General features: G+C 33.2%; 5 protein-coding genes and 1 long non-coding RNA gene across 13 annotated transcripts; 3 read left to right on the forward strand and 3 right to left on the reverse strand.

Annotated features, from left to right (window-relative positions):
* The first annotated feature begins 1,820 nt into the window (after positions 1–1,820).
* LOC110723095 (BEL1-like homeodomain protein 4) lies at positions 1,821–14,446 on the forward strand. 2 transcript variants are annotated; one of them, XM_021902392.1, is made up of 5 exons: positions 1,821–2,550; positions 2,742–4,208; positions 5,579–5,964; positions 8,054–8,114; positions 13,520–14,107. In XM_021902392.1, the coding sequence occupies exons 2-5, from the start codon at positions 2,790–2,792 to the stop codon at positions 14,105–14,107; spliced, it is 2,454 nt and encodes an 817-aa protein (XP_021758084.1). In that variant the 5' UTR covers positions 1,821–2,550; positions 2,742–2,789. The 2 variants fall into 2 exon arrangements, with proteins under 2 accessions (XP_021758084.1, XP_021758092.1); XM_021902400.1 differs by having other exon boundaries at positions 1,823–2,550; positions 2,761–4,208; positions 13,520–14,446.
* A 2,052-nt stretch (positions 14,447–16,498) lies between these two features.
* On the reverse strand, positions 16,499–18,015 carry LOC110697605. Its single transcript, XR_002506526.1, has 2 exons — positions 17,645–18,015; positions 16,499–17,274 (listed from the first exon to the last, which is right to left on the reverse strand). It is a non-coding gene; the product is annotated as an uncharacterized LOC110697605 (long non-coding RNA).
* Positions 18,016–19,514: 1,499 nt separating this feature from the next.
* LOC110723109 (BTB/POZ domain-containing protein At3g50780-like) lies at positions 19,515–22,854 on the reverse strand. The gene is made up of 2 exons (XM_021902411.1): positions 21,539–22,854; positions 19,515–20,795 (listed from the first exon to the last, which is right to left on the reverse strand). Exons 1-2 carry the CDS (start codon positions 22,196–22,198, stop codon positions 19,833–19,835), a joined length of 1,623 nt encoding a protein of 540 aa, XP_021758103.1. The 5' UTR covers positions 22,199–22,854; the 3' UTR covers positions 19,515–19,832.
* A 4,756-nt stretch (positions 22,855–27,610) lies between these two features.
* Positions 27,611–28,528, forward strand: LOC110723148. The gene is made up of 2 exons (XM_021902471.1): positions 27,611–27,724; positions 27,838–28,528. The coding sequence occupies exons 1-2, from the start codon at positions 27,643–27,645 to the stop codon at positions 28,179–28,181; spliced, it is 426 nt and encodes a 141-aa protein (XP_021758163.1). The 5' UTR covers positions 27,611–27,642; the 3' UTR covers positions 28,182–28,528.
* A 262-nt stretch (positions 28,529–28,790) lies between these two features.
* On the reverse strand, positions 28,791–43,750 carry LOC110723118 (histone-lysine N-methyltransferase SUVR5-like). Of its 6 annotated transcripts, none has more exons than XM_021902443.1 (13): positions 42,998–43,750; positions 41,944–41,980; positions 39,500–40,038; positions 38,748–39,050; positions 38,456–38,566; positions 37,209–37,319; positions 33,601–36,429; positions 31,795–31,947; positions 31,328–31,444; positions 31,136–31,239; positions 30,919–31,056; positions 30,096–30,183; positions 28,791–29,295 (listed from the first exon to the last, which is right to left on the reverse strand). In XM_021902443.1, the coding sequence occupies exons 3-13, from the start codon at positions 39,983–39,985 to the stop codon at positions 29,188–29,190; spliced, it is 4,548 nt and encodes a 1,515-aa protein (XP_021758135.1). In that variant the 5' UTR covers positions 39,986–40,038; positions 41,944–41,980; positions 42,998–43,750; the 3' UTR covers positions 28,791–29,187. The 6 variants fall into 6 exon arrangements, with proteins under 6 accessions (XP_021758135.1, XP_021758143.1, XP_021758115.1 ...); XM_021902451.1 differs by having other exon boundaries at positions 31,795–31,956; positions 39,500–39,978; positions 42,998–43,746; XM_021902423.1 differs by having other exon boundaries at positions 31,795–31,956; positions 42,998–43,746.
* Positions 43,751–45,445: 1,695 nt separating this feature from the next.
* On the forward strand, positions 45,446–50,238 carry LOC110723156 (uncharacterized protein At4g19900-like). 2 transcript variants are annotated; one of them, XM_021902483.1, is made up of 5 exons: positions 45,446–45,622; positions 46,163–46,237; positions 47,005–47,499; positions 48,188–48,618; positions 49,539–50,238. In XM_021902483.1, exons 3-4 carry the CDS (start codon positions 47,005–47,007, stop codon positions 48,521–48,523), a joined length of 831 nt encoding a protein of 276 aa, XP_021758175.1. In that variant the 5' UTR covers positions 45,446–45,622; positions 46,163–46,237; the 3' UTR covers positions 48,524–48,618; positions 49,539–50,238. The 2 variants fall into 2 exon arrangements, with proteins under 2 accessions (XP_021758175.1, XP_021758183.1); XM_021902491.1 differs by having other exon boundaries at positions 47,063–47,499.
* The last annotated feature ends 19,206 nt before the right edge of the window (positions 50,239–69,444 follow it).

The following is a 69,444-nucleotide window of genomic DNA, read 5'->3' on the forward strand; positions in this document are numbered from 1 at the left end:
CCTTCTTCAACCTTTTATAAAATTGTGCTTTCTCCATCACTCCTTCTCTCATTTGGTCTCAATACACCCAAATCACACCAACATAATTGTATTACTCCTTTCGTCCTTAAAAAAATTATATACAGTCATATTAATTAAATGATTGTTTGAACATGCTAACTTATTAATTGTTACATATATTGTTTATTAGAAAAAAGAATGTGGGATTGGAATCAATTGATATTTTTTGATCAAATTTTTTGAGAAAGTAAGGATATAGGGAAATAACCTTTAAGTAACGAGAAGAGATTTTGAGAAGTATTAAGATATTGACAAACATATATATGATTATGTAAATAATATTCGTAGTAGTAGAAATACAAAATTAATAAAAAGACAATCAAAGAGTATTATGAAACGAAGGGAGTATAAACGTAAGCATGTCGACTAAACCAAAACTACTGATTATCAAGTTTGTATCAAGTATTATTAATTATTATGTACCAACCACCAACAATTATGGTATTTCGTTATATACATGGGAGGGGTAATAAGGACAATTCACAGCACCAAAAGGATGACGGGCGTGCATAAATCATTGAGATGACCTTGTACTGACCTTATCTTTATTAATATTCCATATATTATAATTTGCGTTTGATTTCCAAACCTTTGATTAGTACTATCATTCTATAAGTAAAATTTACAACAACTATATATATCAAATGTCACCAATATGTAGTAAATTCAACTTATCACGTTATAATAAAAATCAAATAATGGGGCCTAATTTATATTCGAGGTGGGGTTAGCAATGACTCTTGAATTTGGACAGCTAATTATATGTGACTAATGTGAGTTCATACTTAATACGTTGATTTAAGGGGATGTAAGCTTTCTTGAGTTCAAAATTTACTAGCCCAATTGTGCACACAAGTGATACAAGTACACTCACATAAGCTATATACAGACATACAGTTATACACTCTTAGCTTGTCTCTAATTGATTGTTTGATGGTTTTACTATTTGAATTTGAAGCCTCTTAACCGTAATTTACGAATGATGTATCTTAATTAACCATATTATAATACAAGGATGTCAACTTTTTTACGGTACGTAGTACTTGAGAAGAAAAACGAGGGTTTGTTACTTTATTACGGAGTAATTATTTTTAAAATCAAACAAATATATTACGAAGTAATATATATAGTTCAAATTAGACTAGAGTAAATTATAAATAAACTAGAACATGCAATATTTAAAAGATAACAATTGATTATACCAGGCTATAAATTTAGATTAGAAAGATTCAAATTAGACGAAGACAAGTTTTAAAACCTGAGTTTCATTAATACTAGAACACCTAAATAAGTTAAAGTGAATCTAAACTATGAAATTTACACCAAATTTTATTCATTGTACATTTTAAAAGTTAATAGATAAATGATAGTTTTTCAACAATTTTTGAAGAAGATATTTTACTTGACAAGTAACAACCCTAGCTTGTGGCTTTTAATCTCAACACCAATTTAGTAGAGCAACCTATTTGAAAAAGTATTTTGTATGGAATTGAAACCCATCTTGTTCGTCGAAATGGATTATATGTCTCTCGAAGACTAAAATCATCTATAGTCTCGTAGATGATCGAGGCAGAAAGTATATATGAAAATCATCATGTGCAATTTCTAGCAAAATTATATATACACCTTTCATTCCATAACAATCGATCGAGATACATTTCAAAACCAACCGAAATAATGATTTTAGGAGAAATCCAGATGTCAGGATACGATTTAGAAAATTACCAATTAATTATACAATATGATGAGAATAACATGCATACAATAATGAACCATCTAAAAAAAAATTTTGAAAAAGTCAATAAAATTTAACTTGTGAATAAGGTTAAAAAAATCACAATTTTTTATTATCAATAAGTTAACCTATGTCATTATCTACCACTTATATATTTGGTTTCCTTCCATGTAAAACCCTCTCCAATACCTTTGAGCAATTGGGGAATTAATAAATGAAATAGTAAAAATAAATCAAATTAAAATAAAATAAAGAAAACTTTAAAATAAAGGATGGAGTGAGAGAGTGGGTGAAGAAGAGGATCAATAGCGACTTCCCTCCTCTCTCTCTCTCCTCCTACTTCCTCTCTCTCATCCTTTGAAGAACCAAAACCAACAAAAAAAAAAAAAAAAAAAAAAAAAGGAAGTCTCCCTCTTTATAATTTTTGCCAAAATTTCCTCCATTTTTTTGCTTTCCCTCTCAAGTAGTCCACATAATTTAATGTTAGTTGATGATATCTCTTTCCAGAAGGCGATCGCAGAGGGAGCACACTTAACTACAAAGAGAACCACATAAGGAAAAAAGCCTTAACCCGAACCCAAACTCAACCCGAATATTCATAAATAACTAAAGATAATACAGCCTAGCCTCATTTTGATAAAGATTGATATAGACCTTATTACCAGACGACAACAGACAACCTACAGAACACAATCACAATTCATCTCAGAGAATTTTCATTTTTGCAGCACTAAGCATTTCTCTTTCATTCTAAGGTATTCCCATTTTTCCATTTCAACTTATGCTTTTTTTTTTTTTTTTTTTTTATTATCTTCTTGTTTTTTTATATTTTTATTTTTGGGTCGTTTTTATTATCTAGCTATCTATCATCTTCATAATTTAAGGGTTTATAATTTTTCTTTTTAATATATATATATATATATGTTTTTTTTTTTTTTTGGTTAAGGTTGTTACTTATGTTACAGATGATGATGAAGAAAAAGATAGAAAAAAGATGGGCGTAGCGCAACCATTACCATCAGTTTGTTCGTCATCAAAGAAGACGACGACCACTAGCACTACCACCACCATCATCAGTACACCTTATCATCAATTGCAACAACTTATTGTCGCGATTGATAAACAACAGCCCAACAATAATAATACTGATAATTCTATGTCCCACGATTATCATCATCCTCATCAACATCATCATCACCACCAGCAAGCTGCAAATAATATCTTCAGCTTTCCGAATGGGTTCGACAGATCTGCTGGAATAAACCAGCAGACCGAGCAGGCGACTGTGGCTGCTGAAGACCCTGCAGGAGGAGGATTACATCCTGTGTATGAAACTGCTGGGATGTTGTCTGAGATGTTCAATTTTGGGCACGGCTCGGGGCCTAGTCCAGGCCCCGAGCTGTTGGACTATCGCCGGGCTGTTGGCGGGATGGGCCCCGCCGATTGGTATGGGAATACAAGGCAAGTAACTAGAGACGATCAACAACATATTGTAGAGCACCAGCACCAGCAGCAGCAACAGCAGCATCATCAGATGGGTGGTATAAGTGCACATGACTCGGCCGCAGCCATGCAACTTTTTATGACTAATCCACCACCGAGATCACCATCGCCGCCACCAGCACCACCACAAGCACAACCACAAGCGCAATCCAACATTCAGCCGGGTATTGGGGGAGGAGGGTTTCACTCCCTAGCCGCGGCCGGAGTAGTCCACCCATCAGCTAATAATAATAGTACAAGTACAACCAATCATCCTAATTTTTGGAGCACTCAACATATCAATAATCCAGCTGAATTAACAGGAATAGTGGAAGGGCAAGGGCTATCATTATCGTTATCGTCATCGTTACAGCATCTAGAAGCAGCTAAACAAGCTGAGGAAGAATTCAGAAACATTGGAGGTCCAAGTAATGAAAGTCATATTATGTTTTTTAACCAACACCTAGCTAATGCTACTGGAGTTGGTCCATCATCGTCAACAACCACCTCGTCGCCCGGCGGTCATTTCTTTAAGAACCTAGCCCCTAGTCCACACCACTTACAATCCGTGGGCGCTTTCGGAGGTCCAAGTAATGCTCATCACAACCAAATCCACCTTGGGTACGGGTCGGCTGCCACGTCATCATTGGGAGTAGTCAATGTGTTGAGGAATTCAAAATATGCTAAGCCTGCTCAAGATTTACTAGAAGAATTTTGTAGCGTTGGAAGGGGTCAAATAAAAAAGCCTAAACTAGGGAGACAGAATTCGTCAAATCAAAACCCGACCTCAAGTGGCGGTGGCGGCGGCGGCGGTGGTGCTGGTGACGGAGGTGGGTCTTCGTCATCGACGAAAGATCCGCCTCAATTGTCACCATCTGATAGGATAGAACATCAAAGAAGGAAGGTCAAACTACTAGCAATGCTTGATGAGGCATGTTTTTCTTTCTTTACTAGTCATTTTGTTAATCATGGCACCTCTTTCTTCTTCTTACACCAAGAGTCAAGACCAAATCTTAATTTATTTAATTAATTAATCCCTTACTTTTCTTAACCAAACCCAATTATTTTTTTTTTTATTAAACCACCCAAATCAGATTTTTATTTAAAAGATCCGGCATGCTTACTCACAAAAGAAAATCAACCTTCTTTCTACTGGCCGGCAAAATATAGTATTAATGTTGGGCATATAAGGATTATTCTCATTGAATCTTATGTTAATCAAAATTAAATCTTCATAATATATATAAGCTACCAATCAAAATATTATAATGTATAAGTTTTACTATATAATACTATAATTATTGTTACTATTATAATTAAGAATATGATAAGAATGAGTTGACTTAATTAAGGTTAAGGAAAATTTCTATTTATTTTTTTCTCAAATATAGTAGAGGGTCTACTCTAGGCACTTTGTTTATGTATAGTCTAAAAAAATAGATTGAATTTCTATTGGCTAAGACTAATGGTGAGAAGACAGGCAAAGAAACACCCGAAAGTATATTCTTTCTTTCATCCTTCGGCCTCCTTCTCCATTAACAATAATCATTTTGTCTCTATCCCAAATACTTTGGGTTAGTTTCCCTAATTATTTATTCATTATATTTTAAACTTTATGTTAGTGTACTTTTGGTTTCCCTTTAAGAGTAACAAACCTTCTTCCCTATTTCTTTATTTAATTAGGGTTTATAAATTAATACCCGAAATATAAAGAATGATACTAATACCAAATCTTCAATTCATTCCCTACACTCCTAATCTTGGTTTATAAATAGTGACAGTGGTTAAAGACTATAATGTAATGATTGTTGATTTTACGGTTAAATTTTGCTATTTTTGTAGGAATTTGTCTGTTATTCGAATTAAAACGCGTTTTGAGTATGTATAACAAATTCTTGTTTTCATTTTTATATCATTGTCATAAATATTTTTACATATAAATAGTAAGGTAATTGAGATGCCTTTTTCCTGAAATCTTATATACAAGTATATACATACCTACATATGTCTTATTCTATACCCACCAAGAAAAACAAAATCAATTAAAATAAATATGATTGTGTTTTTAATTTGCACTAAATAAATTAAAAAATAATGAAGGCATCTTTTCTCTTTAACTAAGTTACTCTCTTAGGTAGTTGAGTAGTGAAAACAACTTAGTAACCTCTTCAACAACTAACGTACACCCATGAAACTTGTGACTTATCAACCTCCAAAATCAACTTTCTAAATTTATACTATACTTGTATGATTTAATTAATTAATTAATTAATTTTATTTTCTTTGATTTTGATCTTTTAGGTGGATAGAAGGTACAACCATTACTGTGAGCAAATGCAGATGGTAGTAAACTCGTTCGACCTAATAATGGGGTACGGCGCAGCCATTCCATACACGGCGTTAGCCCAAAAGGCGATGTCTAGGCATTTTAGATGTCTAAAGGACGCAATACAAGTACAACTTAAGCATAGTTGTGAAATGCTAGGAGAAAAAGATCCAACCACAAGTTCGGGAATAACAAAGGGTGAAACACCAAGGTTGAAGGTACTAGAACAAAGTCTAAGACAACAAAGGGCGTTCCATCAAATGGGGATGATGGATCAAGAAGCTTGGCGCCCGCAACGTGGCTTACCGGAGAGATCAGTGAATGTACTAAGGGCATGGCTATTTGAACACTTCCTTCATCCGTATGTTCTCTTTTTCTTTTACTGTTTTGTTATTATTCTTTTTGTTTGATTCATTCGTTGATAATATTATGTGCATGATATTATGAATAATATGATATAATATGATGAATGATGGATCCAAGGTAAATTACTTTGTGTAAGTCGTTTTTGTTGTTGTTGTATAAAAAAAATGGTTTGGACAAACAGAAAAAAAGCTGAGTTAAAGGTTATTGATCATCATCATGGTCATGTCTCTTTTTATTCTTTTTCTGTATGTTCTTTTTAGCACAGTTTCTCATGTCAATCTATCATCTCTATCTAGAAATAGAATATTTTTTGGGATTTTTAACTTTGTTATTTTATATATATATATATATATATATATATATATATATATATATATATATATATATATATATATATATATATATATATATATATATATAATGAATAGGACTTAGTTCAGTTGAATTAGTAAATGATTAATTAATGTAATGTAAGATGTTTATGTAAAGGTCAACATAGTTTAGAAATACATTTTATATGGTCTAAGTCAAATAGGAGATTAGTATAGGTTAATGAAGTATAAATTGTCATTATCGAGTGTTAAAATGCTCATCATTTAGCTCATTTTATAAGGGTTGTATGGCGTAGTATCAAGGAATATAATGATGTTAATTTGAAACTTGTCTGTGTTCTATTAATTTATTTTGTGTGGCCGCTTTTATGACTCAAATATACAAATTGAGAAAAATGATTGTTATATATATTGATTATTCTTGTTGATCTTAAGATGTTTAAATCTCTCTATCTTAATAATATAAAAGTTTTTTTTGTTGTTTAATTGATTGCAAAATATAATGCATTTAGGTTTATGACTTATATATCATTAAAAATGAATTAGATATTTAACCAACCTAGTATATAAGGCACACTTTTTGAATCTTAAATGCAAGTCCCACTGTGATTTTATGTTCTAATTTAAGACTAGTGACATATGTTTAGTTTTAAACACATCCAAGTTATGTCAAACAACATATTCATCTCAAATCATTCTTACAGATTATTCATTTAGTTTTCCTAACTTTATTTTATGTTACTCATACTATATATCGATGTACTTTACACTTTCTTACTTTATATTGTCTAAAACGTAAAATAATACAACACTTATTTACTAACAAATATATGTCTAAATTACTATTCCATACAACATAACAAAACCGACTTCATATTCTAAGCTTCTTATTCGAAATAGAGATATTTTAGTCATTTGTTATTGCATTGTCAATAGCAATTATTATTATGAATTGCTCAAGTAAATCATTTTGCAAGATGGATTATATATATTAAATTAAATGACGCACATGTAAATTGTTAAGAACTAGCTTAGGACTAGTACTAATCAAAACCATTGAAGTTAATTAATAAGAGAGTAATTAATTGCTCGCTGTATGTAATAGACCCTTGATTCAGATCAGTATTGAGTAATTAATGAATCTCTAAAACAATTAAAATTAAATGATTGATAAATGGCGATGCTTTTCTGCTGTATCAATGACAACAAGGTTCCAAGAAATAATGACAAGCGAAAAGCCAATAATATTGATCAACCGTTATACTACATACATAAAACAATCATGCTTTTCTTCTCAGACCACATTTAATTTTAATTCAAGATATGACAAAGATTCAAGTGGCTATATCATACAGTTGTCCTTATGACCTTTCTCTCTCTCTTAGATTCTCACGCCCCCTTTAAGATGAGAGAGAATTTCTATATTTTTGCATTTTACATTATTTTGTAATTTTCTTGTGTATCAATTAATTAATTTAATACATTTGTTATTATATACATGAAAAACATGACCATTGTTACACCAAAATAAGCATATATATGGTATACAAATATAGCAAGTGTAGGTTTTTGTAAAAAGACATGGTGACTCATCAAAACACGGTTCACATTTATCTCATACTGTATGATAATTGTACATGGATAGATTATACACTGGGTGACTGTAATAGACTAATGTCGTATTCTCATTGATCGAGCTTGGACACACCATATGATATTCATATTGATGTCTTTTTCTGGTCACTATCTCAGGTATCCAAGCGATGCTGATAAGCATTTGTTAGCACGGCAGACTGGTTTATCAAGAAATCAGGTACGAGTACCGCCTTTTCTCTTTTGTTTCGTTATTTCTCTCTCTGTCTCTAGCTATTATGCATATGCACAACTTCACAGACATGTATGCAAATAAAAGACACAAAAATGCAAGAGAGTAATTAAATACAACTAGGAAAAAAAAGAAAAAAAAAAAAACAGAAAGTCATATTCATCTATCTTTAATGAGAGAATGCCTTGGTAACTTCTATAGGACAATAAAAAAATGGCAATAATATTAAAGAATAAGATTGCATGGATATCACCTATAGTTTTTGTACTACAGTTTTTATCCTTGTTTTTTTAACTGATGACACTGCTGTCATTGAGAATGACCTAAAAAGTTACTATAGTAGTATAATTTTAAGTGGGTTTTATATATTATACTTTTGGCTTTAATTTTACTGAATGTACTTTCAGTTAATTAGGGTACACACAAAAAATATAGGTAAGATGAATCATATGATAATAAAAGCAGATGTAAGTACGGAAAAAAATAATTAAAAGATGGTGTGGAAGAAAGTTTGCAGAGAGCTTTCCCTCTCTTTGTCTTTCTCTATGCAATGTGCATCATATATTATTACTCCATATATTATGATTCCTTTTTATAATGCTACTAGGTTAGTCCCGTGCCATGCACGGTAATTTTTAATACTTAATACTTATCATTAGTTTAACGCTATTATTTAATTATAAAAAATTATACCTAATTGTAAAATAGGATGAAAGTTCTGTAATTACAAAAAAAAAAAAAAATTAAAAATTTATCACACTAAAGAAAACAGAGAGAATAATATGTGCACGACTAATAAAAATAACTATGAATTACATTACAAAGTTATAGATAGCAAACTATTATTGCATATTATAGTATAAAAAAATAATATCTTTGTTTGAATGTGTACAAATAGAATATACTTATCAAATAGGAATTGAAATATTATTGCATAGTTTGCACGACTAATAAAAATAGGACTTATTAGTTAAAATTAGTACGATCATATTTTTCGGATTATTGTGTCATTCCAAAGAGTAATAGATCAATATGCACGCGATACATGTACGAAATTTCAAAATCGTATACTTGACTGCTCATTGAGTACATTACTATTGATGGTATCAAACATTAATAAGAGGGTAGATAGGTGGTGACATTTTTTCGGTAAGTAGCTAGTTCAAATTTTTGCTTAAAAAGAAAGTTCATCTTATCAAGGTTCAAGGTTTGGATGTATGGTAAATTTGTGGTACATTACTAGAGGAAACAAATTTTATGACTCTCTATATTATTTTTGGTGAGGGAAACAATTAGAAAAATGCTATGTATTTATCAATTAGTCTTGGTATATTTTAATTAGGAAAATGTTCAATTCGATCCTTAATAAAGTCAGAGTTTAAGGACTTAGGCCCCGTTCTCTTCACCTTAATTTTGCTGAACTGAAATTATTTTTATTGAACTGAAATTATTTTTGCTGAACTTAAATTCTATTTACCGAACTTAAATTAATTTTACTGAACTGAAATTATTTTTGCTGAACTGAAATTATTTTTACTGATTTTCTATTATAATTATTCTTTAATAAAACTGAATTTTGCTGAAATGAACTTATTTTTACTGAACTGAAATTATTTTTACTGAACTGAAATTAATTTGACTGAACTGAACTTATTTTTACTGAACTGAAATTATTTTTACTTAATATTATTTTTGTAAGGTGAAGAGAACAGGGCCTTATACTATATACATAATAGCTAGTAGCTTTGCCAATATATTATGATTGCGTAACATTTAGGGCTTGTTTAATACCAATGCTAGTTTTCAATTTTTGGATTTTTGATTTTACTTGTCATATGATATGAGATGTATAAAATTATTATTATTATTATTATTATTATTAATATCATAATAATAATAATGTTGATTTAGAAAACTAATAAGTAAGAAGAAAACTATAGTTTTATACTGCGTGCGTATATGGTTACCATTTCATTATTTTTAAAAAATAAAAAAATTGTAAACAAACAATATTAATGAACATACCCTTAGTATCTCATTTAGTTTAAATAATTCCAAGCATAAATTATTAATAAAATTATAACTACGATAGAGAGATTGCAAAAGATGCGTAAAAACAAGCCTTTGTAAATCAGCAAAAAGAGAGAAATAAAATTTGTATAAAAACAAACCACAATATGTGAAACATATTAAGGTATATGAAAAGTTTATAAATTACTACATTTAGAAGTAGATAATTTATAAACAATCGTAAACTGGTACCTGATTGTACTAGCTAATTTGATTAACAGTTCAAATTCTTTGCTTATTGATCATTATGAATTGCTTACATATTTATATAAATATTTTCTGATAATTGAAAATTTTACTAACTAATACAATAAGTATAAAGCTCACCAACCAATACACAATTTGAAAACAGTACGAGAAAATAAAGATGATTTGAGTGCACACTATAGCTAAGATGTGTCACCCTTCTAGAGTTCTAGGAAGACCCTCAAGTCTATCTCCATCCTATGCAACATCATCTTAACCTTCATAACACTAAAAATAGATCTAATAATAATTTAGTTGGCAAGTTAAGATTCCTAATTGCCTTCTAAGATCTATAAAATCTACACCATTTTTTTTTTCCCAAAGAATTGCATTTTTTTTCAACATACTTATAGAGGAAAAATTACAAAGTAAGATGAAATTTTAATGTAGTGCAGTGCAGAATAGTTGATAAATATAGACGGGACATATCTCATCAATATCGGCAGCCTATATCTCATAGCATCCCAATACAATATTAAGAACAAGATTGTGAAATCTAATTTCATCTTTTAAACAATCCTTCTTCCACAATATGCATAAAGTCTTTTCCCATTAATTAGCTAGCTAAGATATAAAATCGAAAGAAAATCTAAAAAGAACAATGCAACTAATAGAAAAAAAAAAGGAGCATATTCTTGGAACGTTGCATTGCATGTAAGTGCGTGACAAGCACTAAAATGCATGCTACGTCATTGCCCATTGGTTATTACTCAGCCTCTTCAGTTGCCATTAAATAATGCTGATTCTTTCTTATTATTGTACAACTATTCGGTTGGGAAAGGATTAGGAAGGACATGTTTGTTTTGTTAGGTCTTCTTTATTCTAAACATAACCAACTCCTACCCCCCTAATTTGAGCATTTTTAAGTGTAATCAATAGAATAGGATTCTTGATTATTAATCATTAGGCAAATAAATAAAGTTATCCCTATAATATAAAAGTCATGCTTAAATAATAAAATAGAAAGGGTATCTCTTGTCTCTCGATGATCTTTTAAGATTACCAACTGCATAATATTATTGAGGCTGAATATAGTTTTTCTTAATAAGATATATTAATGTATATTCAAAGAATTGAATTAAAAAGTTTTACGGAGTATTTTTTTTAAAATATTCATATTGGAATGGAGCCTTTTTTAAATATATAGGAGCCTTCACATAAATAAAGAAAAAAAAAATTATTGAAGGTTTGTTTGTTGATTTGGATTCCAATATTTAGATGATTTTATGCTTTTTAACTGGTCCCTGTTACGAGTTTTAGGAGCTTTATAATTTTTAAAATGTTTGGTTGTCTCTTATTAAGATTTTCAAGAGATTTACTTCAATTGAGCTAAACTTGAGAGGTTAAAATTGCTTGTTACGTCTTACATGCATGCTATAAAATGTCGTCAAAAACAATTTAGTCCTAGATAATTACAATAAGACAATTGAACAAGTGGAATTGGAAGGATTGTCATTTTTGTCTAACAATGAATAATAAAAAGTCAAATATATATTGTCTTTACTCTTCAATCTTCATTATGCTTATAAGATATAGGATGGTACACCCTAGTCCCTAGTGTATAGGTATCCCACAAGTCTTGTAGCCTATTTGAAGAAGGATACCATGGAGGTTTTAGGTCGTAGTGTCCCTTGTCAGTTGAATTGCATGTAAAAATAAACAAATAAAAGAGAGAGAAATCTACACGATTATGACTGTTTTGAAATACAGTAAGCAAAATAAACTATCATATCTCCCTTTCATTATTTACTCACAAACTTACTTTTAATGTGCCATCACTTGGTTACTTCACTAGTGTTACAGAGTTACTCGGTCTGTGTTACAAAGGTTATGGAATACTTCATCAGTGTTATATATAGTGGTTACTCGCTCAATATTATAGGGATTACTTTGTTTATTTACAAGCGGTCATTCATATGACGTACGTATCTTGATTTATTTTTTACTTTACCTTTAGAAATATATGATTGGGATGTGTTTGTGATGAGGTAAGGATAGGATATAACGTGCATAGGCAATAGAAGAGGATGGTCCTAAAAAAGTAGGGTCTGGTACTATAATTGTTCCCACTAATACTATTCACCATTCACTTTCATAAAATTGAATGCCCTCAAAACTACAATTCAGTAAGGTCAATTCTCAAATCATCAGTACTACCAGTGCCACTTATTCAGTGTCTGCTTTGTATTTATTGAACCTTGTATTTAATTTGTCTATCCCATTTAAATCTTTCAAACTTAAGTTGGTGTGTACATCCAATCAATGGTCGTCTCATACTATATTGTGACCATTTTTTGAGTCAATTGTCCAACCATAATACTATGTACTGTGTTACTCCTGTGTTACTCGTATATAGATTGGTTGTGTTTATTAATTAGGAATTTCTTTTGGTATAAAAGAAGGTAAAAATTAGAGGCATTTGGAAAATAGAATAGTGTGAATTCTACGTGTAACATACTGGATGTACAAGGTCCAATACTCGAGTATGAAAAAAAATTATAACTAAAAAAATATTTAGTACTCCGTAGTAATTTATGGTTATATTTTCTTAAAGAAACTTGATAAATGTAATACTTCATCCGTTCTTTTATTATTGCACCATTTGCCTTTTTAGGAAGTTTTACATATATTACACCATTTCCTCTTTAGGAAAAAAATTATTTGTGTTCACACTACAAATACCTAACATACCTTTGCTTTTTCACACGTACTTTTTAATTTATCAATATGTCACATAGACAATTTTGTATTTTTACCTTTCCCTCTCTTACTTTTTTCCACTATCAAAATATTTGTCCCCAACCCCTATGGTGCAATAATAAAAAAAGGAGGAAGTATAATTTTTAATATAAAACTATAAAAGTGAGAATTATTAGAATGGTTAGAATAACTTTGAATAGTCCGAGTCAAATAATATTTGTTATCTTATGACGGAGAAATTATAACATGATTAAACATGCTATTCAAAAAAATAACATGATTAAACATTAATGCATCTATTATTATACAGTAATATTATGGAACTTATTTATAAGTGTAATGACCATATATACATTGGGATAAATTTTGAAAAACAGGTATCAAATTGGTTCATAAATGCAAGAGTACGGTTATGGAAACCCATGATTGAAGAGATGTACCAACAAGAATCCAAAGAAATGGAAGAAGAGCGAGAACGAGAACGCGATGGAGAAGGAAACCAAACGAGCAGCAGCACTAGCAACAGCTTCGCAACACAGCAACAGCAACAACAACAACAAGCATCAACTTCACATAACCCAATGCCGTCTTCTTCTCCTGCTGCCACTGCCACTGTCTCAGCAGAAGGCAAAAGATCCGCTGAAACAATGACACCTACAGCCCCGCCATCTGACCGCGACCCTTCAGTTCTTGCAATCAATAGACACCACCAACACCATCACCAACTACCGTCCCACTCGGCTGCCGCCCTTGTAGGTCTTCAGCCGAGTGGGTCCCAGGATTTTATCCATGGACCAGCAGATGATACGTGTCATTTTGGTGGTGGGGACAATGTGGGCCCCACCACTATGATTAGATTTGTGACTTCGACTGGTGACGTGTCCCTTACTTTAGGGCTTCGTCATGCCGGGAATGCTCCGGAGAAAGGTGCTGCCTTTTCTGTTAGGGACTTTGGGAGCTGCTAAAATTGGTTTTTATATTTTTATTATATTCTTTTTTTTTTTTTGTTATTATAAAGAAAATAAGCTGGAAAGGCGTACAAATTCAAAAAATAATATGTCTTCCTAGCTTATAAAAATTGAACAAAGTGAAAAAAAGGGGTGAAAAAATATAGATTGGTGCAATTTCAGGACTTATGTATGTATGTAGCTAAGTAAACTAGCTAGCTAGGTTGGTCCATGCATCATATTATGATTATCTTTTTATTATTTGTTGGAAAATTGTATAGTAGAAGAATTAAGCTTCTTTTTTGAATTTTATTTTTGGGTGAGTGGAGTTCAATTAGTCAATTGTTATTTATACTACGTATGTAAAATTAATTTTGTGAATGATTAAATAATTAAGAATAGTGTAAAAGGAACCAATGAGATGACGACCATGTAGTCAAGAAGTGATAGTATAGTCACTATGATGTCGTTAATTATAAATTGGGTGACAAATTATAAGGGCATTTTGATGTAATAATAATTTCCAATCATTTAGTGGATGGAGGGCCTAACTTTTAAGCATGTTAATGAGATTGGAGTGGGAGTGGTGATTGATAAATGATTGAAATGATGGATTGTCACAATTTGAGAGATTCGAACAATGGTGTAAAGTAGTTAGTAAACAGATGATGAATTGATTAGATCGATTTGATTGCACTTTCTTTTGCCCTAATGTTCATTTTATTTGCACTTTTTTTATAGGGTCTACTTGTGATGATATGATTATGTGAAAATAGACATGATTGAACTTAAAACTTTTTTTTGTTTAAGTGAAAATAAGGTCGATGACTAGATGTTACATATAATACTAATTAACTAAAACAATAAAATGTTCTTTAAAAAAAAAACTAAAACAATAAAATGAATAGTAATAACAAATTTATTTTTGCCTATTAGTCCTAATAATGAAAACTAAGTGTTGAGTACAAAATGCGAGTATATATAGGATGAAAATTCTTTTGAGCGTAAAAATTAACTAATCAATTAAAGAGTACAACATTTACAATGCAATAGAGATCAAAATTGAAACACATATATAATTAAGTTGGATTAAAATCATGGATGATATTTGACGTTGATGAATACTCTCTTTATGAAGCGCTTTCAACTTCTTTCAATTTGATTCAGATCAGATTAGACTAGATCTTACAAAATTCAGACCGGATCTTCTTATTTCAGGTGAAGAGAATAAGTCCTACAACTATGGTCAGGCGAGTTTCTATTATGACCTTCAAATTGAAAAAAAGACTCAAATATAAATCGAATCAGTCTACTAAAGTCATTCGAGTCGGGTCTACCAATAATGCAAGACCAATAGTTAGGCAAATGACCAGTTGAGGGACTAGCATCTTAAAGCATGTGCAGTGACATGAGAATAGCTAGTTTGGCAATAATTCTCATAGAATAAGGTGAGGGATGGATCTCCGTACTTTGATATTGAACGAAAATTGTTGCAATTAATAGATGGTTTTTAAACCTTGTCATTTTACTAGTTGGATATAAATAATTGGCAGCAATGACAACATCATTTTCATACATAAGATTAAATTAAATGAGTTAAAAAATGTGGGGATAACAATTTCTTTGAGGACCAATTATACATTATGAAGAGTATATCGCTTTCTATAAAAATCTTGGTGTGTTAAAATTTGGTCCCCTACACCCCTCTTAGCCTTAATTGATCATCAAATGTTTTGATTGAAAGCGTGGCAAGACAAGGATGGAGCAGTCTGCCCATATACGGGTCGTTCCCGTTGGGCCCCATTTATCTTCTACTTTACTTGATCGATGAGTGTAATTAATCGCTGATGAATCTAGCTAGGGCTTGTTTGGTTGGATCCAACTTACTTTTCAAACTTTAATTTATTCTACCAAAAAAAATTGACTCTTAATGAAATCTAAGGGTAGTGTTCGAGTGTGTGTAACTCTAAACTTATTGACTCTTATCATGAATTAAGTTTCATGAACCTTTTTGCAAGGTTTGAATAGTAATAAAGCTCTAAAACTGTATTACGGAGTAACATGGTGTGAATAACGCCAAATTCAAAATATGTCAACTTAAAAAACACGGAAGAAGCATAATATAAGCACCAATAAGCACCAATATTAAAGCAACCTCAACACAATTTACACATATAACATGGTAAGAAGAAGAAAATAAAAAGGAAGACAGGAGTAATAATAGAAGAAACAAGATAGTAGTAGAAAGAAAAAAGAAGCAGACAAAGATATAAGAATCAGGAGTGCCGGGATTCCTAGTGCACCAAAACCAGGCCCACGTTCGATGGTGAAAGCTCATTACTCTTTCGGGCTTTTGTCTTAGGCCCGCTTTTAGCTCTTTGCTCTACCTCCATTTTACTATTTGTCTACTTTTTTTTTTTTTTTTTTGGCATCAATTATAAATTGTGGTCCTCCATATTGCATGATTTTCTTATAACTCTCTTCATTCAATTTTTCCATGTTTTTGCAATATTTTGACCTCTTAAGGTTGCAATTTTTTCCCAACTTTGGCCACTAAATTCATTGTATATGCAATTTAATGCAATAACACACTGTCGACTAACATGTAATTTTCTTGATGGATTTGAGACTTTTGAGCATAATCTTAACGAACTCTGGAAAGGTGAGTAAGACTTTATAGTTGTAGGAAAGATGAAAAATAATGAATTGAAATTATTTGATATAGTAGGATTTGCAACAGGGGGTCAAGTTAGGTTTGGCTTAACCAGTTTATATAACTCATGCCATAATCCTAACATGAAATTGACTAGTTTACGTCTGCAAATTAGAATCTTTAAGCCGACTTGACATGTTTAACCTAATTACTTAACCCCCTTTTTTTTTAAGTAAAAATAAAAAATAAAAAATAAATGTATTCAAATTAGTTAGATGAATAGACTTAACGAACTTGGCTTGATGCCTAACATGCTCAACACAAATCTATTTTATCGATTATGTGTGTGTGTGTGTTGGGGTCTAAATAAGTTGAAATCTTCCCCATATTCTTTCTCTTAACTTCATTCCGTGATTTCCATCCACCTCTTCTAAAGCAACCACATCAACCACCACCAATCACACCACCGGTACCACCCACACCACCATGTCGACCACTACAAACCCACAACCACCGCGTCAACCACCACCATCTACACCAGATTGCCGAGAATAATAACAGTTAATCAATATAATTATCTACAACAATAGTAATAAAATTAATTATAATTATTTTGTAATAATAATAAGATTAATAACAATTAATTAGAATAAGTTTTGAATAAAAAAAATAATAAGTTTTTTTTAAAGAAAATTGCTGGCTAACGACGCTCAAAACCAGTTGACCGCCACCGGTAACCGGTGGTCAAAACCGATTGACCAGCACGGTCAACCGGTTTTGACCGTCGGTTACCTGTGGCGGTCAACCGGTTTTGAGCGCCGGTTACCAGCCACCGGAATTTTATTTTTTTTTTTTAAAAAAAAAACTTAAACTCAAAACAAAAAGCTAATCGGCAAATTTACCTCCTTCCCCGGTTTCCAGCCATGTCCCCACCGTCAACCACCGTCACCCATGTACGCGCCACCACTTCTTGAACGCCGCTGACTGGTATGTCGATTGTCTCTGTGGTGGTGGTGGTGGTGGTGGTTGTTTTTGGGGATCTTGAGGGGTTGTTGATGAGAGAGAAAAAAGAAAGAGGAGAAAGATGGGTTTGGGTTTAGTATTTTAGTAAGGGCAATAATGACATTTCGCTTAAAAAGTTGGCGGTTTTGATAATTTTTGTTGGCGGTATTTAATACCTCCCTTCTTGGATAGAGAATGAGATCTACAATCTACATTATTATTTTCCTCCAGTAGTTTTAGTTGCAATATTTTGACTTATGCATTACTCATATATCCCACTTTAACTTAAGGAAAAATGCAACCATGTGTCCATGTGAGATTTTAGTTTTAGTTGCAATAGCCTAGGATGTTTCGAAAAAACTAGGCGTTTCAGCCTAGGGTATTCGAAAATTCTAGGCGTTTCTTGGGTTTCGAATTTTTTTAAAAAAATTATCGCGACGTACTGATTCCGTACGGTTCGACGAGCCTTTGGCGAGCGTCTAAGGTTGTGTTTCTGGTATTTCGTCGTTGTCCATAATATCTAACAAATTTGATTGCAAAATTAAAAAAATTTGTTTGATTTTGAAACTCACGGTGGTTGGGGGTGGTTGTTCGATGAGCGTTCGTGGTCGTTGACCGCTAGAGAGAACGATAAAAAGTTTTGTGTACAGTAAAAGTGTGAAATTGAGGTAAAATTAATTATTTTTATAATCGTTATTATAAGGATAAATACGTAATTTTATTTTATTTTGCGGGCATTAGTTAGATATTCGAGGGATATATTTAACAACCCCTTTTATAATATCTTTTTTTTCCCACTTTAATATTCAAAATTGTGATATTAATAGTCAAAATTCCAATTGTAATCATTTTCCATCACAGTTCGATCCAAATTGGTTGTCCAATGAACTTACTAACTTGGTAAAAGCCCAAAACATGCAGCCTCTACCCAACTATGAATATTTTCAGGCCGACAAGGACCAAACCACATTGAAGTTGCTTATATAGTTGTTGCTTTGTTGGGGCATGACATTTATTCATCCTTGGTTTCCAAATATAAGTCTCATTTTCACCCAAAAACAAGCCTCCTTCTCACTTGGTAAGTTTCGAACCTTAAATATCAAGGATATAGAATTAGAAGTTTACCAAGTGAGCCAAGTCTTGCTTGGTGTTTCCTTCTCACTTGGTAAGTTTTGAACCTTAAATATCAAGGATATAGAATTAGAGTTTTACCAAGTGAGCCAAGCCTTGCTTGGTATTATACAAGACTTGTGAGCAAGTTTAAGTTTAGCCATGGTCTTACAGTTGAAAATTTTGAAATGGCTTAATTCACGAAGGTAAATAGTTTTATGCAGTCGGAAGTTTTAATCCCGTTGATTTTGTTCCTTCCATGATGTGGTGAATCGATGAGGTCCCTCGCATTTTATTGTTGATTTGCATTGTTTCGGCTTTTTGGTAGCAAAAAATAGCTAGCACCAATTAGTACTCAACTACCAGCAAGTAAAGCTCGAGCAGTATCCTGCTAGATAGGTGTAGAAGTGCTCCTTAGATACCAATCTAAAGGACTTAAGGGCATCTCTTAACAAAAACACTTGCTCAAAGCTTCAAATGTACCAGAGGAAGCAAAGATTGATACATTACTATATCCAGAAAGCCGGTTTGCTTTATTTTAACAGCATTTCCTCCTGTACAGTGTACACCATGAATTCTGAATCTTTAACTTTCGATCTTAGAAACATTTGAAAAATCAAACGCTAACTCAAGAAATACATGCTGATAAAAAGTTGCATATACAAGCATTCTAAGAAGGACTAATATTAATCGGAATCACTTGGAATTGGTTAACATTTTTATTCACCAATTCTGATATCATGAAGATAACCACAGCTATATATATCAGCTTATAAACACAATATTGGATTCACAGGACTCAAACTTCCTAATAGCATCCTCATCCCAACAATTTGGTGGGTCAAGGTACATAAACTACAACACCATGTCACTCCAAATTTCAAGTTAAGAAACCACTCTTCAAACAATAAACACAATCAGCATTGTACATATACCTGTATGAATTACTTTCTCGAGGTAATTATTTTAGTCTACACCCTATGAAGTCATTGAGTTATCTGACTGACCTTGATTTACTCGTGGCTCAGCATATGGCCTAATGAAGGTCCTCCGCCACCAAACCTCAAATGCTCTTTGAAGATTCGGGCAATTATCACCCGATTTTAGGAAATTGCTCAACCAAGAGAGCAGAATACTCTGCTGTTCCTCAAGGGGTAAAGTCAAGATTGTCCTCCCAATCCCTTCCTCCACCACCTTCCGATCAAATGATCTGCACCCATGATTCAACCAGCTGTAGTCATTGGTCAATGGCTCCAACCACGTTTGCAATAGCATATGCCGGGTATCTTTAGATGGTAGCAGCTCCCCCCTGCCAATCCCAACAAACAACCTTGCTGTTATGCAGCTAACATGGTAGCGAGTCATAGCAGGAAGCTTATGATGTAAGCCTGCTAGCTCCTGTTGGCACACCCACATGAGGGCAAACTCGTCAGCTAACTGTCTTTCAGCCAAAATATCCAGCAACCAGGCAAGGTTGTCTGCTTCTAGAGCAATTTGCTTGGCGGTAGGATCCTGATTGTCCATTGGCCGGTCACTAAACTCAGGACCGGTTGCCCGCTTGAAATGGGATAATAATGAATCTAAGCAGCTTCTGCATGAAGCATAAATTGTTTCATAACAGATATCAGGTGAGCTATCACAATCTGAGCTGCTGTTATTCTCCCTAAGAAGTTTAAGAACAACGGACTTCATTTCACGCCGACCTCTCTCTTCATTACTCTTTAGAACAAGTTCCACAATTTGAGATAGTGTGTCTTTTGGAGGTCTTGAGATTTGCGAAGAGACTCGTTTCAGGACAGGATTTACACCAACACCCTCACTCTGAAGTCTCAGAACTGAAGACACCACTTTCTCCTCTTCCTCCTCCCCAACCCAAGGGGCAGCTTCCAGGTAATCTAAACACGCCTTGATACACGAGCTAAAACCAATTACCTCTGCAACCTGCAATGAATTCATCATTAGTTCACACGTACTGAAGAAGTCTAAAGGACTAAAGGTCTTTATAAGGAATTTTCTAAAATGAGGAAAACAAATTTGCATTTCACTGATGATAATCTTTGTTCATGGTTTTGTTCTCATCTTTCTGTAACTCTAAATGCAGCATGGTAGATGAAGATGAAAACCCACTCAAGTAGTTAAGCATATGAATGCTTTAAATCACGCGATTTAGAGGGGTAGCTCATATTTTGGCTCTTGAAGCTAACTACCCTCACCAACCAAATCTAAACTATACTATCAATATGCTCCCATAAAAGAAGGCATACATAAACATATCTTAAAAGTTAAAACTCATCCACTTGAGCTCCCACTTCATAGTCATACATTAAGAACCTCTATGAAACCAATTACATCAGCGCCTATAAAAAACCAAATCGATAATCGAATAAGCATTGAAGCATATAGCATAATCAAATATCTAAACCCAAGATGCTAAACCTGTCAAATTATTGAGTTTCATCAAGGGTGAACAAGGCATTCAACATCTGAAGCCAATCTATAACTCTAAATTTGGTATCATTAAGGAAAAATTTCACTAATTGGTGACAATGTTTCAAACAATTATATCACAGAGATCTTAAAATAATTCATCACACAATAGCAGGAATAATATAGCAGAAAACTATTGATTAACAAGCAAGAATACAAAGCAGATATATTTGATCACTCGGGTTTTCGGAATTTACCTTAAGAACACGAAGCACTCGTTGAACACTTTGCTTAAGTAGCCTTTGCTTCATATCCTTAGAATACATCAAACCAACACACTCAACATAAATTTCAACATCTTCACATTCCAAAATCTGAAGTGATGCAACATCAGACTCTTGCTCAGCCAATCTCTCAGCAAAAAAACTACTATTTTCCACAAGAACATCCTTATGAACATTCAATTTAACCGAAAATCCATGCTTCCCATACAACACAACCTTCATATCACTAGTCCCTGATTCACCAAACTCAATTGAAACCTTTTTAGGCAAACTCTCACTCTTATTCCTATGTGTTGTTCTCTCAACAACTCCCTCTGCCACATTAGAGGCAGGGGTAGTACTATCATTGGTACTCTTATGATCATCTGAAGGGACCATCTTCGCCCGGCTTGGCGAAGACGGTTTTCTTTCGTGTGAGTTTGTTGTCGGTTTCTTTTTTATTGATTCGCCACTGCTTGGTAGTGTTGGGGAAGATGGATTTGGTGGTGGTTTTGATTTGTTCAATGGATGTTGTGTTTTGAGATTTTTTTGGAATACAACAGGTGAAGGACAACACCAGAAACCTTCTGGAGTTACAGCAATTGGTACATTTCTGATCTTTGTTCCACCTTTACTAACTTTTACTTCAGACATAATTTCACTACCAAAAAAAAAAAACTCAGAAACCCAGTTTTCTGATTATGATAAAAAAAAATACAAATAAAAATCTGTAATTTATGTAAATTACCCAGAATTTCAGCTGATCATACAAGTTTCAACCAAACCCATTAAAATTTTCAACCAACAAACCAAATAAAAGAAAATTCCAACCAACTTTTTGACTAAAAACAAACAAGAACCAAAAAAAAAAATATCAGTCTAGGAAATTACTAATTAACCCTTTTGGCATGGAAGAACTGACCTTAAGGATGAACCAAATTTTGCAAAAACCCAGAAAATAATTCAGAAAACCCAGAAAAAAAATTACAAAAAGATAAAAACAATGGAAAGAATAATTTGTAAGGTGGGTTTATAAGAAGAAAATGTTGCAAAAAACTTTAGTAGTGTGGGTATCTGTACAAACAACACTTTTTTGCTTTATCTTTGCATTGTACGAGTAAAATATAGAGAGAGAAAGATTGAGAGAGAATGATCAAACAAAGCACGCCTTACAGAAACAGTTTTTGTGTTGGATTTTAGTTTTTTTTTGCGCAGAAAAAATTGGTTTACTGGAGGTGGATTCCCTTGGTCCCAGTACATAATATATACTCGTACCAGACAAGACAACATTTTTTAAATTCTTTTCATGTAATGTAATGTGATTTATTCTATGGTTTTATTTTTATAATATGGTTTTATTTTATAATATGGTTTTTATGACATATTTAGAGGACAAATTTTAAGGTTAAGAGGATGATAATTTTTGCTAATAGTGACATGATGTTGAGTTTCTGTTAATTCGCCTTTTTTAACTTTAGCTTGCCTTTTCTTTTTGGTTATGTTTTGTTTTTTGGGTGAAGATGGCCTACGTTAGCTTGCTTACAGTGCATAATCAAAGTGTAAGAATCCGATGTTTGTATAAAAAAATGTTAAGCAATTTTCTGTTTGTCGGGAAAGAATGGAGTATTTTGTTTTCTCAAAAAATTTCAACAAGCTAAATTTTTAAGAATGTATGTTTATTACGTGTGATTGATTTGACACTGTTATGAGTAGGGATAAATTTCGCGTTTCATATTTGTTGAAATGTATTGGTAATTATGCATTGAGTAAGGTACTATCATATTAAATGCATGTTCTGATTTACTGAACTGAATAGAGCTAAAATGAATTATTTATGAGAGAGAAATTAGAAATTGAACTAAATCAATTGAAACTTAACTAAACTGAACTGAAATTAAGCTAAATAAAACGGACCCTAAATTATCATGAGATTTTTAAACTTATCCACAATATTTAAATTTACCATTCTTGCAATTTGGTAAACGTTAACATCAAACTTGGATATATATGTAAGGTTCGTCTTTTTGTACGACTAGTCATAACTTAAGAAAAATGTTATGTTGTTAATATTGACAAACAATTTCGATCATGATATTCTCAAAAAAAATTCCCCTATTTTCCTAAAAATTCCCAAAACATCCCCATTGAATACAAACTTTTAACTATTCTTCAACAAGACATTTAATTGGACTATTAATTCCCGAAGAAGGCTAATTCGATGTATGTAATTGCATTAATGTACAAATGAGCAGCGTAAATGAGCACATTTATCAGCTAGTTGAGCACATAAAATGCATATTTAATTTCTGTTATGGTTAACCATTGAGTCATTAACTAGTTGAACTGGCATGTTAGTGGAAGTAGCTGGACCAATACGCTAATAAATTGCACATCTAATTTTGTTGGAGTAAAAAGAGATAAATGATTAAAGGACAGGCTACACTTAATTGCATTTAACATGGCCTCAATAGAATTTTTTTTTGGCATTATATTATTCAGGGCTTCGCATAACCTTTAATCTAGAGGTGATCAACATTGGCCCGGTCCGATCCGATCCGAAAATAGGGCGGGTTTGGGCAAGCATAAAAACGCATTTGTAGTTAAAAAGCCCGAAACCGGCCCGAAAAGCCCTATTTGGTCCGACAAGCCCGCTACTTTTTACGGGTTTGGGCACGATAAATTGTATTAAGGCCTGGCCCGGCCCGATTTTTTATCAACTCTACTCTAATCACATCCTAAATTGGTGCTTCAAATTAATTTAGAAATTATATGCCCAACAAAGTGTAAATTTATAGTTTTAAATTTCTAAAATTATACTCCGTACTATACGCCAATCATCTAAGAAAATTGTAGGTAAAAGATAAGTTTATTATACGAGTAGTACATTTTTAAGAGACGAAAAGAGTACTTAAGTTAGCTTCACATGTCGAAAGAGAGAAAATAATGTGGATCCTATTAATTTGGAATATCTCATGCACTCTCACATTCACTGACTCACACTCTGTCTCATGAATTCAGTTGTTTTTTTTAAAAAACTAATTCAGTTGCTTATAACAAGGTGATTTGTTTTTTCTTAATTGCATATAATATTGTAATAAAGATACTGCTTAAAATTAATTCCATAAGTCAGAAGAATTAGATGTCCTGTGCCGTCTACGCAATGCAATAAAGTACTAGTTGTATTAAAATGTTATTTCTACTCGAACTTTGCCACTCTTATAAGAACGCACATTTGCCAATTTCCCCACCATTGACTTACCACTTTTGCTTGAAGTATTAGAGATTTTTGTAATTTTGCATGACTAAATGTGCTCATCATTAGATTATGTAATAATAAGTTTACCATTTCAATTGAAAGGTTGAGCTAGCTAGATGAACCAACTTAATTTTAAAGTAAACTTACTTATCAAAGGAATTGTCCTACCATTGAGGAAAAAATAAAAAATTATTTCGGATTCCGGTGGTATTGCCAAGCTAAGGAAACTAATCAATAATCGTGATTGAATGAGGGTAAAGAAAAACATAGTATGCTTTAAGACTGAGAGCTTTTTTTTTTAAGGCTAGTAATATCATAAGAGAATATTAGAGTAAGCAACGACTCTCAGGCAACACCCTAAGAAAAATCATCATTATAAATAGGCAAAATTGGCCGCAACATCCTGAACTATGGCTTATGTGCACTAAGCATCTTGAACTTTGCGTAGTAGCCAAAATACCACTAACTATGGTGTTAGGTGCAATGCATGCCATAAATGAAAATTTTCGGCAACTTATTTCGCCAGGAGGAGGCGAATCTTCACTCTCTAGAACTACTATGTAGTCTTCCATCCACTTAGCACGCATGGATTCATCTCCTCCGATGAAATAAGTGGCCAAAAATTTTCATTAAGGCTCGCGTCGCACCTAACACCATAGTCGGCGGTGTTTTGACTACAATACATAGTTCTGGGTGCTCAGTGCACCTAAGCCATACTTTAGGGTGTTACAGCCAATTTTGCCTAATAAATATAATCGTTCATAATCCTCTATTAGTGAGAAATAACATGTACCATTTCACCTTAGCAAAGCAATATTCTACCATTCTATACCCCCCAAAAAAGCAATAGTATACAATTCTTTTTAAGAGTATGATCTTTAGAACTTTAATTTTGCTTTTTTTTAGTGGTGCTCTAAAATCAATTTTTGAGTGATGAAAAAGTAGTAGGCCAGGGACCAAAGAATGGGCCTAAAATGTTATGTTATGAATAAGATCGAAGATATGATGAAAGTATTCTTCAACTTTGTGATCCATCATCCATCATCCATCATCTATTATGCGCTAATAAACTTTATAATAAAAGGGAGATGAATGATGATAATGCAGTTACTAAAGAGAATAGATGGGCCTTCTCTCTAATAATGCTGCCCAACCTGTCTTTGTATAACTGCATGTGGTTTGGCGTTTTCCTGACCTTTATTTGTATTCATTCATTTATATTTTGCTGTTTTTTTAAGCTATACTATACTTTTAAAGTTCTATCTCATTCTATATTGATGTCATTTTTGACATTTTCTTCTCATTTTGCACTTTCTTGTGTAATCTACCTGCTATACATGTGTGACCCTTTCATTCCTTTTTAATTGTTTTTTAAGGTTACTCTCTTATACTCTTTTAAGAAAGAATACAGATAATAATGTATTGATATTTTATTATTCGAATTTGATTTACATATATCAATGTTTCAATTGATATATTATAGTAATAAGGTGCTAATTACAATAGATACGAATATGACTCGATTCTAACATGAAGCTGAACGGATTAACTCATGACGCGAATATGATAAGATGATGCGTATAGGGGGAATATTGCGCAACAATAAAATATAATTTGATTGTAGAAGAAGGGAAAGGACGACGTGTTGGTGTAACATCCGTACTTAAAAATGAAAAACTAGTTAGTCACCAACGCAATGATTCTCCCAAATTTGATTGGGTTAAAGGGGGTTGGGTGCAAGAAGCTGCAGACATGAAAGAAACAGGGACAAAGCTAATGTCAAAAAACTGAAAAACATCAACATGAAAATTGAAAATTATGCAAGCATGTCTATATTTTGGCATTTCACACTCATCGCTGTCGACATGTGACATGTTATCCAAGGAAATTAAAGATAAGTACTACTGTACTGGTGAGTTGCTTGCCTACAAGGCTAATGACCTCTCTCTTTCATGCAAGATGCATCATGTTTCATTTGAAATCTCAATCTTTTTAGTCAATTACTCGTACACTATAGTAGTATAGTGGCCTCATTATTTCGCTTTCGGAAATATTTTTACTGAAACAGATCTAGCAAGATTTCATACGGAGTAACTAGAATGAAATGAGAGGGTGGCGGAGTATTATATAAAAGTCTAGAAATATTAGCCACGATCATTAAATGAAAACGAAAATGAAAAATTGGCTTTTAGTATGACACTAAATATAACATTGAGGTACAAGAATTAATACTATGTAAAGCGGGTGTACAAGACAACACCAACTATAATGTTTGTTACATCTGGCATACTAGTATCATAAAAAATACCACTGTATACAAGTAAAATTTTCTAAATTCAGGCGACGATAAAGCAAGGGGTGGGGAGTAGGACGGGGTTTTAAAGGATGCACCCAAATAGAGGTTGGTGTGCGCCTATACATCCCTTATAGTTTGGTGTTGCTCCACCAGTCTATAGACTATAGTTGTCATATAGGCCAATCATTCTTTTATTAAATGAAGATGTGGTGATAAAAGCCAATTGAACAAAAGAGATAACTATTACTCTCATAATTTATTGTGAAATAGTAAATTACAAACCTTAACAAACCCCTTAATCATAATCTATCATAGGGTAGACACATTATGTTATATTATTTTGTTATCTTCTAGAGTATTGAGAGTTCAATATATAAAACTTTCTTTTCTAATTTGTTTAACAACTGTTGACTTCAATTTTACTAGCTCCATTAAACCCATAAACAATCATTGACAACATATAATAATATCATATCTTATTCATACATCATATCAATCTTAGATGAATTTTTATTTCCTAAAAAGTCAAACATATATAAATAAAAAATGGCAAAACTCTACAGAATAAGCTCTACACTAATGGCTGCCCTTTTTCTTGTTTCTGCATCAGTTCAATTTAATGATCCAGGTATCCCTTATTCCCTTAACATGACCTTAACCTTACATAATAAACTATAGTATAACTTAAGCACATTCATTATGATTTTACAGTATTAATTAATATTTTCTTGTGTTTTATAGAATGGTATTTCTGGATTCCTCTGTATTCTTGTGGTGCTTATGTTAACCTGATGAGCAGCTTAGCAACTGTTTCATTAAAAAGAAGTAAATCAACAGGTAAACTAACACTTTGGCTAGGGATATTCTTGCTTACTAAGGTTCTTTTGGAAGACTACTTTGGTGACATGATTGGGATTTGGTCTCTTGATATGAGACATAGATTGGTTAGAGAAAAGATTGGAAGTGGGTTAGTCACTTCTTCTATGATTTTGCAATTATCGTCAGAGATGGATCCTAGAAAGAATATGGAACTCGGATCATACATCGAATGTGGTAATGTTTTTGGCCAAGCACATGTTCTCTGAAGTTGATATTTTGGATAGAATACATCCGTTGTATATAAGTTTTTGTTGGGGTCGATTAGTTAACTGGGTGATGTTATTGTAGGGATGGCAATTTTGGTGGGGATTAGCTATGGCCTCTCCCTTGTCTTTCTACTGCATCATGAAAAAGAGATGATGTTTTGAATCTTCTAATCTATCCAGCTGTTGAAGATAATGTCCCAAATTTTGCTACAAAATGTTCTATTTTCATGTCTAATTTCAATAAATAGATAATAATGTTCTTGTGAATGTATGTATAGTGGAATCATGTTGTTTGAGATACAGAATTTGCTCAAAATACTTGGAAAAAATGCACCTTTGATGTAGTTAAGTATTCAAATCCTGATTCACATATTAGATTACTTACAACAACAAATAGGAAGCAACAAAGGAATTGTACAATGAAAAACTAGCCCTTGATACTCTTACAAACAAAATACTTCCGAGTTACGAGTACGATCATTAGTACTTCGTAGTTGGAACAACTGTTTTACATGAAAAAAACTTGAACATCCCATTTCAAGAACTCTCATCCACGCCTCAATTCGTCGCCATCTCAATCCTGCAAAGGGTTTATCAGGCAAACAAAAGGAAACAGATAATAGGGTATGTAAATTGTTACCAACGCTAGAATTTACAGGAGCAACACCCTAGTTGTATTGCATATTAGTGTCACTCCAGTAGAATCACTGATATAAACTAAAATCAAGAGACTAATTTCTCCAAAGATACTACGAAATTTCTCTGCTTCTCTAGAAATGCAACTAATCAGATAATAGAAACGGAAAACTGTATATACAAAGAAGCGAAAGGGGAGAGAATGGTACAATCAATTTACAAGAAGGCAATAGGCTCCCGACTGCATAGCTCAGCTCTATTCAAGCAGTAAATGGAAAAATTAGCAGCGCGACTACAAGACCATTACAAAGGCCCTTAAAATCAGCATCTGTGATGCAGCTGATTGCCTGGGCATTGATGCTAATAATTATTAGTAAAGGCGACCCCTACAAGTCGAAGCTCCACACAAGCAGGGGCATCCGTCTCCAGCCTGTAGCTGATAGTGAAAGTCAAAACAAAGTTCTTCCCCGGCAGCTATCTGTCCCAATATAGACAAGTTACAAGTGAAAAGTGATGGCAATGAAGGTTGGAAAAAAATTATAATAATTGTTCATCAATCAATTAACTTTTTAAAAGCACGTAGAGTGCCACAGAAGCAGTTAAAAAAAAAAAGTTAAAAAAATTTAAAGGTTAGAATGATTCTATCGCATGCTTGGATTTGAGGTAAATAAATGTCGGTAGATCATCACAACAGCGGATTACTCAAAATTTCAGGGAACAATATAACATAAGTATGTTCATGGGTTCAAAGTTAGTAGGGCTAAATTACAGGAATTTGTTAATGGATGGAAGTGGAGGTGGCGGTGGTGGAGGACTCTTAAGTCTTAACCCATATGAGATACAAGATTATTTGAATGCTTGGATTTGCGGTAAACATATAACGGTATATATGAGAACACGATAAAGAGAAGGAAGATTGGGTAGATGTGGTGGGTTCAAGGAACACCCCCCCCCCCCCCCTTCCTCCCTAAACCACCACCTCCACGACTCAATCCATCACCCTTTTCTTTATTTTCTCTTCTTACACGCACAACACAAAATTAAGCATGCCTAAGAGAGAGTTTATTTTTGCCATATAATTATAGAAATTTCAACAATAGACAATACCCCTAACTAAATTATTACGGAGTACGTTCTAAGCAAAGCCTTAATATGAAAAGGTGAGAATAAATAAGAAAACCACTTGCAAAATAGTTTCTCTTAAAGAGTACCCCAGAAAATTATAAAAGATCACTTCATCATTTAATACTTATCATTTTTGATGGAATATTCACTTACATCCTGTTTTGCATAGAAACCAACATGGGCAAGCTGAAAATCCATGCTTTCCACAAGAACTAGGTGACTTTCAAGATTTGGACAGCAGCTACACAAGAAAACATAATTAGAGCACCAGGCAACAAAATCAGATAACACATAGTAAGGGAATTAGATTTATAACAGGAGTATGAAGCAAACATTTAAAAGGGCACGATTAAACATACTATTTAACAATAAACTTAAAATCTGGTTGTATTAGATATCTCAAAAATGTGCACTTGCACTAGTCAACTTTCTATTGCATGTGATTAGCAGCACAATAGTAGCATCATCTATGATACATGATTCTTGTCTTCAATTTGTCTCGTGCAACAGGTTGATGCATCTACCTGTCTTTGTTTAATACGACTGAAGGCAAAAATTCAATACGTAGTAAAAAAAAAATCACGACTCTTGTGCCCAAAATGAGTGAAAATTAAAGAATCTACAAACCAACACCTAGAAGTTCTATCACTAGATCTAGCAGACTCCAAGAAAATGAGTAAGCAATGAAGATCTTTTAACTAACTCTTATAACAAACAGGCTTTCCTTCATAGACAACCTATAATTTTTTTGACAAGAGCAATATTGCAATAACAAGTATACACAGACTTAATTTTTCACTATGCAATAACATATCAAACATAGCAATATTTTGCAGCTATTCATCAGAGGCATGTTATGTAGCCCCTTTCATGAAACAGTGAATCTAAAAGAAAAGGCTAAGTTATTTAACCTAAAATATGTGCCAGATTAAAAAATAATGTTTCACCAAGTAGCTTAGGACCACTGCTTCCTCACCTGTGATTTATGAAACGCGAAACATTTCCATATTTTGTAGCATCAATAAAAAACTTGGCTTCCCCTTCAATCAATTCACTCATGTGCTTTGTATGGATCGCCACGTCATAGATATAATCACAACCTTCATTTTTACACCTAACAACACAAAAGGACTTATGTAAGTGCACAATAGCGATTCCATATGGTAGCGACCGACGATGGATATGATATGAACCTTTTGCGCCTTCTGTCTACTTCCTGTTCATTTAATATTTCACCAACAAATTCACATACAAATGTGCCGCGCAAAATATTTTCACCGGCTCGGAGTGCCCAACCCTGCCAATAAAGCTGGAAGAGTCAATTGATGCTCCAATCGTCAAAACAATCTCAAAACATTAAATAATAGAATAAAATAAAATAAAACCTTTTTCAATGTTTTGAAGACTTCCATCTTTACTCTAACCCCGTTCTGCAATACCCTATTTGGGCAGTTGCTACTACACTTACACAAGTTATTGCATTCATAGATGAGATAATTATCCTGCACATCACCAAGAATTGGAGAAAATCTTTATTACTTCAGTAACACAGCCAAGTTTTAAATAGAACAGAGAGTAATAAGGGTTATATAGATGAAGTTTGCATCAACATTTTAAAGACCAACATAAAAGTGGTAGATATCAATCTCAAATAAAGGTTGAAAAGGACATTTATCGCAAACTAGGTATTTTCAGAAAGCAAAGAACAATAAAAAAGGATTTTAAAAGAAATAATAAATAGGAACACAAGAATTAGTCATTTCTAAGTTGCAACTAATTCTACACGAAAGCTATAACCAATGAGATTAAAGAATACAAAGAGTAAAGAGCTCGTATTCTCTAAAATGAGCACCTTCAGAACTAGTCGACCTTCATCATCATAAGGGAATCTTCCTTCCATAAGCTTTCCATCGATATCCTTCGCATACTCGAAATCATTGTTGAACAGGTATACGTGATCACATGTCTCAGGATAGCAAGTTGATTGTGAACAGCCACACCCTAACTGCAAATTCTGAAAGCAAGAATAAATTACACACACAAAATAAGAAATAAAAAATAAAAAATAAAAATAAAGGGGAAGGAGAAGAAGAAAAGGATCCTTTTGTTCTCAATCAATGAAATTAAGCTACTCCCTCCGTCCTTTATTTTTCCCCAATTTCCTTTTTAGTTTGTCCCTTTACTTTTGCCTAATTCTATTTTTGGACACATGGGATCATACCTTTATTCTCACAACCACCCCATTAACCCCACCGTTTTTCTCTCTCATCATCTTTTCCAACCAAATACTCCCTCCATGTTTAAATAAATGAAACGTTTTCCTTGTACACGTATGTCAATGCAACACTTTGAATGATAATATCTTTAAGGCCTCATTCACTTCACCTTATTTTTGCTGAACTGAAATTATCTTTGCCGAAGATAAATTATTTTTACTGAACCAGAAATTAATTTTACTGAATTAAAATCATTTCTACTAAACTGAAATTATTTTTACTGATTTTCTATTATATTTCTTCTTTAAGTTTACTGATTTTAGCTGTTTTACTGCATATTGATTTTTAAAGGTGAAGTAAAAAGGGCCTAATTATCAATAAGTAAAAATTATAACAATTGAATATTAATAAACTATTCATTGAGACGATTTCAACAAATACCCACAAGTCTATATTTATTCTTATGTATAAATCAAATAATCACAAGACTATATTTACACAAAGTGATTTAGATTAATAGCGCAAAAGTCAAAACGTTTCATTTATTTAAGTACGGAGGGAGTATTAATAAAGTAACATTACCTCTAAGGAGCAAAAAAAATAAAGGACGGAAGGAGTAGCTTTTAACGACATGTAGATCTAGTTATTGGACATGTCGGGTCAGGGTTGGTGCGGGACAATTGCGGGCCGGGTCAAAGAGGTTCACATTTCATAGGGCCAATGCGGGTCTAAGGGTCAATAGTGGGCCAATAATGGACGGGCCAACAAATTATCAATTAAAATAAATATTGGACAAAACCATTATGAAGTATATATGAATACGAAAATATCTATGTAATTTTTATTACATTATCTATTTTCTTAATCTATTAAATTGGACAAACATTTTGGCCCTACATTGACCCAACCCAATAAGAGCCTTGTCCATTAAGAACCCTTTAATTTAGCCCAAGCCCTATTATCATTGGGCTACCCTGCCCATCAACCAAGTTTGACGTCAAGGCATTATCTTCAAAGAAGAGTGGAGGTAGGTAAAGCACAACTTCCAGCAATTTTATTAATTCACAAATGTCCAGGCACACATCTCTAATGCCAAAAGTAAGATTGACATTTCACACTTCCACAAATGCATGATTCAGGAAGTTACTTATATTTCCTTCCTTTCTATCCAAATCCTATCTGCTCTCATAAATTTGGTGTAAACTGAAAGTTGTTTAAAACCTTTTCTCTTTTTCTTTTTCTTTTTTTTTTTTTTTTTTTTTTAATCCAATTCCTCCCAACTAAATAAGCTGTACATATAAGCCATAAAGTGATCCACTTAAATAATGATATTAGTGAAACATACATAAACAGTTTTCAAGTGGGGAAAACATTCCCCTGATTCGAAGCTTAATAATCTAGTAAAGCAGAATTGAAATTCAAAGGGAGATGCTTGAAGATACCTGCATATTGACTTCAAGGGATATATCTAACAGTGGCTTAGTCGCATATGTAAAGCTCTCCCATGGCATGAAAAATGCTTGCCCATCAAAGTCATATGTTGGATTATGAAGTGAATCTAGCAAGTTTTTGTCTACCACACAAGGAACTGATACCTTTTCTTGTCCAAAACTAATATCATCACACAAGATAATGGTGGTTTGTAAGTGTCTCCACCTAAAATATTGCGGATTCATGACAAAGTGGCACTCATCCAATTCGCATTCCTCTTGTGGATTTGGAGGTGGTGAATTTAGTCTTCCACGTTCATTAATGGGACAAGGCAAAACAGACCCCAAAATATGATCTTCCTGTGTTTTGCATCCTTTCGAGCAATTAAACCCCTCCTGATGCCAATCTACTGGAGTATTATGTTCACTGCAAAGCTTAGCAGCTTTCAAGTATAAGCGTTCAGGCAATTCTCCATACTTCTGCTCTAGTGACCTCTGAACACTAACCTTGCAGCAAGCAGAGCAAGCAATAGATAAGATTTCATTATTACTAGGACGTGCTCTTGTTTTCTGAGCTTCAGAAGACAACATTTGTGCAATAGCTGAGCACTGAGCCTCAGTAAGTCTAACAGGACCAGCAGTATCCATTACATGAGACTGCACATTTATTCGTCCAGCACCAATAGGATTAACAGGCTGTAATCGTTTCTTTAAAACTAAGCTACCCTTATTTCGGAGTCTATAAGATGCTCCACCAAGACCCTTTTTGAATCTGGGACGGCTGAGTCTTCCTGATTTTAGTCTATAAGCATAAAAGCGGAGGCCTTTCTTTTTTGGATGAGAGCTTACCAAACCTGGCCCCATATGAGCTGCCTGATGATGACGGCCTAAATCAGGTAGCAGATCAAACTTTAACCCACAGAATCTACAAATGAACTTCCTGATACTGCTCTGACTCTCAGAATTATCAACAGAGGCAAGTGTCGAGGAAATAAGATTATGCTGAGGACCCACTAATTGGTGACCGTTGAGCCCTCTTTTTGATTGTCTAAAACCTTCGGTGTGAGCTGAAAGAACATGTGACCATAACTCCTCAGAATTACCAAAATGGCTGCCACAAGGAATACACTGGATAAGCATGCAGTGCTCAACAAACTGAGCATGATGTCTCTCCTGTACATGTGTCTCAAGAACCTTTCTGTTAGTGAAAGAATCAAGACAAATAGCACAGGCATAGCCCCTAAAAAGCCACTGTGCTTCCTTATTGTGAGTGTCTATCCAGTGTGTCCCAAGTGTTTGATCATCAGAAAACTCTTCAAAGCAAATTTTACATTTGAAACTTCCATCATCAAAAGCCTCTTCTTCTACAGGCACCAGAGCTAATTCCTCTACAGGAGAGCAGGAAACCTGTGAATTCTTCTCCAAATTAAAGCCCCATATCCTTGTCAACCTCTCTTTTTCTCTGGAAACTAGCTTCATTAAAAGTTCAGCTGTACGTATATCTTTAGAAGCTTCAGACAACGCCAACTGAAATTGAGTCTCTTTGGGAACTTGATTTCTCAAGGATAATAAGCTTTTAAGGAGATTGTAGAAAAGCTCACATGCTTGATGCAAATGAGTTTTTTGCTTCTGGGAGGAACATGTCCTCAAAAGATCCACAAAAACTTCTTTGGAGATTATCCTACTCTTACCATTTCTAGCACGTTTCAGCCAACTTGGTATATGTTTATCACAGTATAAAGAATGCCTCTTAGGGCTCTCTAAACAGTTTGAATGGCCCTCATGCATGCCCAATCCAACGCAATAAGCTATCTCTACATTCTTATTGTTAGAATCCTCAGCATGTTGTTCAGGCACTATCAGTTCAAGTTCTCCTCCATTAGAGTTACTTCCCTCCATAATTGTGTTCAAATGTCCTTCCAGTGGTCTTTCAGCTCCCCCAGCTATAACAATATCCTTACATGTGTTCTCGGACTTGTCTAGCAACTCGTCATGTTTTCTCTTTAACTGACTTCCAGGTGAACTTGGGGGCATTGTTCCATCACCATGGGGGCGGTGCTTTTTACAAAAGGAGGTACCTGGGAGAGAGCGATGTTTGCACCTGGTACCTTGAGTGGTAGTTCCTTGACACATAGATGATTCAGCTGGTGTAGAGGTCTCTGTTTTGACAGATTGTGTTGCAAAACGAGACATCAAATGAACACAGCAGTATTCATCACCATCATTAGCCCACCTTACACACCGCCTTCCCTTAGCCTCAATAAAAGCAATGCATTTCCGACTATTAACTCTAGAAGCTGGGGATTTTGTCTCAACCACTCCATTAACGGGTAGCAGCCTACTATCTTCTTTCTGGGTAGACTCTGCGTTTAAAGTATCGACCACAACCCCATGATCCCCATCCCATCCATCTACGGCATTGCTTGGCGAGGAAATTTGTGCTACTGTCTGGCCTAAAAGGTCCTCCTTAGGAGGCAAGAGCGCATTATCAGCATTCATAGTGCTCTGATCAGAGAAAAATGCCGAATTAATCTCAACAATGGTATTTTCCTGACAGCTCTTATTTTCACCTACAGCATTATGTGGCTCTGCACGACGAACTTCAAGCTTAGGTCTCTTCCGGCTAATTTGAAGACTCGTCATTGATGGACTAACACTAAAATCTTCTACGCAATTTTTGCTTGGCTGTTCTATGCCTCCACCACCCGACACAGACTGCGTTATTGAGAAACTTCTCAAAACCTCATGCTTCCACATCTTCCACTCAGAACCTAATGCAGGCTGTCCCTGGGCATCTCGAAGATCATTGACTTCACTCCACAAAATAGAATTCACCAATTCCTGAAGCAACAAATTATAAAATGGACATAAGCAAACAGACGTTAGAAGGTTCAAAAATTCCAAGAAAGGGAGCAACAGATTATCAGTCTTGGAAGTGACATCAACAATCATGGCCATCACAGCATTCATACCATACAATAATGTAAGTTAAGCCAAACATTATTTGAAATTTATACTCCAAACAACTATCAAGGGAGAGAAATGGAAGCAATAACAGTTCAACGGTGGCCCAACAGCTCAAAATCAATAAAGCTTCAAAGCAATGGCCTTTGGCTACACGAGTTAGATCCATTAATCCAAACTTTATTTGTAAGCTGTAATCCAAAAAACTATCAAGGGAGAGAAACGGGGGCAATAAAAGCTCGACGGTGGCCAACAGCTCAAAATCAATAAAGCTTCAAAAGCAATGGCCCTTGGCTTCACAAGTAAGATCCACAAGGGTCTTACCAACATCAGACAAGGTAAAGGAGCCTACCTGCAGCTCGTCAATACTCACTTGGAAGGCAATTTCAACTTATGTAGAGAGAGAAGGTGAAGAGAGGGAGTGAAATCAAGAGTGGGTGAACAAAGAAATCTTCCTTACCAATTAATTTCTACACGGATTTTTATATGGTATCATTAAATTCCACCGAACTTATGCATATAGCACTGATGGCTAGTAAGCAACCTGAGGTCATGCTTAATTGTTCTTATAATAAGAATTCTTGTATATTAAGGAGCATCCTCACATATACACATCCAATGGTATACAAAGAAATTCTTTTGAGGTAAGAAATTACCTCCTTCAGAAGTTCAATGGAATCAGCACTGACAGCAACCTGGCACTTATCTACCCACATTTGGAAAGAATGTTGCAGCCAGTTAGCATCGATGTACTGGCGCAATACCATCTGTAGCAAAGGAGGAGAGAAGGGAGAATAAGAAGAGTATCAATTCAAGTTAAAAGCACATGAAATCAAACAATTAGATAAGGAAAAGAAAGTAGTTCAGCAGATAATAATGCAACTCAAATATTACACAAGGAGTTACATTATAGAGCTAGAAACGGCTTGCAAATTCAAACACCACCTAGAACACAACCAAAGTCTGAGCTGTAACATCCCTACCCCGAGCTGTAACAACCCTACTCCAAGCTGTAAAAACCCTAGCCTGTAGATCTAAATCCCATGAGCCACACCAAACAAGAAAATGGTGTTGCTTTACAATTAGGTCCACGTCATTTTAAAACAGCTCAAAGCCTCAAATGACCTGACACTTCAACAATGTAGGAATTAGAGGATGCCAATCCATGACCAAGGGTTGTACTTTACTTTACTTTGAGGGAAATTGTGTGAGGGGAAGGTGAACAGAGAGAGAGAGAGAGGGGGGGGGGGGAAGGTGAACAGAGAAATATTTAGTCACTAATTTTCTCTCCATCTCTCTCCTCACAATTCACTACTCCCTTTTTGTCCCTAAATAAATCCCTACATTTCTTGGCCACAGGGTTTAGTAGAGGAATTGTAGTGGGATGTTGTTGATCAAAGTTGAATAAAAATACAGTAGTGTGAATAGTTATTAATTTTAGGGGAAGTGAAGGGAATATACACTGGGCTAGAGGGGTTAATGAGAGAGAGAAGTTAATGATGAAGGACTCCACCCAAAATGAGAATTTGGGCGTTTATTTAGGGACAAGAGTTTTGGAGGAAATAGGCCTTTTATTTAGGGACAAAGGGACTATTCAAAAATTGGTGAGCAATTAAAGGCACTTGATCATTAATGGACATACTCTTAGCAACTGTAATTACCACCAGGAAGTTGCAGATAGCAGGTCTACATTTTTTGCAGAAGTATCCATCTATTTGACTCATAATGAAATACAAAAGAATTACTGGTATATGATTATATTTTACATGGTTTACGAGAAAATCTCCTTGAACCAGGTAGACCAGCTAACATATGGAAATAATAAAGCAAAAAATGACATGTGAATAACATATAGAGAAAAAGGGTTGTACTCCATAGTATAATAACAGAATTAGGAGTTTACATTCTGAAGCTTTAAGAGCAATCTTCCAAGATCAGGATAACTTTTACAGCGAGAAGCCTCTGCAGCGAAATCTCTCCATACAACTACATCACGAGCAGTTTCGAGCAACACCTAAGACAATTGAATCACCATTACAAAACAGCTAATAGTGAGAATATCTCAAAGCACTAATCATGATATCAATTGCATGTAACAAGACATTGCATATTTCAATTTTTACAAGCATTAACTGTACCATAAGAAGAGATATGTTAAGAAATGTCAGAAGAAAAGAGGACCACAGAATTGGCACCTGAACAGGAAGCTGGTCAACAATACTCAATATGCCAATTACTAGCTTTTTCATGATAAAGCGCCGTGCAACAGTCAAATCTTCAACCATTTGCACTCCAACTTTATGTGACCGGTGTACAATAGGCTGCGGAAGCTCATCAATTGCACAAACAAGCAGCGTATCTGCCCAAGAATAATTCTTTTTGTGTGGAAAGAATATCACAATATAACTCTTCCTGTCATGAGTTGGTTTTGCTTTCACAGTCGCTAATGGCCAGTCTGCCCTTTCGCATTTGATTCCAGCTTGCCACTTCCCTCTCCACTATACTTGCGGAGTAGATTAAGACAGACATTAGAAAAGAAAGTTTAGCTCCACTATCTGGTTTTGAAAAAGAATCACATGTCTTCTAATACAAGGCCACAAATCTTTCTTAAATTTCTTTTAATGACAGAAGAAAACTTTTAAGTTACGCATGAGAGTTATTTAGGCACATAGAAGATCGTGAAGTTAAGCTTTGTAAAATGTTTGGACAAATTATCACAATTCCAAAATAAATTGTTAAAACTGAATAATACAGTTTTTGAAAATCAAAGCAACAACTTTAAATCTTAATCTTAACACTCAAGTCCATCCTCAAGACAAAATTCAAGAATATGAAATACTAAAAACTTAAAGATAAAGTTAAACCCTAACAGCTTAGTCCAACTATTCAGTATAATGGGTGAGACGTGATTGGCAAAGTTGCAATAATCATGTGAAAGAAACCATACCTTAACCCATAATGCAAGAGATTCATCTTGCTCAGGCCACCTGGTTGCTGATATTAATGACTCATCTTCTTTATTTTCAGAATGTGGCTCACTTTCAATTGTGTTCACATCTACATGGGAGTTCTGAAAATCAAGGTAAGTTTCTTTATATTGGACCTGCTCCTCTAGGTTATCATCATCATGATCAAGAACTACCCCAGACACATTCTGGCCTAACAAATCAGAACCAGAGAGTGTAGACCCATTAGATCTCTCTTCTAACGTAAGAGCTTCTCCATCTTGGACTTGACCATCACATTGCATCGTGCCTATGGCCACTTTCAAACTTGGCAGAAAATGATCCACTTCCTTCTCTTCTAAAGGAATTTGCTCGGCATGCTTAACACTATTTGATTCTGAATCTTGCACAAACTCCATGACTGATTTCTCTTGAGAGTGACAAGAATTTTCAGCATAGTGGAGGGCAGGACACTTCAGAACTTCCATATCACCAAGAAAAAAACCACAATGCCATTAAATCTCTTCACTAAATAATACACCTGAAGGAAAAAAAAAAAAAAAAAAAAATCAAACAGAGTTCTTTAACTGTTTTATATTGTGCGCTTCACTTCCAAAAATGAAGTTATTCGCAAGAAAGTGGGTGTGGCAGGCATTGCAGACAAAATAAGGGAAAATCGTTTGCGATGGTTCGGGCATGTAAGATGGAGCAGGTGGCACAGGTACGAAGAATGGGATCATGGAGAGATTAAACGAAGTAGAGGAAGACTGAAAATTACTTGGTTGGAAGGAGTTAGGAAGGATATGAAGCATATGAATTTGCATGAGAATGAAGTGTTTGATCGCACGGGATGGAGGAAGATTTTTATTGATGACTATATGGAATAATTGCTTTTGATTCATGTAGCCGACCCCACTCATGGAATAAAAGCTTTGATTGATTGACTGACTTCCAAGAGGCGCACCGAAGCGCGGCCAAGGAGCGCCGAGGTGCAGGACCTTTATTGCACCTTGAGTTTTTTTATACATTGCCTTAAATTAAAACCCCGTTGTCCCGAAGTTCTTGTCCCTAAACAAAAGCCTTATCATTTGTGTGGGGACCATCATCCACTAACTACAATTTTGGTAGTACACCAACTTATTATATTCATTTTTAATCGCATAAACCCTTTTAGTTTCTCCCACTTCCCCTAAAAATTGGGTTGGCAACCAGGTCGTGCTAGGTAGGTTTTGTGTTAGGATCGGGTCGACTACCACATAATCAAACCTAACATATTTAAGTTTTCAGGTACAATTTCTAAACCCTAACATTCTTTTTTTCCAAATCGGATTCATGTTGACATTTTGAACCCAAATTTTTTATTTTTTGTTTAAAGTTTTGGATTTCTTTCGTTCTTTTGATATTGCATCATGCTGACTTTTACACTATTCACATGCTCTCCTTTGACAAATTATTGTGACTTATATGTAATAAATAATATAGTTATGTAAGATCATGTTAGAATCTTGTTAGAATCTTCTTATTTTATACTTTCATTATATCGGCTATTAATAAAATGTACTTATTGAGAGTTAAACATATTAACATCAAAGTTGTGCATTAGCAAATGTGAAAGTAACATGGTGCAATATTAAAATAACCGAGGAAGTAAATGGACAACTCAAACCCATTTGACCTCCCATATTTGGGCTGGTGTGAACTCATGGAGCAATAGGGGCGATTAAGGTGGCGAATAGCAACATTGAGGACTTGTAAAGAAAGTAAAAGGGCTAAATCACCGCCATTGAATAAGCAAAGAGAGAAAGAGAAAGAGAGGGTGAAAAAAAAGGGAAGCCGGTAATAATCCTAGGGCTAGTCGGTTGTAAACATAGGTAGTCGTGCAGGGAGTAGTTTTCAAAGGGTGATTGGCTGCTATATATGGGCCTAAAAGGATGTTTGGTTTGCCCCTTAGTTTGGGTTCTGACCTATATATTATTTCGGTGACATAGGTAATTTTCTAGTTGAAAATTCTACTTCTTAAATCTTAACCTAACCTATTTAATTTCGGGTCGGGTTCATGTCGACAAATTTACTAAACCATTTTTGCTTAGGTTCGTTATCAATTCAATCGGCTTTTCCCGACCTTTCTACAAACAATAAACTATTTCTATCGTCTTCTTTTTTTTTTATTCAATCGGGTGTACAGTGCGTGCACCTAAGGTATTTTTTGCTTATTTTGATGACTAAATGAGGATGGTTATTGCTCATTTAATCGTCAAACGAGCAAAAAAACACCTTGGTGCAACTCTGGTTTATATAAAAAAAAATTCCATACAATAACTAGGAGAAATGAGGCTTTTATAGTGACACTTATCATAGCTATTACACAACGAAAAAAAATTGTTTACAAAAATCATAAAATAATACAATAGACACAATTACAAAGAGAATATCATCAAATACTTACCTTATTAATCGCTGAGAGTTACTGAATTTGCCTCAAACTGTGAACCAAAAAAGGCAAATTAATACATGAAAGTGGCACAATATGGCCTAAATTACTAAATTACGCAGTGAATTGTGTTTTCATACCCAATCTTGCACTAGTGATTAACGAAAATATAGAATTCATTGTTCTTCTCTCTTGTTTGAAAAAAAAAAAAAAAAAATTGTTCTTCTACCATTTCCTTTTTTCCCTGTTTTGCGAGAGGGAGGTACCCAAGCAATGCACAGTTCAGGTAACATTACTGTTCATATAAGTGACACAATCCAATTCCACGGTCCCACCAAGAAACACCGGAACCGATTTTCGAGCGAAAGGTATAAACTTTCAGAACAAACTAGCATGTTAATGAACAATCAAGAACTTGTGCATGTAATAAATTCCCAAAGGTGTAAACTTTATGAACTAAGAGTAACATTTTCAAGAACAGGTACAACAACAACAACTTGTGCATGTCACCTTTCAACTCAGCACACCCAATTGTAACAATTCAACCAACAAAGTAATTAACAAGATCCAATCAACTTCAAAATCCTAAATTGAATTGAAACACATATAAAGTTTTAAACTTTACACATCCAATGAACTAAAACCCTAGAATTAGTAAATTAAGAACAAGTTTATTTCAGGTGAAAACCCTAGGCATAGATCTTAAAAATTAAATAATCCTAAAACATAAACCAATTAATTTAAAATAAAAGCGGGCAAAATTTAATTGTACCTGGGTTTGTTCAAATCTAATAATATGATTAATGGGGTTTTATTCTCATAATTAGACCAAGAAATTTTTATTTTTTTTTTGGGTTTGTTGGTAGTGACGGGGAAGCAAGCTTAGCTTTAAGGGTCACCCACCACAAAACAACGTGACATAAATTTTATAAAAATACTGTAACATTCTAATCCTAACCCAAAAATTAAAAAATGCAGAAACAATCAAACAATGAATTTATATGACATAAAAACTTAGATATAAAAAAAAATTGCAGATTAAAAAAATGTTGTGAAAAATGTAGTGTACCTTTATTTTGCCATGGTAGGGGGTTGAAAATGAAATTGGTGGTCTGACAATGGTAATGGTATGGTGTGGTATTTCTTTCTCTCTCTTCGAATTTGTGTGTTTCTCTCTCTAACTCTTAACAAAAGTTTGGACTTTGGTTAGCTAGGCCAATTATTATAAAATCAAAATGTACCCTTTTTCTTTCGTTATTATTTTTTGTGGGTTTTTTTGTTTTCTTGAATTAAATTTTCTGTAACATGGAAAATATCAGAAATTGGTCTTACAGATTTAGGGTATGTTGGAAAACAAATTTGGGGCACTTTAAAGTTTTAACTATGGATTCTGTAATTTGGTTTGAAGTTTCCAGGTATAACCCTTGAGATTCGTAAATCAAAGTTTTGCTTTTTTTTTTTTTTTTTTTTTTTTTTTGTTATTTTATTTTTATTTTTTTGGGTTAAGTTTTGGTTTCGGCTATGAAACTGTTGCAAGGATATCAGATAATCAGGTTAATGGACTAATGGTAGGGTCAGTGTGGGACAGGCAGCTGTAAGCTTGTTGTAGATTTTTAGGGGTAATTTTGACTTTTAGCTAAGTTATCTTTTTCTATAAATAAAAAATAAATAAAAAATTAAAAAAATGGGTAATTGACGAAATACTCCGTAGATCAGTTCAGACAATTTTGAGTGTTGATTTGCGAATTACAGTACTTGTATGAATTTGGAGTGAAATTGGAAATTTTCTGTGCAACTTATAGTGCAAAGATTGGTTAGTGACAAATTAGGGAGAAGAGATAATGAATAGCTTTTGTATTGCTTAATTATTATTCATCAATAGGTTGAGTATTTATACAAAACCTATACTCATAAGATAGGAAACAATCTTCCCAAAAGATATACTATATATCCTAATGATATATTCACTAAATAATATCTTAAAATAAAATAAACCTAAATATATTATTCCTTTAATGATATTTATGGAAAATATATCACACATCTATTTTCCGATAACACATATCTCTAACAGTTAGTTAACTGTGGAAAAGAAGAAGTCTTTAAATTTTGATGTGTGTCACAAAATGAAAGTGTTCAATGGATCTATTTTACAGTTTGCGGGATTCGTTCTCATGTTTTCATTATCAACCTTAAGGGTTCGCTTAAAAAATTAAAAGAAAGGCTAATAAATTAAAAAAAGGAGTAGAGGGAAAATGAATCAAAGACCAATTTGAGATTGAGTTGTTTGGAGCATTTTAGCTTATTCATATCTATTAGAAGTTTGATTTGAAAGAACTAATTTACTTGTTTAGTAAAACCTAAAAATTTTATTGAAAGTGTTTCAAGTACTGAAACACTTTTTAGAAGAGCTCAAATTTGAAATTCTCTCTAATTGTTCGACTTATAAACTTAAGGTGGTTGAGAGCCTAATAGATTTGAACTTTTGATGTTAAGAAAAAAATTTGGGGTAATTTCCAAAAAAAAATAATAATAGTGGGTGGTAATTGATTAAATGGAATCAATAATAGGTGGTAATTGTCAAAATGCAATAGGATAGGGGTTATTCGTAAATGGAGTTACTTATTTATAAATTACCTGAATTCACTCGTATAATGAATTTGAGTTACTTTTTATGGACAATATGAGGATAAAAACCATACCCTTCATGGGTGATGGGACAGGGTGGATTTTACATTGTACCCGCCCCATCCCTGCCTCACTCCACCCGTCCCACTTCGTACCTGCCTTATCCCCACCTCACACCCACATCTATATATTTTATAAAACAAAATTTTATACTTTTATACTATTTTATATATTATAAAATATGTAAAATAAAATAGTAGATATAATAATTTGTAATACACTAATTTTATAACTAAAAAAAGTGTGTAATATTAATAATAATAATAATTTTATTTGTTGTAATTTATAAGTAGTACAAAATGTGTTGGATTGTGTATTGGAGGTGGGTCTTAGGTGGGGATTAGGCGGGTCTTAGATGGGGATGGATATCCAAGTGGGGGGTGGGGCGGAGATGGTTTTGGAATTGTACCCACCGGGGCGGGGATGGGGGTGAATTTTGGACCGTCGCGGGGACGGAGATGGGGATGGGGATAACTTTTAGGTGGGGATGGGGATGGGAAGGCCAACATCCGCCCCAATCCGCCCCAACCCGCACCATTGACATCCCTAGTTGTAACCAATTGATTAGTAAATTCCGTACTGGGTAAGGGTGTGTTTCATTCACCTGATTGTCACTAATCTGAACTTACCTTAATTTATCTGAACTTATTAGATTTTAGTAGTATTAAAACTGGCTCCATATTTTAGCTGCAATTTGTACTTGGTAACCCTTATTAAATCTGAACTGAATTTATCCTGAACTTATTACGTATTACATGAAAATAAGGTGAACCGAACCGACCTTAAGTTAAATCAAAACTGACCAGAAATGATTTATCTACTCAAATCCAAGTCTAACTTTAGCCCGTTGCTGCGCTTGGCGGCTTGCTGGCCCGATTTAATTGTCTGTAAATCAAAATTTGTCCAATAATTTTCCCATTTTTATTGGCAAACAAGTTTCAGGACAATTCAAGATCATAATGACAATGGCGTAGATTTTTGTCAGCCATTCTTGTTTAACTTACTGGTAACTACCCCTTCTCTCTCTTTTTTATTTTTTATTTTCTCAATTGATCTATGTAATTTATTTAAATTTATTTTACTTATCTTGTTTGTTATTTCTTCGTAATAAAGATCTGTTTTTGTGTTCTTGGTTTTATTCATGTTTAATTAACTTCTAAGATTGAAAATTAATCAAATGTACTATTTCTGAAGTTTATATTAATCAATTACAGTAATGTTTTGTTGGAAAATTCTTTGCCAAAAAAGTTGGAATTTTTTTGACTGTAATTTGCTTAATTATTCGGACATATACCTGGATCTTGTAGGGATAATGGGATATTATCCAATTGTTTGATAATTACAAATTTGGAGCAAGATGTTTATTTGTTAATGGTGTAATGAAGGTAGAAATACTGTATATTGGTTCAGTTCATGGTCTAACTTGGAAGTTGTTTTTCGCGGTGTTGAGTAATTGTGTTAACATTGATAAAAGAGAATGTAAATCATCAGTAGACGCGATTGATCGATCAATTGATGATATGTTTATCATAAAATTGGTGTGCAGGCACTTCATTGTGCAATCAGGATTCAGGACTTACTTGGAGAAGCTAGTTGTGTGAGTATTATCAGAGCCTCAGAGGTACACTTCTCTCTTTCCTCGAGTTAAAACTTGCAATAGTTACGACTTACAAGCAAAATTTGCACTAAATGGATATATATAATTGAGTGCTTAGCATAATGTTGAAACCCATTGTAGCCCACTTGTGAGTGTCCCACATTGGAGAAAGAGGAGACGTGGTTTCACTTAAGGTAGAGAAGTAACTGCTACTATTGCCAACCGGTTTTAGTATGGAAGCTCTTAAGCCTTGTTTGTGGACCAAGCTCTCCTCCTCCTTGTTCGGATTGCCCAGCCCCAGGCCCATTTCATATTGTTTCGAAATTTAACACATAATTAAGTTTGAGTTGCAAAACATATTTAATATTTTCCAACTTTTCAATAAAATAAGGAAACAAGAATGGCTGTAGAAAATTCAGTTTGTTCGACAGTTTTTTCTTCCAAAGGGAAAGCAAAGCTCACATTTCAGTACCTTGTACTGGCTGTAGCATTTTTAAATCACATGATCTGCATACTTCTGTAAATAGCTTTCTTTCGTTAGCAGCTAAATGAGTCCATTTCTGTTCATCCTCTAATTGACTTTGAAAGTAGCTGCAACTTATAGCAATATGTATACCAGTATAAATTAGGCCATTTGGAGTTAAATTAAGTCGAAGGTAGGAATTTATGGCATTTAATCGTTGAAGATTTGTTTCAGTCTATAATCTATATAGTCCTTTATTAAGAGGCTAGGTTGAGAGTCTTAGCTGTAGAAGTTGTTAGTGATTCTATTCAAGTTTGGTTTTGTATAGATGCTTGGAACACTCCGTACAAGACGTCGTAATCAGTATGGAGTGCAATTGTGTGCAGTTGCATCAGCTATGCTCCTGCTCTTTTCAGTCACTCTTCTCTACAATCGCCTCACAGCAAACCGGAGGGGTTCTTTCCTGAATGACGGAGTTGCAGTCTTTGACTATCTTTTTGCTGTTGAGGATCCACTACTTCAAGACTCTGATCCTGACCTAAGAGCCACTTTGTCAGACGACCGAATTGATGAGCTTGATGTCATCGATGATGACTCCAAGGTTTCCAATGAGGAGGAAATCCTGAGGGGTTTAGAATCTGAAGGGGAGGAGAATGAGCATACTACGATTTCATCTACTGTATCTTCTGGTTACTTCTTTGATCACGCATCACATGTTATTCGTCGTACATTTGATGGAAAGTCTATCGATGAGTTTGACCAGTGGGAGGCTCATGCAACGATGTTTGAGGCTGGGACTGCTTCTGAGGAAAAGCTGAGCAAGGTTGGTTCTTTTTCTCTTAATAATTTTCTATGGGGTACTTTACTACTCCCTCCGTCCAATATATAGTTCTTGTTTGTGTTTTTTCACGGTATTTAAGAAATGGGAGGAGAAAGTGAATGAAGTACATAAAAAAGCTAAAAAGTACAATTATAGACAAAAGTTAGAGAGTGAAAGTGAAAAAAGTACAAAGCAAGTTGAAAATTTAAGGGTAATTTAGGAAGTACAATGAATAAAGTTGCAAAAAAATGAGGGTATGAGGGTCTTTACCTACTATCTAAAAATAGAAACAGGAACAACATTTTAGGTCTCTAAAATGGGAAATCAGGAACTATAATATGGGACAGAGGGAGTATATTTTGTCATGAATTCAAACTCTGGATAGCTAAATGCCTATAAATGTTATTAGTTGATCTGAAAGTCCCTCACCACAAACCCTTTTTATTTCAAATCTTGCCTTTTTTTTTTTCTTTTTTTTTTTTTGAAATTGTGGGGGAGAGGGGTTTGTAGTCCGGTTTCTAAGTTGATTTTTCTTGGAAGTTGCTGACTTTTTTAGTGTTTTTTTTTTTATTTATTTTTTTAACTAATATATATATATATATATATATATTTCAATTTTTTGTAAAAATGTATCATTTATGTATCTTAATACGGATCTCTCTGATTAAAAGGAAAAGATTTGTTTGACTAGGTTGCATTTGGTTCAGATGATATGCCTGTAGATGAGGAGGTGAGAAGGAAAGTGGTAAAGGTTAATAACATTGAGGATGCGCTTCTCTTAAAATTGGGTTCAAATGGTTCACCACTGAGGGAGGGTTGGGCAGCCTGGTTCGATGCCAAGAGTGTGTTTCTGAGAAAAGATAGGATGTTCAGGTCCAGCTTGGAGTTGTTGAATCCTGTGAACAATATGCACTTGCAGGACCCTGATGGGTTTGGTGTAACTGGACTTACAAGAGGAGATAAGCTTGTGCTGAAGGAATATCTCCACAGATTGAAAAAAAAAGAACCCCTTGGGTGTTTCAAATAATGAATCAAAGGAAGTTGATGCTGACCACTCAGCTAAAAGGGATAGTAGTGTGAATCATGCTAGTATATGACGATCCCAAATGGACCTGTTTTAAGGTTGAGTTTTCTTTTTAATGACTCAAAATTGTGTTCCTATCTTCTATCTGGTCTCTTCTTGTTAACATGTGAATTACATTTTTGCTGTTTATAGACTAATCTTCAAACTATGTTGCTGTTCACGATGATTTCACTTAGCAGAAATATTGTTTTCCCTGCAACATTTACTATAGGGAAAATTATTTTTATTATGAAGGAAAACTGTTAGAAGTATTATAATAGCCCTAGTTAACTGTTTTTTTGGGAAACGATATGGAGATTTCATAGAAACCCTGATTTTCAGAATTTTGCGGAACTGATAGTATGAGAGTTTTTATGATGTGGGACTATTATTGCTCTATATGTGCTGCTAGACATCTGGTAGTTTGCTTGAAATTCTTGTGCTTAACTGCTTGTATTCTTCTGTATTAAACCCCCTCATTTAATATGTAAAATTCTAAGTTTAATATTCCAGTCTTCAAATAGTGACTTTAGAACGTTGATCGATTTTGCTGCTTTACATTGGTAGTTATTTACTAATTTATATACAATCATGTCTTTTGGGAACTCATTAGTCTTGCTTCTCATACACGTGGGCCTGATTTACAATAATGTCTGTTCAGTACAATTGTTGATATTGACAATCACCCTGGATTTCAGAGCTTAAGAGCTGACATAATATATCACCTAAATGGGTATTTGGTTTACACAGAGTGGGAATGAAATTAGAACCAGAATGTTACTAAGCATGTGTGGTTAAATGATGTTCTGGTTACACTAATATTCTATTATTAAGGTGTGGCTTGTGTAGGGATTCTTCCTTTTTTGGGCATATAAAGAAATATTCAAATATATATATTAAGAAGTTTTTGTGAAACTTGTATGATTCATTCATGTGTTAACTCGTTGATGATTAAAATGAATTTGATTATGTTTAACAGGAAGGAGTTATCTAGAAGGAATTTTGGCTCAAGCTTTATATATCAGTTTCAAGGTATGGCTGATGGGTCTCAGCTTCCATATATTGTATCATGGATTCATTATTATTCTACGGAGTAAAATAGAATGCATTGAGTATATAATTTATTTTTAATCGCGTCTCATTTGTGGTATAACACTGATTTTAAGTGTGGAAGACAAGTAACTAAGTAAGGATTTGAGCATAGTATGCTAGCTGAAATTTTACAAGAAGAGAATGACCCTGAGTTCTGCTGGAATTGTCAGTGAAAGTTACTGAAACGGTTATGAGGCGATATGGAACTGAATTTGGCCTGTCATTACTCATGAGTTTCATGACTGGGGGCAAGTGAAGGACCTAACTATTTTAGCCCCCTTCCCCGGTTCCCCCCAATCCAAGTGTTGTATGTAGTTATGAGTTATGACATTGTCTATATGTTAGGTTGTTTTTTTGGAATTGTGGAGTACTTCCCCATCTTCTTCATGGCAATTAAATTTATATTTAGATTGCCTGATACAATTTGTTATGTTAGTACTCGTATTTGGTAGACTCACTTGGTAATTTGTGGTTGTTTTCTGAGATGAAGTGTCTGGCCAAGGATGATGCTACCAATATAGTATGATGTTTGATATGAATTTGGATATTGAACCCTAGCAATTTAATTAAGTTTGTGATTTGGAAAATGTTCTGTTACACTTCCATACATTCTTCTTGAAGGAATAATCATGACCCATCTTAAGTTAAGATTACTCTCAAATTCGGGAATGAACAAGTGAAGATAGTGTATGCTGTATGGATTTTTTTAGTTTGGGGCTAATGTATTCATTCTACCTATGGTGAGCATCCATGGGCCCCCCCTTTTTTATTTATTTTTTTAATTTTTATTTTATACCCTAACTTCTAAGTACTCAATTGTTATACTTTTTCTTCCTCTTTTTTTATTTGGAGACAAATTGTTATATCTTCTATTCTTGCATCTATGCTCCTAGGCATATTACGAAAATATATGATATACGAAGTATTTTATAGAATGCACACTCCTTTTAATGTAAAATAAGTAATTTTCCTGTCTAATTTAGCTTCCATTCGAAATTGAGTTTAGCTTCCATTCGAAATTGAGTTTAGCTTTTAACTTTTGAGAAGAAGCAGCACATTCTGACCAAAGAATATATACTCCTCAGTTCACATATATGAGCTGAATTTGGTCGACTTTTATTTGTCTCTTTGTTCTTTGATTATAAATCCCATCTTGGACTGCCAAAAACTAGAGTTGAAATGATTTAAATTCTTTGATTTACCCAACAACCCTTGTAAATAGTGGTACCACGCAACTGGAGATTGACTGAATAGCAAGAAGCCAAAACAGTAGAGAAGATCAAATCCAAGGGTTTGGTCACCAATTTTTTTTATGATAGAAGCCAAAAGGAAAGTTTAGGTAAAAGGATTCCAATGTCTTGGAGATGACTTTTCTTGAACTCTTAATGGAATCGGAAATTAATTGATAAAATGATGATGTACCGATGGGAAGAGGAGACAGGACATTGGTGAAGCTGTATTAGGTCATCAGCTGAATTGTAGCAATGTGGAGAGGGAATAAGTGAAATAGATATACTACTTATTTACTAAGTTAGATAGTCTGAGAACGTAATTATCTTTAGTCTGTATTATCTCTTATGTACTTGTAGTAGATATTAGCCCGGCCTTTTGGATTGAGGACGAATGCCTTAAAAGCCATGTTGTTGAGTACTTGAGTTGAACCTACTACTTGCTGGCTTTGCTGTGTGCTCTTATTTGGTGATTGTTCTTTGTTCTCTTGTGAGCAATCGAGGTTTTGGTTGACAGTTCACATTCATGACTACTTCAGAGAATATATCTGATTATCGCTTACAGTTCACATTCATGACTACTTCATGGCGAAGGTAGTCTAATCTGTAGGAAAATGCAAAGGTGGGGTGAAAAGAAGCAAAGAAAGTTTGTCATTACATCACTGCAGATCTTATGCTAGCTCATAGACTCCTTTCGTAGCTGGCGCTTCTCTTATCACCACTCTAGCCTTGCATCATATATAAACCTCATATCTGTTGTAGTCTTTTTCCCATGTGGGAAATCCGTTTGAATATCATCTGCTTCAATGGCTTAAACATCCTCTCACTCTTTAATAATATCGGCTTATTAAGAGATGGCTCTTATTGTTATATTTTGCGTGAACAGAGAATAGAAGTAGAAAAGTAGTCCTTTGTAGTATGCTAGATTGCTAGTGAATTATGGTTGGTCAAAAGGATGTGAATTATAACTAGAAGCATTTGAACCATTATGGTTGAAGGAAGCTCATTGAATAGAGGAGGTTATTTTGGTTCATAGGTACATAGATTATTGATTCAAAAATATTATGATGTTAATAGATATGAAATACTCGGTATAATTTCATGCTAGTCCCAATTAGTATTATATAGTCCTGGAGTACAATGGATCATGGTACTCCTTACACAATACATTTGAGTTATTTTGCGTACACTTTATGTTATATTGTTTAAATGTTGTGTTATTTTGTTACAACAATATGTTATTTACTTATATATTACTTCAACCCCAACTCATGCTATTTTTAATTTACATTAAATAACATGTACTTATATAAAAATAGCATAGATATAAATTGAAATAATAATAAATTCACATCAAAATAACATTAGCAGTGTTGAGTTTTAAGGCATCTTGAAGATAATCAAAGACTTTAGAAGATACTAAATTTCTAGACATAAACACATTTACACTCTTAAACTACCTTCAAATCAATTGATTTCTAAGAAACACAAAAAAAAATTAGAAGAAGAAAAGGGGAGAGAGAAAGTATGTTAGATTTAGAGTTAGAGTAGTGAGAGGAAGAGAGTGAGAGTGAGGTTGATTCCTAGAAAACCCAAAAACTTGGAAGAAAAAAGGAGAGAGAAAGTGTATGATTTTGAGTTGGAGTAACTGAGAGGAAGAGAGAGTGAGTGCGGGAGGAAGATGAATGAGAAAAATAGCGAAATAACATACATGTATTTAAAAATAGCACATACTACCTCCGATCCACATTTGTTGCAACTTTGGGGGTAGTTGCGGAGGCCGAGGCAAAATTTCCTAAGCATGTTTATTGAAAGATAAGGGTATACAATTAAGTATTAATCAAGTAATAAAAAATAAAAAAAAAAAAAAAAAACAAATTCAACCCAATTTTAAAAATGAAACCCACCACCAGTCCACGGCCAACCAAACCACGACCACCAAACCACCAACCCCAGAAACCCAACGAAACCACCAACACCGAAACCACCGACCCCCGAAACCACCAACCCCAACAACCAACTCCGAAACCACCAACCCCAACACCGAAACCACCGACCCCCGAAACCACCGACCCCAACAACCAACTTCGAAACCACCAACCCCAACAACCAACTTCGAAACCACCAACCCCGAACCCACAAATCTGGAAAAATAGAAGAAAGGATTGAAGGAGGAGAGAGAAAAAAAATGGGGATGAGGAAGAAGATGTAGAAATTTGATGAATAATGGTGATGAGGAGGAAGATGAAGAGGATGAAGGTGGCTGGAATTGGTTTGGTGGCTAAGGGCTTGATTTTGGTGAAGATAGGTAATTTAATTAATGTTAGGGTTTAAGCTAATTAGATAAAATCAGTTTTGTAATTAGGGTGTTTTAAAAAAAAGTAAGGGTAAAATTGTAATTTTACCACTTAAAAGTTACTACAAAAGGAAATAAATGGGAAAGTTGCAAGTCTTGCAACTAATGTGGACCATTCAAAAATAGCAAAAGTTGCAACTAATGTGGACCGGAGGTATATATAATTTGAAGTAACAAAGAGTTAACATCAAAATAATATGAGTTTTATAAAACCTGGAGTACCGTGTGCATGGTACTCCAGGAGTATGCTAGAAATTGCGCTTTTATAAAATTGGACATTTTCAAACCATTTTCACCACTCAATCTTAGTAAGGGTATGATGGTAAATTCAACCATAAATTACAAGTGTTACTATTCTAGACACCTTAACATGTACTCATATCATAACAACTTTTCCTGGACAAGGGACAAATTCTTAGGTGTAACCTCCTGCACCTAGAAATAAGTGTCACTATCAAAACGCAGGAGAAACTACGTGAAACGCAGCCACACATATTTAGTGTTCTCTAACGTTTCTTCCCGCATAAGATACTTAGTTTCCTTTTTCAAATTTTTTGGTTTCCTCTTTTCCAATTCTCTCTCTTCTCCTATCTTTCCTAATTCTCATCAAAGTTTTTCATTAAAATTTTCATCACTAATTTTGTTATCTGTTTTTTATTTTTCTGGAAAAATTATTCCCTATTTTTTTCTCCTTCTTTAATTCCTTTTTCCTCTGTTTTTTCTGAAAAAATTATTCTCTGTTTTTGCGATTGCATCTGTTTCGATTGGATAATATGATAAAAAATTATCATTATGATTTTCTTTTCCTCTGTTTTTTCTCCTTCCTTCTTTAATATCTCTCTCCTCTTTTTTTTTTTTTTTAATCTTTTGTTTCAATTTTTCGATTCAATTTTTCAATTGAATTTATTATGTGGTGAATTTGTGCTTAATTTTGATTGATTAAGTTTATCTAACTTTTGAATTCATATGAATTGATTTTTTTTTAGCTTCGATCAATTTCAGTTGTGTATGAATTTCATCTGATTTTTTGCATTTTTTTTATCAATGAACATAATTATGTAAAATATGAACATATCCATAGGTTCCCTTAAATGTGAACATTAGTTTTTCATAAAGTGAACATAGGCATAAAAAATATGAACATATGCATTTCAGAAAGTAAACATAACAATTCAAAATATGAACGTAAGCATTGGTTTCCTTAAAGTGAATATAAGCATTTAAAAGGTGAACATATGCGTAAAAAAAATATGAAAATATGCATTCAAGAAAGAGAACATATGCATAAACAGGCTTAATGAGAATATTTTATGAACAACAAATATTTACTATGAATATTTACATTATGAACATATGCATAGGCTCCTTTAAATGTGAACATTAGCTTTTCAGAAAGTGAACATAGGCAAAAAAAATATGAACCTATGCATTTCAGAAAGTGAACATAACATTTCAAATATGAACGTAAGCATTGGTTTTCTTAAAATGAATATAAGCATTTAAAATGTGAACATCTATGTAAAAAAATATGAACATAAACATTTAAGAAAGACAACATATGCATAAACATATTTAATTAATATTTCATGAACAACACTTATTTACATTATGAATATTTGAAATTATATATGAACATATAAAATATTATTATGAATATAATGCATTTAATTATGAACATAAAAATTTGAAGAAATAAAAAATAATATGATTATGAAACATATACATTATAAGTTCATGGGTGTGGCATAAGTTCAAGCCCTTAGCAAAGACAGGCGCACGAGCATTGGCTGCTTGTTCTTCACTTCATCTGCATCAAGTCCATGGGTGTGGCATAAGTTCAAGCCCTTAGCAAAGAGCCAAAGAGCCTAGAATTTTAATGCTTAAAAAAAAAAAAAAAAAAAATAGTTGGGCTTGTATGCGCTATACCATAATCTTACGTAGTCATGTGTAATATAGGCCCATTGAAAATTTATTAACAAAACAATACGTAGTAATACCAATCAGGGGCAATCAGCCATTATTGACTTATTGTGTGTGGATTTGCATTTTATTTTGACAAACTTTTAAATAAAACGGATGTTCAGTATAATTTACTGAACATCCGTTATAAAGTGATAATAAAATGTGTAAAAGTTACACTAAAACGCACAAAAGTTACCCTGATATATATAAGAGTTATTTATACTTCATTGATAAATTTGACAAAAGTAACACTAAATTTGACAAAAGTGACACTAAATTTAACAAAAGTATACCCGATATACAGTAAATTACTGAAAACCGGGTGTATACAAAAGTTTTCCTTTTATTTTTCGTATTACGTAATTTGAAACAAATGATTTTGGCACGATAATGTAGTATGGATTATGGATTTATGGAAATTTGTAACAAAGGAACAGCTGGACAAGATTAGGACTTATGGATTGTAATGTGCACATGTCTAAAATATAAATTGAGCATACTACATTATCATATTATGATTGTGGATTTTGGCATGTCTAAAATACTTCGTATTCCTTTTTTTTTTTTATTTTGTTGAGTATTAGTCTTTTGTAGAGGGGGGCCTCCCACCAAGGTTGTTTGGAGCCCGATCCTTGATAAATTTTTGTAATCAATTAGTTAATGAATTTTAAAAACTTTATTTTATTTATAAATATTAGAACTTGCCAAGATCCTCCATTGGTAGTCTATGTCAATTATTTTTATTGTGATTTTTTTTTTTTTGACAGGTTATTGTGAATTAAGTGTACATAGATGTTTTTGTTATTTGCTTAAAGACTATTTCAATTTTCAAATTTAATTATTTAGAAGCTATTTGATTGTGTTTGAGACATTTACGATTTCAAAATGTAGCATTTTTCTATTCACGATTTCTATTGCAATATATAATTTCATATATTTTGAATACTATGCAAAAACAAATGACGTAAAACGTATTACAATTAAAATCAATAGTATCACTAAAAAGCAATGATAAATTTTTACCATAAACCTTTACAACAAATCATTATGAGAACTTCATCAATGACTTGGAGTTCAAAAACCGATATGGACCGGAGTGGTTCTCGAACTGGTTGGGACTGAAGAGAACCAGTCCTAACAAGTTCAGTCTTTGAGTCGAGAAAGTTTAATTTTTGGTCTTCAGTCTAGTCCAATCTAATACAAAATCACTTAAATATCAATGTTGGACTAAACCGATTTTTGCATTTAACAACCTCTATCAATAACTATATACTAAAAGACACACCAGCAATGACACGTGTCAGTTTCTGGTGTGTCCTTAGTATTTTTTAAAAAAAATATATTTAATAGAAAATTTATTTTAGGAAATTATTTGTAAAATTTAATTACTACTCCGTATATTAATAGAAATGTATTTGCCTTTTTTTAATATTCACATTCAATTAACTAATTAATATGGAAAATAGAATAGCAAAATATAATCTTTGTAAATATTTTCAAAAAATACAATTTTCTACTATAAGTTTTTATGTGGCAAACATAATATCCGTTTCAAGGATACAATTGAGACAGACAAAAATTAATGACTAAAAACGAGATATTACAATATATGATCACTAATAAATATATACGTACATGATTTTTTTTGTCAATAACCGTGCATGGCACGGGACCTAACCTAGTTATGTTTATTATTTACCTTAAACTTACTATAAATATTATTATACTGTGAGCTATCATATGTTAGACATTTAAAATAGGCATTAACAAATAACAATCTTATTTCTTAGATTTATCTTTCTCATTTTTCCTAAGGTTACGAAAATATATATAAAAAAATTCTAAAACTGATCCAAACAGAACCTATCTAGTCTTCAAGTTTTGAATTTATATTTCCAATCTTTTGTTCGGTGAATAGGCGATAGGCCTACTTGGACCAAATTCTAACATTTATCAAATTCATATTTGCATCGAATTGTGTAAATCACTAATCAATTAATCATGGATAGTTTCTTATATCTTAAAATACACATATTAAATTCCTACTTGATTTTCAATTGCCGAAATTAATTAATTATTCATGAGCATATTTGAATTAAATTTGTATGCCTTATAAAATTTTTCTAAATTAAAACCATCTGAGCTTATTTTTACCATAAATCAACCTAAATTCAAACTAACTTCTCTAATAATCTAATTTGAATCCATTTGTTGTTATTCAAGTCAACTATTATACTCCGTATGCACAAGTTACTTGATATTGTTGAGCACAATTCACAAAAATTTGAACATACTACTAATACTTAAGATCATTTCAAATTAATTTAATCATCATAGAAAAGTTAAAACAATGACAATTCCAATTAGTTTTGTATTTGTTGTTTAGTGATTTTGGTGGTACAATTGGTAATAACGATTTGGATGTTTAGCAATGAGCTACTTCTTTCAAAGTAGTAACTAGTCATATTTTTATCTAGAGATGTGCAAGATGATACCGATATAACCACAAAACATAAACTGTCTCTCACTGTTAATATTTTATTTTATCTTACATTTTGACGTTGAGTTTAAATTTTTATTGAAAACAAACAAGATGGACGTTACATTTGCTCTACTCTTTGAAAAATTTAATAAAAACCATAGAGTAAAAAAAAAGTTATAGTAGATCAAGATTTGGATTATTTCAACAGGAAACATTGGAAACCACAAATCTGACTCCCACAAAAAAGCATAAAATAGAAGATCCATCATTTGTTTATTTGTTGGAGTATGGTAGCTATTGCTTTGGGTTGCTCATTTGCCAAAACCTTTGAAAACTCGGATTTTTCACCAAATACCACTGAGTTATTGCAAAATTCACCATATACCACATAAAATTTTCTAATTCACCATATAGCACTGAGTTAATGTACATTAACACAGAATGCCATTTTTGGTAACTGCCGTTAACGCCGTTAGTAATTAAGGTTAATTGTGCCACGTGGCAGCTTGTAATTGGTTCTTATTAATATTATTTAATTACTTAAATAAAAAATTAAAAAAAAAAACAACCACCTCTCTCTCCTCTGACCGAACACCCAGACCACCACCTTATCCCGACATCCCTCGCCGGCACGGAATCCGACCAGATTCCCCCAGTCGCCGGTGCATTGGCCTCCCCCTGTCGCGCCTCTCTTGCCCCCTAAACCACCAGCCCCTTCATCGAAACCAACTCCCTCAGCCCGAAACCTCCTCCTCGAAGAATCCCTAAATTCTCAATCATTCCTCCCAAAACGAAATCAGATAATTAGGGTTTCGAGATGAAGGTCGAAAATCATGGGTTTCTTCTATTCTCAAAGCTTTAGGGTTTGGTTTCGCTCGATTTTAGGGTTTGATTTCGCTCGATTTGATTTCGCTCGATTTTATAGTTGATTTTTCTCAGTTTTCTCTCTTCATTGCCGCCATTAAAGAAACCTTTCATGGGTCATGTCAAGATTTGGGGGCTTTTCTGGCAACTAGGGCTGACTTACGGGCTGCCTTGGTGGCGTGTTGCGTCAGATTTGGGGGTATTCTGGCGGCAAAATTGAGGAGGAAGGGTTAGGTTTGGGGCGTTGTATTGGGTGGGACGTCGGAGCGAGGAAGGGAGTCGCCGGCGGTGTTTTGGGCGTTTGGGGTTCTGGGTTGGTGGTCTGGGCGGTGTTTTGGGCGTTTGGGTTCTGGGTTGGTGGTCTGGGCGGTGGTTTGGGCGTTGGTGGTGGTCTGGGTGTTCGGTCAGAGGAGAGAGAGAAGGTGGCTTTTTTTTAATTTTATTTTATTTAATTAAATAATATTAATAAGAACCAATTACAAGCTGCCACGTGGCACAATTAACCTTAATTACTAACGGCGTTAACGGCAGTTACCAAAAATGGCATTCTGTGTTAATTTACATTAACTCAGTGCTATATGGTGAATTAGAAAATTTTGTGTGGTATATGGTGAATTTTGCAATAACTCAGTGGTATTTGGTGAAAAATCCGTTTAAAACTTGCACTGGATAAATCCAAAACTTCCTCATATAATTATCGATCATAAACAATTAAACACCATATTTTCTATTGTAGTTTTTGAAGTATTAAAGAATTACTCCTAAGTAAAAACAATTGAATTGAATGTTGTTTGAAGTACTAAAGAATTGCTCTTTTTGTTCTTTGATAAACTAATTAAAGAATTGCTCCTTGTTGAATGTTGTTCGTTATTCTTCGATGAGTGGGGTAAGATAAATTTATTAATTATACTAGATTAGTAATCGTGCGATGCACGAATTAGAATAAAAAATTCAATACAATATAAAATAATTAATTCACAAAATGTGTATTTTTGGAAAGAGAAATATCACTAATACGCTTTGGTTAATTGATGTTCACATTTTAATTTATTTATTAAAAATTATTTTCCTAATATTGAATTTGGAAGGAGAAAAATATGATATAAATGATGTCCTAAACAATTTTGAAGGGAAAATTTTTCATAAGAAACTGACATGTGTACAGTGATGATGTAAGCGGTTTTTATTTTAGTTATAACTAGGATGGGCTTCTAAACAAGGCTATTACTCGAGAACTCCTTGTTTGGCCCAAGGATTGTTTCTCAAGCTAAGAAATCTTCAAAAGCTTGCCAAATACGATAAGATTAGTAAAATTGGGATTATTAAACTGTATTTTTCCTAAAATTAAATAGAATTTACGTAATTTATATTCAAGTACTAATATCTCTTTTCTTGTATACATTTACGTTTGATTCAACTCTATTATTTTTCTTAAATAATTCTTTCTACGGAGTACCTTAAGTTCTGATGGCTGCTTCTCATAAGTCATTCTCTCACTATTATACTTAACTAAATACTCACAATGGAGACACCAGTTTCTTTACAATATATATAATTGCCACAACACCTGTACACTCAAATTATATAATCGATTTAGTAGAGCTGGATATGACAACATAGCCAGATTACTTGTCATGTAGTTTTTCATTAAATTGAAATTTTTGTACTTTGATATTTAATTTATGGAAAATGAATGAATTGAGGTAATTAAGCACAAAAAATATGATTCTTGTAGAGTTACGGAGGTTGTACAAAAGAAAGGAAAAAATAACTTCAAAAAAAAAAGGATGGAGTTGAATAAAAACATAGTATACAAGAAAAGAAAGAGAGATAAAAACTAGTATATAAATTATGATCTCTATTATAAAATAAATCAAGAAAAGGGATAGTTAAAATGATATGAACCAATAATGATGGGTGGTACATAGGATGAGACACAATACGAAGTATTTTCTAACAAAAATAAGTACCGACTAATGATCGAGGATGAGTATTTCTATGAAGTAAGGAAAATTTGTAAATTGCAGCCATTTAAAGTTCATATTTTGCAAATTGTAGCCATTTAATTAATTTATTTTTTTTGCAAATTGCAGCCCAAAAGTTCATATAAATTGCAACGCAATTCAACTTTTACATCGATTTACATGTCAAAATATCTTCGGTTAAGGTTTTAGGGGCCATTTTAGCTCATAAGAGTCCAAATTGAGCTCGAAATTGGCAAAAAAAAATAACATATGTGTCTCGTTTTGCGTAACAAAAATATTTCGATTTGTGGGAAACTGTAAAAATGAGACACTTACATTATTTTTTTGCTAATTCCGAGCTCAATTCAACCCCCTAAGAACTAAAATGGCCCCTAAAACCTTAAACGAAGATTTTTTGACATGTTAACCGATAAAAAAAAGTTGAATTGAGCTTTAATTTACAATTTATACAAACTTTTGGGCTGCAATTTGCAAAAAAAAATAAAAAAAAAAATAAAAAAAATAAATGGATGCAATTTGCAAAATACGAACTTTAAATTGTTGTAATTTGCAAATTGTTCATATAATTAGATGAGTTATGATGAGGTTTTGGTGAAAAAGGAAGAATGACTAAATTATTATTTCAATAACATTCGTCCTAAATCTGTTCAAATAGTAGTAAGTGGCATGAAAAATGGTTACTTGGATCAGAATTGTGGCACTGGTTCAATTATTTTCAACAATATGGGGTGTGTTATATATTATAGTTACTTGTGGGCATATGCTCGAACCCTATTTTGATTATGAAAATTATCGTATTAGGGTTCGTTTCGCGACTGGTGAATTTAAAGCGGTATTACTCTCGAACCAAAGTGGGAATTCAGGAAATTGGCATACTTATTTCACTAATAATGACTAACAACTAGATATTTAAATAAAATTAATTAATAAGATAAGAAAATTAAATAAACAAATAATATTAAAATTATTTATGTATTAACAAATTATGTGAAATTAGCAAACAACTTCAACATTTTTTTTAAAAGGGATGTATATGATTTCTTCGATTCATCTACATTTAGAGAATGAATTGGTAAATACCAAACAATTTTGTTAGGTCAGACACTAAATACCATTTATCACTTGTAACAGTTTATAATCGTGGATTACATCATCCATAACCTTATTTTTGCCGTCCAAAAATTTTAGACCAATCTTGTTTAAACTGACTATATGCAATTTTGTATTGGAGCTGCGTCAAAATCATCGGGAGCTAGGTTGTTGGATAAAAATGGAAGGATATTTACAATATTAATTGGGGGATGCTAAAGACGTTAGGGCTCCATTTATTTTTGGTATTAGCATTAGTCGATATTTTCCGACATTTGTAAAAGAAAGATGATTCCTCAATTAAATTCGTTGATGGAGAGAATAAACGAGTTTGTTGTTAGACGACAAAAATAAAGTTATGAATGATGTGCGTACATGATTAGAACATGCTACAAGTGATAAATGGTTTTCAGTGTTTGATCTAACAAAATTGATTGATATTCACCAAGTCATTTTCTAATGTAGATAAATCGGAGAAATCATATACATCCCTTTCAAAAAGAAAAAAGTTGAGTTGTTTCCTAATTTCACGAAATTTGTTAATACATAAAAAATTTTAATATTATTTGTTAATTTTCTTATCTTATTAATTAAGTAGTTTTAGTCCTGTGCAATGCACGGATTTATAAAATATATGATTTATAAATAATAACAATTAATTAAAACTAAATAGCTTTTGTAATAATTTTTTTTAAGAAAAAAAAATTGAATTTATTAATGTCTATCCTTTAAAAGAATTTATTAAAAGAATTTTAATTTTTTTAATAGATTTTTTTTTTTTAAAAATAAAGTTAAGTATTTTGGAGGGAAATTTTTTCACAAAATCATGTCAAATGTCCCTCTGATGATTACTTTAGTATGTATAATAGATTATAGATTTGAATGACAAAATTTATTAATTATATTTGAATGATGTCTTCTCGAAAATAATACGGAGTATTATGTACTATATAGTTTATATTGGTCATTTCATAACCTCAAAAATTAAGGGATTTAATTATAATACTTCTTTTTCCAAAAAATAAAAGATAAAAATGTACAAATAAAGTCTAAAAATAAAGCTTCCAAACTTATAACCAATTAGTAATTGTAAGAGAAACTCCCTGGTCATTTCTCTCCTCTTTCTCTATGTGAGACATTTATAAATGGAATTATAATGAATTTCATCAATGTAGTACTCGTACTTGATAACATTCGTATTTTTGTACAATAATAATATAGAAAAAAATATATGGTAAAATATAACTACTTTATAAATGGTGTAGAAAGTAGAAACTAAAAGTTTTTCAAGTATTTTGAAGCAATTGAGGTATGACCTCATGAGTGTATCTTATGATATTTGGACTATTCTATGCTCTTCCAATTTTCTAAAATTTATTAGGAATATACTTTGAAATTGTGTGAAAACCAAAAAAGTTTGCTATATCTTGATCACAATTGCTGTAATATCTTAGTTGCTAAAGTCCTTTTCGTCTCGATTTGTTGTAGTAATACCGGGCCATTAAGAACTCTGATAGCTAGTTTTTAATTTACTACCTATCATGTTTAACTTTTGGCTATTATTAGATATGAAAATTTCTAAAGTTGCACATAATATGTAACATAGGTGGTATGTATTTTCTACGTAAATTAAGGGCCTGTTATATTTACTTAAATTCAGTTCAGTTCAGTTCAGCTCCAATCAGTTCAGTTGAGTTCAGCTCCTAATTTTCCTCTCTCATAAAATATTCATTTCAGCTTAGTTCACTCCAGTTCAGTTCAGCTCCAATCAGTTCAGTTGAGTTCAGCTCCTAATTTTCCTCTCTCATAAAATATTCATTTTAGCTTAGTTCAATTCATTTCAGTTCAGTTTAGCTCCAATCAGTTCAGTTCAGCTCCAATCAGTTTAGTTCAGCTTAGTTCAGTAAATGTGAACAGACCCTAAGTAAATTTCATATGATGTGTTCGTGGAGATTGCACCATGTGGAGTCTAGGTTACTCTCGATTGACTACATTTTTCCTTAAGTATAATTTATAAATAAATGATCAAATAAGACTGTGTGATATATACCTAGTAAATTCAACATGCAGCAATAATTGTATTATATAAAAAGCATGTTAATTATTGAGCTCATGTTAAAAAATAAAATAAAATAATGATAAAGACTAATAATATGAGTTTGAAGAGATTGTTGTATACACTCGGGTGTACGGTACATCCAAGTGTAGTTTTTAGGGCTTGTTCACATTAGCTTAATTTCAGTTCAGTTCAGTTAAGTTTCTAATTTTATTCTCTCATAGAATATTCATTTTAGCTCTATTCAGTTCAGTTTAGTTCAGTAAATGTAAACAGACCCTTAGTCACTTGGATGATTGTTGATTATTAAATCATCAAGCTAAGAACAAAACTTAATCTTTGTTTAGTTGGATGCACCGTGTACATAAAAAATTCTACTTGCTACGTACTCTTTGATTATGGACAAATCTTTGTCAAGTATGATGTTTACACAACCTTGTAGACAATAATAGAGAAACCAGAAATGCAAAGAATATGAATCAAATCAAAGCTAGAGCATGGGGTGGTTATGTCCATAATTAGCTAATCAAGGGACTTCATTTTTATTAATTTATTATCAAACAAAATTTCAATGTTTAATTATCATGTATAATTAGTCAATTATATAAATACCATTTGAAAGGTAACCCAACTGCCAAATATCCAATATCTTACTTTACTTTATTAATTTTCTTACATTAAAAATAAACGTATTAAGACATACTTGTATTAATTAAACAATCAAAATCATGTGGATTATCCTATAATAATTTGGATTATAGAGCTGTTGATGGAGCCCAATATAACATTATTACATCATGTGGTTGATACTGCACCCAATTGCAAAATCAATCTTCATTCGTGGGTGCATAAAACATAAATTAATAAAAAATAAAATGTAAAACAAAAAAGAAGCTTTATTTATCCCCCGCAAAACATGACGACAAAAAGAGGATACTAACCAAAATACAAACAGAACCTTATTATAACACTTTTTTGTTTTATTTACATTTTATCATTTTGTTTATTTCTAAGGATTCTATGACAAACGTTACTCTACTTACAACTCAAGGACAATTTCGGAATCTACTTAGCCTTTTTCCCTTCTTTTTCTTATTTTTTATATTTTATTATTATTAAATAATTAAGAAAAAGGGTGAAAAATAAGATAAAATGAGATTTAGACAAAAGAAAACCCCACAAAACTTGATTACATTTGCTAGCATCCAATGTCACTTTTAACCTCCTTTTCTTTCAGCCCTTTTTAGGTGACACATTGATAAGGAGGACTCGAGTTTTTTTGCCTTTTTTCTGTTTTTATTATTTTTATTTTCTATAAATCTAAATGTTGAGTCTTATTCAACAAAGTTAATAATTTGAGTGTAAACCTTTCATAAATTAGTAGGGTAATTTGAGTTGTGTTGATTTTTGGATGGATTTACTTGGATTACTTTGTTATGTAGACTGTATAGGGAAAATGTAGGCCTATTTGAAATTATTTTTGCTCAAAAGAATTGTGGACAAGAATGATGAATGTACAAATTAAATACAATTGTGATGTAATTGATGTATCTGTCTAACTAGAAGTTAACTAAAATGGATTGGATGAAGTTTCATTTTTTTTTTTGTCTGAAATGAACTCTATAGTTTGGTTTCTTAATGCACAACAACTAACAAGGAACACAACATATGTTTTAGAATAAATATAAAATAATAAAAGTGAAAAACAAATAAATTATACAAAAAGAGGCGTATATTGTAAATTTTAATTTAAAATACTTCCTCCGTTCTTTTTTTATTGCACCACAGAAAGTTGGCACAAGATTTTTGGTATCGGAAAAAAGGATGAGAGAGAAAGGTAAAAATACAAGATTGTCCATGTGATGGTATACATAAACTAAATAATCATGTGTTAAAAGTAAGGGTATATTTGATATTTGTAGTGTGAACACAAGTATTTCTTTTCCTAAAATAGAAATGGTGCAATATTTGTGATACTTTCTTAAAAGGTAAGTGGTGCAATATTAAAAAAACGGAGGAAGTATTTAAATTAGAATCATTAATAAAGGTTCTTATTTCCCATCCAATTCAATATTCACCTAAATCTACTAAAGGTTAAAATCATATTTTCATTGGACTGGGAGAAGGTCTTTCTTTTACCCCTTAGATTATTAATGTTGCTAACATATGATTAATGGACTAAATAAAGTAGTTATAATTTAAAATAGGTTCACTTAGTCTTCAATAAATAAACATTGATATAATCACAAATCGGAATGGATTATCTTATTATGTCCCTTTTTATATGGTAAGGTTCTTTATGACGATTTATGTTAGTTGACCCCTTAATTATTTTGGGACTAAGACTTTGTTGTTGTTGTTGTATAATTGCAAATTCGGATGAAGGTATTGTAGTATACACTTACTTCATATCTATTCAAACTACGAAGTATATATTTGATTAACAATGTAATTTAAACTATTACTAATTCGTACCAAAATACTTACGGAGTACTTGCCTTCTTTTCTAATACGAAAGGTTTATTCCGATTTACTGAACTTAACAGGTTGGGGCTGAACTGAATAGAGCTTAAATGAGGGAATGTTTCGATTTACTGAAAACAACTAAACGAACTGAACTGAACTGATTGGAGCTGAATTGAACTGAATTGTTTGTGAGAGAAAAAAATTAGGAACTGAACTGAACTGATGATTGGAGTTGAACTGAACTGATTGGAGCTGAACAAAACTGAAGTTAAGTTGAACAGAACAGACCATGAGTTGTTTATGAGAGAAGGAAATTAGGAGCTAAACTAAACTGAACTGATTGGATCTGAACTTAACTGAAATTAAGCTGAACAGAACAAACCCTGAAGTATATGTAATTGCTTGACTTGGGTTGATTACATTGAAGGTTATTAATGATTAACAGTATGTGTTGACAACTAGAAAGTCAACTAACACAAATTTTGAGAAACCAAGGGAGTATGTAATTAGGTAAAAATACTAATTAAAATTATATAGAAATTATACAGTAGTTCCACTAATACTGAATTACTGGCCTGTAATTCAACTGATTAGATGAAGTAAGTTGAGCGACAAAGACTACTATAGATTTCCTAAGTGATTTGACTCTTTGACAATTCAGGTAAAAGAAAGCAACTAAAGTCAACGACAGAAGTGGTATCCTAACTTAACAAACACCACTGTTGGCTTGCTTTGTACTAAATTAGTGTAGAAAAATGATCCCATTGAAGCTGTCACTTTGGACTCTTTTATCATCAAATAATTCACATTGAATAATACTTGGAAATATTTGCACCCAAATATAAAAGATGATGGATCACTAGTTCTAATTTATTCATTAAATAACCATATTTACATCTTGTTAGTGCTTGTCCAGTTGTCCTTTTTCTACTATTAAATTTATAAAGGTCATTCACTTTCCCCTAAGTTTTCAACAAATTGTATATAAATTGTAATGATTGGATTAATTAAATCACCCAGTTGTAGTATTTTCATCTCTTTCATTTCTTTTACTACGTAATTTTTAAGTTGTGAGTTTGTGACTAACATAATAAGTTACAAGTCTTATAACGTGTTTTACACTCTTACATGTACATGAAATTATATCACTTATCATGTATTGTGTTTAAGTTATGATTCCAGGGTTAATCGATTAACAAAATATTATTTACTTGCATAAGTTAAAGTTTTGAGTGTCTTGATTGGATATTAAAGAGATCTAATGTACTCCATAATTTTTACTTCCAACCACAGCAACAAGTTGCATCACTAATTGCCAATAATTGCATATTTACATGTTCACAAAATACGCTAAAACTACTAAATAAGTTTTGATCATAATCATACGTTTTAATTAACACTTGAGTATGAATATACTTGATTATGTACGTTAACAGAATAAATGATGTTTTAGATCAATTATATAGACCTCGATGAGGTACTGTATAAACTACTACGTATATGATAACGAATTCTAAATGAATTAACCCTTTTTTTTTTCCCTCCATAAGTATGTTATTTATTCAACTCCTACACCAGTTTCTACAATTAGCTTTATTCCAAAAAATTATAAACTAAATCCTATAAAAAAAAAAGAAAAATTTTCCCCTTAAATATGTTTTATAATTAGTGACCATAAATACAAAAGTACTAGGTTAGCTAGATAAATGAGGTGGAAGTACATAGGCAAGAGTAGGGGTCCAAGTCCCTGAAATAGTAGCATCTTATAAAGCCAATACAAATGCAAGAAACCATGCTAAGAGGAAAAGACAGAGAAGTGAGGGACGGTCACCAACTCCCACTTGCTTCCTAACAAGGAATAGAATGTGGGCTATTTCTATTTGCATTGTTGTCATATTAATCTTTTTCCTTAATCTAATTTAACTTAACTAATCCTTAACATAATATTGCTTAATTATTCTAACTTTAGGCTTGCCAGACCTAGCACTGTGCATAAAGTAAAACCATTACCAACGTTAGTAATGTGTCCAAATATATACGTACTAACAAAACATACTTGTTAAATTGATGGAGTAGCATTCTATTTCATTAAACTGTTGTGGGTTTTCACTATTTTATTATAACGGAAATTTCATGATATACCACTGAGTTTCTTCAAAATTCACCATATACCACACAAAATCTTTTAATTCACCATATACCATTCAGTTTAGGTCCGTTAGCACAGTATAGCATTAATGACAACTGCCGTCAGTGTGCCGTTTGGGGTAAATTACCAGTATGCCCTTACGAATTCAACTGGTGCCATTGTTAGGGTTGACTAAAAAATAAAAACTAAAAAATAACCAAAAAATAAGTTAAAATATTTTTTGTAACCCAACCCTTCTTCCACCTAGCCAGCCACCAGCCCCCCTGCCGGCGCCAAGCAACCCCACCCCCGGCCGGCAACGCCCAGCCTCTCGCCGGCACGGAACCGACCAGGATTCCCACCGGCGCTCCTCCCCTTCCCCTAAACCGTCGTGCCCGGCTGCTCGCATCTCCCTCGAAAAACCCTCCCTTAACCACCGTGCTAGAAAGGAGAATTGAAGAACAGCCACGAATAGTACCCAGGTAAGCTGCTTCACCTCTTCAAACTTAAACATAACAAAATCCACTTCGATTATACTGGAAAAATGAATTCTCGCCACATCAATTCACTAATTCGACCAAAAATTCATCGAATTCAAATATCTCGGAGCTAATTTAGATACAAATATTTTATAAGAGAAGGAAAGATAGTTCAAGGTGGGGGATCGGCTGTCGGCGAATGGGTTTCGGGGGTGGGCGAGAGTCGATTCTGGGGTTTCAAGGGTGGGGGATGTGTTTTTCTAGGGTTTCGTTTGAAGGAAAGATAGTTCAAGGTGGGGGATCGTGGTATAAGGGGGAGGGTGATGGCAGGGGAGGGTGATGGTAGGGGAGGGGCGACGCCGGCTGCGGGCGGAGGTTCGGGGCACCGGCTAAGGGAGGTGGTTGATTGGGTCTGGGCTTCGCCGGTGGTAAGAGGTGGGTGGCAGAAGGAGGGTGATGGTGGTTTTTTTTTTTAATAATTATTTTTTAAAATTTTTATTTTCAATTTTATTAATATTAATTATTCTTTAATTCTTTATTTAAGTAATTAATTAGATAATATTAATAAGAGCCAATAAGTGAAAGCCACGTGGCACAATTAACCTTAATTACTAACGGCGTTAACGGCAGACTAACGGCAGTTACCACTAATGGTATTCTGTGCTAACGTTCATAAACTCAATGGTATATGGTGAAT

Source organism: Chenopodium quinoa, unplaced genomic scaffold (assembly GCF_001683475.1).
Source record: "Chenopodium quinoa cultivar QQ74 unplaced genomic scaffold, ASM168347v1, whole genome shotgun sequence".
Taxonomy (NCBI): Eukaryota; Viridiplantae; Streptophyta; class Magnoliopsida; order Caryophyllales; family Amaranthaceae; genus Chenopodium; species Chenopodium quinoa.

Coding starts and splice junctions, on each gene's coding strand:
- LOC110723095 (XM_021902392.1), top strand. CDS start 2,790: ATGGGCGTAGCGCAACCATTACCATCAGTTTGTTCGTCATCAAAGAAG. Junction 5,965..8,053: donor TTTGAACACTTCCTTCATCC/GTATGTTCTCTT, acceptor TCACTATCTCAG/GTATCCAAGCGATGCTGATA. Junction 8,115..13,519: donor CTGGTTTATCAAGAAATCAG/GTACGAGTACCG, acceptor TTTGAAAAACAG/GTATCAAATTGGTTCATAAA.
- LOC110723109 (XM_021902411.1), bottom strand. CDS start 22,198: ATGTCTGAAGTAAAAGTTAGTAAAGGTGGAACAAAGATCAGAAATGTA. Junction 20,796..21,538: donor GAGTGCTTCGTGTTCTTAAG/GTAAATTCCGAA, acceptor AATTCATTGCAG/GTTGCAGAGGTAATTGGTTT.
- LOC110723148 (XM_021902471.1), top strand. CDS start 27,643: ATGGCAAAACTCTACAGAATAAGCTCTACACTAATGGCTGCCCTTTTT. Junction 27,725..27,837: donor AGTTCAATTTAATGATCCAG/GTATCCCTTATT, acceptor TGTGTTTTATAG/AATGGTATTTCTGGATTCCT.
- LOC110723118 (XM_021902423.1), bottom strand. CDS start 39,985: ATGGAAGTTCTGAAGTGTCCTGCCCTCCACTATGCTGAAAATTCTTGT. Junction 31,057..31,135: donor GTAGACAGAAGGCGCAAAAG/GTTCATATCATA, acceptor TTGTGTTGTTAG/GTGTAAAAATGAAGGTTGTG. Junction 29,296..30,095: donor GTTTCTATGCAAAACAGGAT/GTAAGTGAATAT, acceptor ATATTGGGACAG/ATAGCTGCCGGGGAAGAACT.
- LOC110723156 (XM_021902483.1), top strand. CDS start 47,005: ATGCTTGGAACACTCCGTACAAGACGTCGTAATCAGTATGGAGTGCAA. Junction 47,500..48,187: donor CTGAGGAAAAGCTGAGCAAG/GTTGGTTCTTTT, acceptor TTGTTTGACTAG/GTTGCATTTGGTTCAGATGA.